A 72,089-nucleotide genomic window follows, 5' to 3' on the forward strand; every position below is an offset into this window, starting at 1 on the left:
CTCCCAGACGAAAATGTCTTGAAAATGTCTTCAGAGAGGGATCCAGATGGATGAGGAATGAGCCAGGCAAAGGGAGGGAAAGGAGAGTGTTCCTAATGGGATACAGCCAACAGGGAAGATGGACAACCGAGTGCAGGTGCAGAGCTTATGGAGGAGGCGGGCCCCAGCTTACCAACTACTTGCAGAATCACGCTCACGAAGGATGTCATTATACAAACCTTCTGTAAAACTGTTGCGAACTGGCTAACCAGACGAATCAACTTTTCCAAAACAGTAATGACTTCGAGCTGTTAACCAAAGCACTAAAATATACTTTTTTTTTAAATAAAGAAAATTGGCCAGGAAATGAGTAATCAAGGAGGGGAAGTAATTGTACGCTTTTAATCATATAGCTGGAGGTGTGTGATTTGTCTTAGGAGTTAGCTTTGTACTCCTCGTGAGAATAAAATATAGAGGGTCCTCCCTCTTCGGAATCCTCACAGCACTGGCCACTACAGACACTAGTCCGGGGTTCCTGTGAGCCTTTAACGTCGCCACCACGGCACACGGAGCTGAGCCAAGGCTGGGTCTGCTCTGGGAATCCCAGCAGTCAGCCGAGGCTCCTGCTCCGAGCAAGACGCGTGCGCTCTGCACTTCAGTCCTCCCCAGCCTCCCCAGATGAAACTGCAGAAGAGTTTAGAAAGGACATGGGGCCCGTTCTCAGGATCCTCACCTGAACCCGAGCATGCCAGTCGACTGCGGAAACGCTCCCAACGGGGAATGCCCGCTTGTGCAACAACGCTGGCGCTTTCCCCGCTCCCCGTTCAACACCCCTTCCCCCACCCCACCCCCAACTCCAGGCGCAGGGTTGCAGAATCAAAGGCGCCCTCCCCTACTCGGGCGTTCCCCAGCTAAGCTTCCTCCTCCAACCCCCACCCCCTGGCTCCGGGGACATTTCTTTAGGTCTTTTCAAATGAGCTACCAACAGGTGTTCAGACACGCTGCTGGAGAAAGAGGAAAGCGTCCCGAGAGTAACTGTGCGTGAGCGCCCGGGGCGGGCCCGGGAGGGGAGCACTCTCCCAGGCCGGCTGGAGCGCGGGGAGGGGCCAGTCGGGGCTCACTACTCACCGGGTGCGTAACTCGCCCTGGTGCCAGTTGTAAGGCTCCTTCACTTCGGAGATTGTTTCACAGCCATGTCCGGGATCTGGGTTCACTTGTCACTGGTGAGTCGTCTCTGCCCCGGCGAGGGCCTCTCCCAGCTCGGCCACTGGGCTGGCGCGGGACGCGCTCTGGGGGCGGCGGGGGAGATGCGCGCGTGGGCGGCGGACTTGGCCGGCCTTTGCCCGGCTAGCTCCGCATGACTGCTAGGACTTCTCTTGAGGGCGAGGTCTCAGGAAACCAGGCTACTCGTTTTTCTTGGGGCTGGACGCGAAGCTGCGAGCCCTCGAGGCAGGCGGAACATCTCTGGGTGCCCCCTGGGAACGCGGTTTGCGGCGCCGAGTGGGTGGGCGCGGGGGGCTGGCCGGCGCCGAGGATGTTTGGGGGTCGCTGCAGGGAGACCCCCGTCTGAGGCAGGAAAGGGTCTTCTGGATAAGTCCTTGCATGTCTCGCTAAGGCTGTGCTATGAACGTGTGCGCCCCGGGGCGGTGAGAACTTGCTCTCTCGAAATTGATAACACAAGTTTTTCCAGCACTTCCCAACTTTGGAAATAAATCAGCCTCGAGGCAGTGGTTACACCAGAGGCTTTGGAGCGCACCGTTTCTTTCTTGAAAACGTTATCTTGGGGCTGAATGCGCCTTAAAGAGACTTGTTTACCTTTTTGCCGCTGCACAGAAAAAGAAACTGTTTTGTTTCCCTTCCGGGAATCCCTCTCCTTGAGAGTGTGAGTCACTGTCTCAGGTTTGCCCCCCGCCCCTTTTTTTCCCTCTCTCTCTTCCGTTTTTTTTTTTTTTTTTTTTTTAAATCTTTCATTGCTTGCCGGACTCGGAGGCGGGAGGTAACCCTGGCCCCATTGCTCAGGCGGTGGTACCTGCTGCCACCGCGCATGCGCTGAGCAGCCTGTACTTGGCCTAGAAGCCTAAGCCGCATCCACCTCTTTTGGAGAGTCCCTACCTCAGACATCCCGGCTTGGTGATGGCTGATCGAAGACTTTGGCCTCAAGGGGTTCATTTGAGTTCCGAACTCTCTGAAAACCAGTGGATTCTTATTTGCTGGGCCTCATCGACGTGCCAGGCAGTGTGATAGGAATGTTTATGAGTATGATCTCAGTCAGTTCTCGCAGCAGCTGCGCAGTATCTCCATCTTACAGATGGCAAAATGAGGTTCAGACAGCTTACAAGTCGAGTCCAAACAGTAAGAGGCAGGACTGAATTTAAATCCAATTTAGATCCCATTCCAAAACCTGGGGGGTGGGGGTGGGGGTGTCGACCGCAACTATGTCCAGATGACACCAAGAGTTTTAAGAGAAAAAAAAAGATAAAAAAAGATGTCTGGAACCGTCTTATGGTTGGAAAAAAAATTCTCCCTGGTCCTTTTGGAAGTAATGTACGATATTTGGGCTCCTTTAGAAATTTTCTTTGAGAAAATTTGAGATTCAAAGTTGGGAAACCATTTATACAACCTCAAATCACATTCTTCCTTATCATGAACCACTGCCTTATTGCAGTCTTGGTTGCTTTGACAATCTCTTCGTTCTAGGAACAACAATTCCAACTAGTATAGCAAAATTATCAAAGCCCAGAGCTACACTTTACTTTTATAATAATGCTATAGTGTCTCTACCAGGGGTGCCTGTTTAAAACAGCAAGGAAACTGCTTTTCTGAAAGAATGCACACGTATTCGTACACACATATGTGCAAATACAGATTTATTTACATTTATTTGTATGTGCAGATTATAATAGCTATGATATATATTGAACATTTATTATTGTTATATGATATAGAACCTCAGAAGTGAATGTTTATTGAATAAAATGTGTTAATACAGATGTGTAGAAAGAAAAAAAATCTGATATAACTATCACCTAGATAGTGCTGTTTACATTTTGTAGTATATCTTCTATTTCCCTTTTCTAATATGGCTCTTCAGTTTAGTTACCCAGAATCCTGCCCTGCCCCCATCACGGGCCCAGCATCACACCTCTGTTCTTAGAGAAGTTTCCACACCATTATGTCACCTTGTGTGTCTCCAGAAAATGCTTGCTTTTATGACCTCGCATTTAGTGGGGCTTAATTACTAGTCGCAAATAAATTAAACCAGTTAAACCGGGGCGTGAGTGCTAGCTACGTGGGACACAGGAGCACATTTGGCTCAGTCATGTCAGTGGCCTGGAAGTGGATGGGAGGGAGCGACCATGCTGTCTTTTTTCCTCTTTCTTTCTCTGGTCCGTTCATCTCGAGTGTGGTCTATCATCAGCAAATATCCCATCCTTTACCTCTTTCCTTCTTTCTCCCCTGTTGAAGTTAGTTTTCTCTCTCTTGGATTCTGGGTGTTGTTTGGATACAGAAGAAAAGGCATAGTTACTTTAGAAATTTGTGTGAGAAATAGCTGTGAGTACTGCTGCTGCTACTTGTAATACCACATAGTTCTGATAGCTTTTGTTTTGTACTCTTTAGGTCTATGGTTAGGCAATTACTAGATAGCCATTTTCCTGTCCTTTATTTCTTGGAGTTTTCAAAATTATGGGCAAGGGAAAGGAGAGGGCAGCTGAAAAAGTGTATTTAAAGTAACCATACAGGAGAGCTTTGAGGAGAAAGTAAAGGACAGTCATTTAATTTGTAATTTAATAATTTTTCCATAAACAAGGCTAAGAAGCAAGAAATAGGTTGTGGTGTGTTTCTATTTATTGTTGTTTTTCGCAGGTTTTCCTTATCTCATGGCAGACTTGAAAATTCTTTTGAATTAAATAATATTATGAAATGTAATTTAAAACATTAACAACCAGCATGTAAAAACACACATTGATAAAAGATGGCAAGATTGGGAGGCAAAAATGAAATTGATATGTGAAGATCCTCAGGGCCTTCACCGCTAGCTTCAATTAGCTGAATGAAAACTCTTCTATTGTCTATCTCCATAATACAATTACCACCCTTAGTGGCAAAACTGGAGTTTAATTTAGCAAAGCAGTTTTTATTCTTGCACTGAGTTTATAGAAGGAGAAAAGTGAGATAGAGGCAAAGAGGACTCAAGATTTTGATGTTGTCTCTAAGTAAGTTTCTTTGGAATACGAAACAAGTAATTTACCTCTAAATAGTTCCTAAGAGTGGAAGTGTCAGCATTTCAAAGGAGCCTCTCTGAAGGCTACCAGCACTGTACCACAGCTGCTAAGGAGTAATCACTTTCTAAGAGATGATCAAAAACCTGAATAAGGAAATCCCCCACTTGAAAACCCCTAATGAGTTAAGTACATTTTGGTAAATTATCTTGGGTTCCAAAAGTCCCTTAAATGAGCACATGTTTTGTAATAGGTACTAAAGATTTATTGACTTACGATGAAAAGTAATAACATAAAGGTAATAACATGTATAGCTTGTTACCAAAAAATTATTTGCAGAATCATTGTAAGTACCTTAATGGACAGTAGTGTATTCTTTTTGCTATGTGTGTGTATCTATTTACAAAAGTGGGAAAACAGCATTTAACTACTTAATAAGTCCTTTCATTTCCCAGAAGACCTTTGCTTTTAAATGAAATAGATAAAATGAGTAAATAAATAAACAAAAATGAAATAAAGTAGTGTATCTTTTGCTTTGTATGTAATTGGATCCCTAACACCAATTGAGTATCTTCCATTCAGTCTTAAATAGGAACAAATAATTCAAATGTACTTGCCTACTTTTATTTTCTTTGATGTGAGAGTATGAGTAGTAAGACTCGAATTAGAAAGTTGATCATTATAAGACTGTTAACTTCACCTTCCTCAGAAGGAAATGGGCTGGTTCTCCTCTTTGATCACAGTTCCCTTCTTGATTTGGAATGAGCTTTTGCGCAACTGAGCCATCCCCATCTGTGGACCAGTTAGAAACAGCAGCTATTGCTCTACTGGACACCTGGCTAGAGACCCACTAAGTGAGGGGTGATAGTAACTTTTGTATGAAATTATGCATTTTGATTAAGGCTAGTCTTATAAATTAGCAGTCTGACTACACACTCATTCAGCAGATGTACTCTGCCCAGCAAAGCAAGCAAACCTACTATATGTAGGTATTGTTAAGCTGTGAACTGGGATAAACTTGGGAAATTAGAATAAACTTTTTTTTGAAGTCATTAATGTCAGGCTGTCTTATAGTCGAGTGATGGCTGCATTGTAGATTTAGTCACTTCTGTGTTCTGGGACACCATAAAAATATAACCTGTGAGAAACGTCAATACTTTTGATTTCTGACATCAAAGATCTTGGAAAAAAGAGAGAGAGAGAGAGAGAGAGAGAAAATGAACTCAGAACATGTGGTATAATGTTCCCACCCCTTGCTGAGGTTTGAGCTTTGGTTTTTAGCCATCTTCACAAAAGGATCCTTGTACCTAATGGACTGTTTTTTCATATGAATGTCTGTCTTAGGCGTGATTTCAAAAATTGGGCTTACATTGCCCCAGACTATGTTCTTGTTTTTTAATATTTATTTATTTGGCTGCACTGGGTCTTAGCTGCAGCATGCAAGATCTTTATTTGGAGCATGTGGGATCTAGTTCCCTGACCAAGGATCGAACTGAGGATCCAACCCAGGCCCCTTGCATTGAGAGCATGGAGTCTTAGCCACTGGACCACAAGGAAAGTCCCCGCCCCAGACTGTGTTATGTCTCTGCTGCACTGCCTTGACACATGCAGAATGTATATAGGCAGGTATGTATTTTTAATATCAGTTGCCCCATTTAAACGTTGGAGGATTTTGGTTTCTCTTGAAAAATGAAAGGTCTGGACCCACATGCCACCTGGTCCCCACCCTCCTGGATTAGAAGGCTGCCCCTTGGGTCCAAGTGCACCTCTCCATTTTCACAGCCCAGCCTGAACTTTGTTGTCTGTTCCACCTGGATGCTTTACTCTTGTGACCCTTCTGGGCATTTGAGAATTCTTGGGCTCTAGTTTAGGACTTGGTAATCTTCCCATTTCCTCCACCAAAGATGACTTCTCTTCCGTTCAGGCTTAGTTTTAGAAGGGTCGTTATTTCTCCATGAAAAGTCAAATTCTAATTGGCAAGTGCAGAGCACAGAGGCTGTTGGTCTGTAATACTCTTCTCACATGTAAATGTACTCATCTGCTAACCTCAGATTTCGCTTCCTCCAGCCCTAAAGACCTTCCCAGGTCTTCAGCTGCGAGCAGCAGCAAAATAACCAGGGTTATTAGATATTAAAAAACAAGGTTGAGCATAATCATGAGGAGGCCCCATTCTCAGAGATCCTGATTCTGTAGGTCTGTGCTGGGACCGAAGCATTTCATATTTTTAATGTATCACTGTGTATGTGTGTGCTCAGTTTTGTCCAACTCTTTGTGACCCCATGTACTGTAACCTACCAGGCTCCTCTGTCCTTGGGATTTCCCAGGCAAGAATACTGGAGTGGGTCTCCATATCCTTCTACAGGGGATCCTCCTGACCCACGGATCGAACCTGCATCTCTGTGTCTCCTGCATTTCAGGCGGATTCTTTACCTGCTGAGCCATTGGGAAAACCATCACTACATGATTCTAATGTTTTTCAGGGTTTTGAGGACAGTTTTTCTAACTCTAGCACAAAACCCCAAATCTAATCCCAAATGGAATTCTCTAGGTTTCATTTTATTTTATTTACGACTTGATTCAGTCAGGAGTCTAACCAATCACTTACTCTACTGACCTTGCTATTTTTCTCCTGGTCTTCCCAGAAACCAGCCTTAAGAAAGAACGAAGACCTTACTGGAATAAGATTACCTTGTGTGTTTTTATTTACACACAAAAAATAAGAGCGAAAGAAATCTTCACTTATCTCTTTAATACTGAAATGTTTCTATGTTTAGAAAATTTAGAATACTTGTTTTTATTTCAGTTTTTCAATAATGTACCTACTACAAAATACCATCACTATTAATATTATCTCACTTTCTATACAAATAGAGATGCATTGAACAGTCAGAAATGGTGGACTATTAATGGTTTGTTAGAAGTTCTTTTTCCTAAAGTGTTGATCAGTAACTAAAAGTCTGAAAAGGGAATGACCAGTACTCATGTGTTGCTACAGTTGTGCCCTGGACAGGAGGGGCCAGTGAGATTTCAACTTCCTAGTGGAGGTCTGTAAGACTGGGAAGTTCAGGTTCCTCCTGGCCCCTGAGGATTCCAGTTCTGAAGACCATTTTCAGTCTCTAGTCCGTTTAGCACAGTGATGGTTGAAGATGGGAAATCCTAATGCTCAGCTGCGAGGGATTCCCAAATGTGTGTGTACCACGGACCTCCCTCAAATCTAGACTCTGAGGGAATCAAAAGATGGTGGTGTGGGCCGATAGGTACTCATTTCCTGTGGCTGCTGTAACCGGGTGGCTTAAACAACAGAATTGTATTTTCTCTCAGTTCTGGAGCCTAGACGTCTGAGATCAAGATGTCGACAAGTTTGGCTCCTGAAAACCCCGAGGTAACGATCTGTTCCATGCTTCTCTCCTTGGCTCATGAATGCCCTTCTTCCTGTGTCCTCATATCCTCTTCCCCTTGTCTCTGTGCCCAAATTTCCTCCTCTGAGAGGGACACCAGTCATATTGGATTAGGGTGCACCCAATGACCTCATTTTGATTTCCTCTTTAAAGACCCTGTCTGTAAATGTGGTGACATTCTGGGTTACTGGGGTTAAGACTTCAACAGAAGACTTTGGAGGTGAGGGAGAGACAACTCAGCCTAAAGAGACTGACTCTCTTGATCCAGACCCGACCGCCAGTTTGGGGCATAGCTGCCTCTAACAGATGAAGGGCTTGGGTTCTAAAACTCTTCCCAGTGATTACTGGAGAGCTTGTAGTCAGTCTGAAGTATGTGGTCAGTATCAAAAATTCTCACTGACCATTCTAAGCATCTGTCTTCTTACTCTTGTCATTTGAAGGACTGCCATTTTTCACCTTCAGACACCTTTTTTTTTTTTTTTCTCCTCTGCTTTTACAAATTCTTTTCCTGTTGCTTTGAACTTCACTGAGAACAGAAAAAAAGGTGATTTTTTTTTTTAAACTTCCTTTTCAAACCCTGGCTCATCTCTAAGGGCTATTGCCACACTGATTCTTTGAAGTAACCCTAATTGGATTCTCAGTTTCTTCCAGTAGTTTGTTTAATTCAGTCACTGTGAGGCTACTCTATTTGTGATTGCCATGTTAGATCTTGAATGTTTACAATTCCTGGGAAAGCATGGTGAGCTGGTCAAAGGGGAGTGATATGCCTCAAGGGTGGTTGTCGATTTCTGGATCTGGCCCTTCCTGCTTTGTTTCTTCTATGTAGTAACCCAGTTGGCTATGAAAAGTGATCCATCATATGATACAATTAATTAATATAAAGTCAACCGTCATCTGATACAAGAGACAGACTCTCATGTCAGCCTGTTTTTGAGACTTTCAAAGGGAGCAAATGCAAAGATCAATGATAGGCTAGGAGGACTCCTGGTTCCCAGCTATTCATTGCAAATCCCCGCACCCACAAGAGACTCACAGTGCCTTTGATGGCTGTGCTCAGAAACTCAGCACCCAGATGGGAGGAAGGGAAACCCAAACTCCCCTTCTTTTCAAGATGCAGATCAGGGCTAAGAAGTTTCCCCTTCCCTGCCAGCCAGAATCCCAGCCTGGATAGCCCTGCCACAGTTTTCCCAGACTAGAGGGCTTGGGACGGACTTCTGGTTTTCAGAAAGTTCCTGCTAACTTCCTCCACCCTCAACATGCATTTGCTTTGAAGGTTCATTGTAAAATTAACACTCAGCCATCTTGCCCACAGTTGTCTGAAAACAGACTGCATTGTTTGCATGCATAAATGGAGAAAGCGATTAAGAAACTGATTTATAAACCAGAACCAGAGTCCAGATTTGCGCCAGAGGTGCCGAGTCTTCCCTTAGCCTGTCCTAACGGGGATTATCCAATGAGTCATTTCACATACTCTGTTCAGCTTCCTCAGCTATAAAATAAGAAAGTAATAATTCCTCATGTCTAGGTTTATTGTGGTGACCATGAGGTGATTTTTGGAAGGAATGATGCTAAAGCTGAAACTCCAGTGCTTTGGCCACCTCATGCAAAGAATTGACTCATTAGAAAAGACTCTGATGCTGGGAGGGATTGGGGGCAGGAGGAGAAGGGCATGACATAGGATGAGATGGCTGGATGGCATCACTGACTCGATGGATGTGAGTCTGAGTGAACTCCGGGAGTTGGTGATGGACAGGGAAGCCTGGTGTGCTGCAATTCATGGGGTCGCAAAGAGTTGGACACAACTGAGCGACTGAACTGAACTGAACTGAGGTGATGTATATGAATGAACTTCATAAAACGCCAGGCAAATGTCAAGGGAGAATAGGTAAATGACTCTAGGGTTTGGTTTCCTGACAACACTTTCATGAATGATTTGGGACTCTATCCATTCGACCGAATGACATTTTGGTCATAATATTCTCCTCACTTAGGATGCTAGATATGAGTTGCCACTTCATTAACAGAACTCTCAAGATTCTGAATTTAAGAGATTGTAATATTTTTACGTGCCATTTCTCAAAATGAATTTCACCAGGTTTTAGGCTTTATGCTGTTAAAGCATCTACTGGGCATGCTAAATAACAAACCTTACCTTTCTTCATCATTTCATAAGAAATTTTCTGATTTGCAGAAAACATTAAAATCTTGTAGATAAGGAAAGACTCAAGAAGATCCACTTTTTAAATCTATGTGGAAGTGGAGCAGATGGTTACATGGTCCCCTTCTGCTCTGATGTTTCAGGATTCTACAAGATTGCAGCGTCTGTGGTTATGATTGGCTGTGTGATCCCATGCACTAAGTCTTCAATAGTCAACATGTTAATTACCTGTGTGGTTCAGGAGACATTGATCTTTATTTCTGTTAATAGCTAACTGTTAATAATATTTTTCTGAGGACCTCAGGTAAGTCCCCATTTGGGCTAAGCCAAGTTGTCTGGGTGTGACTTGCCTGGAAAGCCCTTTTCAGCTAATCATCTACTTGCAACAAGTCAGTTTTCTTATTCAGTGGCCTTCACAGACAACTCTTCCTAAAAGAGCACTGCCTCACACCTCAAATTCTCCATGCCCCCTAAGCTTGCCTTATTCCTTTAAATAGTCCTCATTCCTCCTGGTTATGTTGCCTATTTCTTTGTTTCTTCATCATTTCCCTCCGTGTGATGCCTAATATTATTTGTCTACATGACTGGACCATGGCACCCAGATATTTGTTCAAACAGTACTCTGGATATTTCTGTGAAGGTTTTGTTTGTTTGCTTTGTATGAGTTGAACATTTAAAGTGCTAAACTTTGAGTAAATTAGATACCTTCTGTAATGTGTATGGGTCTCATTCAATCAGTTGAAGGCCTCAGTAGAACGAAGACTGAGACCCCACCCCTAAGGAAGAAAGAATTCTGCCAGACTACCTTTGAAGTTCAGCTGCTACTCTCCTCCGACTCTCCAACATACTGACCTACCCCACCAGCAGAATCTGGACTTGCCAAGCCTTTACAGTTGTGTGAGCCAATTCCTGAAAATCAATCAGTCTCTCTTTCTTCATACACACACACACACACACACACACTCAGTACTGAGCCTGTTTTTCTTGAGAAGCCTAACCAATAACTTCATTTACATATAAATGCTGTAAGAGCTGAGTCTTTATCTGTATACTGCTCTGTTCCCAGAGTCTGTCTGGCGCATAGCAGGCACTCAACTGAAGAAGGAAATGGCAGCCCACTCCAGTATTTTTGCCTGGGAAATCCCATGGACAGAGGATCCATGGGGTCACAAACAACTGGATATGCTGAGTGACTAAACAGCAGCAAAGGTACTCAGCAAAGTATTTGCTCATTTAAATAATTGATTAATGTATCAGCTAAGATTATTCCCAGCAGAATCTAAAACTGAGGTCCTTTTGACTTTTTGATCTTTGTTATGATGGTTAATTTTATTCCTTTTTTCCCCATTTGGTTATCATTTTCCTTAGTTTTTCTGCTTTTCAAATCTTGAACTAATTTTCTGGCCTTTTCAGCTTTTTTGAAAAAACAATTTTTGAGCATTCTGATCATTTAGTTCTTTGTGGGTTTCCTGCCTAGTCGCAATTAAAAACACCCCAGTTTCTGCCAGGAAAGTTTGGGTTAAATCTTTGCATACTGCAAACTTGAGCTAATATAAAAACTTTAAAAAATGCAAGCTGTGTGGAAACTGTTTACATCGAATCATGTAACAGAATATGCTCTTTAGACACATCTTTCTTTTTTTAATACTTGACATAATTCTTTGATGCTGAAGTAAGTAGGAAATGTTTCCAGAAATTGAACTCTCTGAAGCTGGTGTGATCAGATATGAAGTGAGTTTGGTGCCGGTGTCTGCTTCATGGCCAATGATATATATGTCTTTCACTGTTCTACTCCAAGATTCACATTTCTCAAATTCTGAATGTATTTTGGACAGTGACTTTTGATTTCCAGTCAAAAACTTCAACACTAAAACGAAATGTATTAGCAAGTACATTTCTTTCAGACAGTTCCAGAAAGTTGAGTATATGCACAGTGTTTTTAGAAATAACACTAATATAACAATTCATACATATAAAATGTGCTGCTCCTCTGAGCACTCGGTCATTTAAACCAGGAATTGTGGACCTGCTTATAATATTGTCACATGATTACTGAATGAAATTAGTATACCAAGGAAGATGGGCCCTATAGCTGTAGGGCACACACACACACACACACACACACACTCTACTGTGTATCAATTTTGAACACCTTTAAATTGTCAGTTTTAACTAGTCCAATTTTGACTCAAATCTCTTTGAGTTTGAATGTGTGGCATTTTGTTCATTTTCTGGTGAGATGAGAAACCAGAATTGAAAGAAGAGAGCAAGTAGTATCTCACTGTTAACTCCCTCTTTCCAGGCCTTGAGGTGGCTGATAACAGAAAGAATTGCTCCTCCGCAGTTTGGTTGCTCAGATTCAGTTTTCCATTATCTGTTTTAGAAGGGGCTTACTGATTTCTTCTAGCTACAGAAACTTGTTAATTTGTGCAAGAATTTTCATGTGCTGGCAATGTCTGGAATGTTATATGGTTAGTATATTTAATTCCTGACTGTCACATAGAGCAAAGTTTGTGATAGAATAAAGATCCTAAAACATGGGTGATTTTCGTTTGAAAGCCCTTCCCATCTTAACAGTGAAAGCTTTGGTGTGATTTCAATCACATTATTTCCTAAAGTGTTCAATTCAGTTACTGTTCATTAGCTATGATTCTATGGTTTAGAAGAGGGACTGATATTAAGAGGCTGATCTTCTGTAGAGAAGGTAAGAACTGGTTGGGGAACTGTCATCTTGAAAAGAGAAATTGATACTGATAAATATCTTTAGTTCAGAGCTGCTTTAGACAAAGACCATAGATTCAAATGTGTTTTAAAAAGTAAAAGTCAGGCAAATATAATGTTAAGAAATTAAAAAATTCCCAAATGATTAATATATTACAAATAACACGCCCCTGTGCAAGTCTGCTTTTGGAAACTTAAAATTCATTTTTGATTATAAACAGTGTTACACATATAATTATAATTTATATATTATATATAATATAATTATAATTTCTATTATAATCAGTGTTACGCATCTCTGTATTCACAGAGTAGGTGCTAAAGAAATGTCTGTTGGGTTGTAAAGGCAGTGGTTTGATAGTGAAGCCAGCACACTGAGGCATAATTCCTCTGATCTGTTTACCAGTTCCAGTTATTCTTTAAATAGAATTGTTGACATAGAAAAAGTAAGCTACATTTTATGGTGAGTTGGGTGTAGCAGGAAAAACACTGTAATATGAGTAAGGTGACTTAGACAAGTCCTAGCTCTCTGCTTTTTTGCTCATGAGTGACCCTGGATAAGTCAGGTATTTTCTTGATATTTTGGTGTGATTTTTTTTCTCCTGGAGTCTGGATGTTAGTAATGGATTTTTGCTTTTTAATTTATTTTTAAAGTATTTTTCTTCCTGTCTTTCTTTGCCTGGGCTGGGACTTAGTTGCAACATGTGAATCTTTGCTGCTGCACACAGACTCTCTCTAGTTATAGTATGTGGGCTCCAGAGCTTGTGGGCTTCAGTAATTGTGGCACATGGGCTTAGTTTCTCCAACCAGGGATCGAATCCATGTCTTCTGCATTGCAAGGTGGATTCTTAAGCACTGGACTACCAGGAAGTCCCTGGAAATGCATTTTTCAATCAGCCATCCCAGAAGGAAAAGATGGCAACCACAGTTCCTTCATCCTTCCTTCCTTGGAGGTCCCATGGTATATTGTGACTTGGCAATGCAGGCTTTGGTGACAAAGGGGGAAAGGCTAAAAGGGAAGATTTGGGGACTCCTGTGACAGTGATTTATACACAAAGAATATTTAGTTCCCTTAACCCAGAACATGCCATGAAGTAGAAAAAATAGTGTATGCCATGAAAAATGTGAAAAATGACCTTGAGGGAAAAAACCCTCAGAACTAGTAGTTTAAAAAATTGTGATGCTTGGCAATGAATTTACATATTCCACACAGAAGGAAAGATTATTTAAATTTGTGTTTAGAGAGACAAACAATAAATGTTTAGAAAACCTGAGAAAGGGATCAAACAGGCATTAACCCCAAATGTTTCTATACATTTTAGGAGCTCATTTTTCTGAGGAACTCAAGCCTACAACTGACTAAGATAAATTTGACACAGTGTCCCTTATGGATTTTGTCTCCCAAACAAAGGAACCAATATTAAAAGAAGTTCATTTTTCCTGAATAAAAGTGAGAAAAATCCTGTTGGATTTATTGTGAAAGCCACCAGGCTCTTATGTCCGTGATTCTCCAGGCAAGAGTGCTGGAGTGGGTTGCCATTTCCTCCTCCAGCAGATCTTCCCCACCCGGGGATTGACCTTAAGTCTTCTGCACTGTTGGCAGATTATTTACTGAGTCACCTATTAGTGCTGGTTAACCAGGAAGGAGTTCATCAGCACTGACTATTCTGTCACTATATATAAAAAAGGAAGAAATAGAACATGCTGTACGCTAAGTACCAGGTTTGGGAGAAATTACCACTTTTTATCCTCAGCGCTTCGAGACAGAAACTGCTGTTGTCACTCACAGATCAGGACCTTGAGGATCCCTGAGGTTATCTAACTTGCCTAAAGTCAATGTCGACCGCAGAGCTAGGATTCAAGCCACAGTTGTTTTGAAATTTCATGTATTTTCCCAGTCTGCTACGTTGTCCCTTGAGCTACCATCTGTGATGCTGTTTCTCAGGTGGTTTGGAGAACCCGAGGTTTGGACTGTTATGCTGTTGACCTGCTCCTTTTTTGGAGATGGGTCAGTGGAAGGATGGAGCCTATGTCGATCTGTGTGCAGCAAATAAAATACAGCCGTTTGGGGTGAGTTAACACCTTTTTTACCACGTTGCTTAGATGAGAAGTCAGTAAAATTCTCTTCATGCTTTTCTTTTACAGATATTTATCTCTGTTTCTGGACCATTGTCTAAAGGTGAAAATGCCCACATGGCTGGTATCAACTCTGAGGGGCTGAAATTGAATATTACTGAAGCGAACTCCTGCCAAGAAGGCCTGTATCGTGAGCACCAGTTTTGTTGTCAGCCTTGTCCTCCTGGTATGTTATACACACGCAAACAAAAAAAAATCCAGTAATCAGGGTGAAAATCGGGGTGAGGACTAGCATGTGGTAATAATGAAGAGAGTGTTTTTACAGCATTTAGTTCTCCTGCATTATGGCATGACTGAAAAGAAAAAGAACTATGACATTATTTTCCCAAGACTGGCTTAATTTTTTAATTTATTTACTTTTTAATTGAAGGATAATTGCTTTACAGAATTTTGTTGTTTTCTGCCAAACATCAACACTAATCAGCCATGGGTGTACATATGTCCCCTCCCTCTTGAATCTCCTCCCCAACCCACCCCTCTAGGTTGTCACAGAGCCCCTGTTTGAGTTCCCTGAGATACACAGCAAATTCCTGTTGGCTGTCCATTTTATATGGTAATGTAAGTTTCCATGTTACTCTCTCCATACATCTCACCTTCTCCTCTCCTCTCCCCATGTCCGTAAATCTATTCTCTATGTCTGTTTCTCCATTGCTGTCTTGCTAATAAATTCATCAGTACCATCTTTCTAGATTCCATATATATGAATTAGTATATGATATTTATCTTTCCCTTTTTGACTTACTTCACTCTGTATAATAGGTTCTAGGTTCATCCACCTCATTAGAATTGACTCAAATGTGTTCCTTTTTATGACTGAGTAATATTTATTGTGTATATATACCACAACTTCTTAATTCATTCATCTGTCGATGAACATCTACCTTGCTTCCGTGTTCTAGCTATCGTAAATAGTGCTGCAATGAACGTTGCAATTTTGGTTTCCTCAGGGTATATGCCTAGGAGTGGGACTGCTGGGTCATACGGTGGTTTTATTCCTCCAAGACTAGCTTATTTTATCTTTATCACACTGATTTGATGTGAACATGAGTAAATATAATTTGTAAATGACATGTAACTCAGAAGTGAGAGGACTTATTTGTTTAGCTCCATTTTTCAATAGCCAAAAAAGACTAAGTTGTGGATATTAAAACTTACCACATCAGAACTGGTTAGAATGTATCATAATAATTGTGGAGCTCTAAATGCAAGAAACTTCTACCCTTAAGAGATATGTCTCAACACTTCCCTTCAATCAGAAAGTCTCTAAGAATGTTTGTCCTAGCACTGAAGCCTGAAAAATACATTTGCATTTTGCAACCGAATAACTAGATGAGCTACGAAAGCAAAGAATAAAAACCAACCATTTTTTTTAAATCAGTATTTTTGAAATGAAAACCAATTTCAGATCGGAAATCCTCTGAACACTAGCAAATTAAAAGCTAAGCAAAAAGCAATTGTGCAGACTTTTATTTTCAACACGGAGTAGAGTTGACTGTTATGTTATACAGATAAGCATTTCCCAGCTGCATCATGAAGGAAGACAGGAAGATAAAGGAAAACAGCACATGGGCGTATATAATAGATTAATAGAACCATAAAGGATGGTAGTTGGAGAAGGCAATGGCACCCCACTCCAGTACTCTTGCCTGGAAAATTCCATGGGCGGAGGAGCCTGGTAGGCTGCAGTCCATGGGGTCGCTAAGAGTCAGACACGACTGAGCAACTTCCCTTTCACTTTTCACTTTCATGCATTGGAGAAGGAAATGGCAACCCACTCCAGTGTCCTTGCCTGGAGAATCCCAGGGACCGGGAAGCCTGGTGGGCTGCTGTCTATGGGGTCGCACAGAGTCAGACACGACTGAAGCGACTTAGCAGCAGCAGCAGCAGCAGCAAAGGATGGTGGTAGGTTTCATGTTTGGCTTTCTGGGCCTCCAGTACTTAAGCTGCTAAACAGATGTGGGCCCTGTTTATGAAAAGATTCTAACAGTCTTACTTGGCCTTCTCTCCAGGTTTTAACAATCCTTATGGAAAATCTGTCATAATCCAACTATATTTAAGCCTGTTTATATTTAGTCTCCTCCAAATGAGAATAAAGACTGGCTTCCTGGCTTTTTGTAATCTGCTGGTAAAGAATCCGCCTGCAATGTGGGATACCTGGGTTTGACCTCTGTGTTGGAAAGATCCCCTGGAGAGGAGAAGGAAATGGCAATCCACTCCAGAAATCTTGCCTGGAAAATCCCATGGACAGAGGAGCCTGGTAGGCTACAGTCCATGGGGTCGCAAAGAGTTGGACATGACTGAGCGACTTCATGCTCACTCACAAACACCATCTATTTGTCTTATGAATTGAGATCTTTACTCATATTTTTAAATGCTAAAATGCAAATTAAAATGAAGATAATATGCTTTGCATATCAAGCTGTTAAGGACTTTTGTTTGCTTCCTTTTTTTGTTTTGCTTTGTTTTATTTTCATTTTCGAAGTGATCTCAGTGAGTTTGCTTATGAGATAAGCAGACTCTCCTACATCACTCTTGGAATGTCAATTGTTAAAACATTTTAAGAAAGAAATTTGGATATGTGGGTCAAAAATTTGAAAATCTACTTATACTATAATAGATTTGTGGAAAAATGTCTTAAAAATAGTAAAAAATAAATATATGCATAACATTTCACTGTGATATCCAATGATGTGAGATTAAGTAAATTTCAAAGTATTCAAAGATTGGAATACTATGTATCAATCAAAATCATGTTTCTGATATATTTATGATATAAACCTCAATGTATATAAATTTTCTTAAGAGATTTCTAACTGATCTGCTGGCTGGATTAACTGATTCTCTCTGCTCCATCTCTAAAACATCCTGGATGGTGTCCAATATGTACTAAAAATCTTCCCACTTCTATTCCTTTTTGAAAAGAAATTTAAGCTTATCAGTATCCAAATTGCTTCCAAAAATTTTTGTGATAGTAATATGTAATTTAACATTACATAAATCAGTAAATAAATACACAGGAAAAACATTTAATTTCTATGAAAATTATTTTTAATGCTTTGGAGAATTTCAGTAAAGTCGAGTTACTAAAAAAAATTATTAATGAATTAGGTGGAGGCAAAATACATGGGGAAAATAATGAAACTATGAAAGCCTTTCATACAGATTATTGAAGTCTTTAACTTTTCTTTCCATCAAAAACGAAGAAGGAGAAAGAAAAAAGAAATTGTGAGTGATACATTTTGGATGTGACTTAAGTGAGAAAGAAGCTGGAATTCTAATAAGTTGTTTCTATATCACAAGAGTGGCAAATAATTATACAGTTATACTTTATAAACTGAATTATTTATAGTAATTTTTCTGTGATCCCCTATTTGAATTGACATTTTTTTAATCAAAAAATATATATGCAATGTATGCAGTGTACCATAGAATCCTTCTTATTGAATATGGTGATGTGATAAGGACTTTTTTGATTAAAAAAAAGTCAATTCACATAGGGGATCACATACATACCTATGTGTGTATATATATATACACATACATATACACATAGGTGTGTATGCATACATACACTCACATGTATATATGTGTAGGAATGCACCAAAATAATATCTCAGAGTGGTTGATATATAGGTGCTTTTTACACTTTCCTAAAATTTATACAGTGAGCATATATAGTAGTATACTCAGAAACAAATATATTTTAAAATATTATTTTCAAGAAAACAACTCCTTTTTTAATATTTTGATAAATTTAGGTTTTATCCTTTGGAAGAAAGAAAGAACTTGTGATATTATATCTCTGTCATGCCATAGGCATTCTGAAAGGTAATTCATTAAAGAGGTCAGCCCGTTTAGAAAGCAGTATTATTCTACTGGCAAGCAATTAAAGTTGTACTTTGACTTGGTTTTCTTAAACAAACTGCTGCAATGATATAGAACCCCGATGCGCTGTATTTAAATTGGTTCCAAGTTTCCACCATTTGTTTATTTTTTTCTATTGACATACCATTGCCTTTGTTTACTAAAGTATTGTATATGTTTAAATTTCATGACTTGTTTATGTATTGAGTAGTATTTTGTTTTATCAAAAGAAATGCTGTGAAAAGAAATTATTAAGAATTTCTATGTTCCTAGATTTCCGAGGAACAATTTCTATGTTCCTAGGAAAGATAGTATACATAATTTTTGCTCTTCATGCGAATAGGGCAGATTAAACTTTAAAGTGCATTCCAGCTCTCTTCAGGAAACATCCTGTACGATATTACTGGACACTTTGCTAACATCCCATTGGCCAGAATTTAATTATATGGCCATGCAAAGGAGGCTGGGAGATGTAGTCTTGACTCAGGGCAGCCATGTCTCCTAGTAAATATTCTCTTCTTATGAGAGAAGGAAAAATGGATATTAGGTGAATCAGGGATCTCTGCAACATTGATCTTTTACAAAGTTCTACATTAAGAAAAATGTGAAGACATTGTCATGTGTTGATCTGTGTAGTATCACCGTTTGCAGTTAGGTTTTTGGCACCCATAGTGGGCACACCCAGTAAAGAGCTCCCCAGTAAAGCGATCCCAGGAAGGCAAACTGACTTCCGAGAGACAGTTATGGGACAATGTTAGAAAGGAAAAGGAAAGCAAGTAAAGAATCATGCTCTGGTACACACATTCTCCAGTGCAGCGGATAAGCCACTGGGACTGTGAGATGAAGGCAGAGAAATAGGACAGAGCCCCTGAAAAGTTTTGTCATATTAAGAGTTTGCAATATGATAGCTGAAATCTTTACCAAGCAGATATTGAATTGTGTTTCATAGTTTAAGTACTGGCATCAGACACTGCTTTCAGGTCCTCCCTCTGACACTTAACAGGATGACCAGCATATTCTGGTTTGCCCGAGACTTCCCCAATTTTAGCACTAACAGTCTCACATCCTGGGCACACAGGGATGATTGGTTCTCCTAGCTATTTACAAGCTTCATTGGGCAAGATACTTGATTTCTTTGAGTCTGGTTCTTTAATTGTAAAATGGAAGTAGTAATAGTTCTGACCTTTTGGGATTATTGTGAACAACAAATGGAATGTGTTTCTAGTGTGTAGCAGAGCGCTTGGCTCAATGAGTGTTACTATTATCATGTATTGTTACCATTGTAAGAATTATAACAGGTTCATATACATTTGAATGGGTTCATTTGAATGGATCTGATGCGTTCATATACACTTTACCTGCATTCTTCTGGATGGAATGACATGCTATATTGGAATAAGTGAAACTGAGAATTTGTGATGGCCTTATAACATATTTCTCATGAATGACAATGAGCTACTGTAAGTGAGGAATTTTCTTTTAAAATTTAACATAAATCTCAAATGTTCCTTCTCTCATTTTCTCTGTATACTAATCCACTAATCTTTTGTTGTTCCACCATGGAATCTGAAATGAGAATATTTTCTGAACAGTCATGTAAAGTAATTGTCTGAAATGTTACAATAAATTAGAGTAGCACTGGACATGGAACAACAGACTGGTTCCAAATAGGAAAACGAGTTCGTCAAGATTGCATATTGTCACCCTGCTCATTTAACTTATATGCAGAGTACATCATGAGACACGCTGGGCTGGAGGAAGCACAAGCTGGAATCAAGATTGCTGGGAGAAATATCAATAACCTCAGATATGCAAATGACACCACCCTTATGGCAGAAAGTGAAGAGGAACTAAAAAGCCTCTTGATGAAAGTGAAAGAGGAGAGTGAAAAAGTTGGCTTAAAGCTCAACATTCAGAAAATGAAGATCATGTCATCTGGTCCCATCACTTTATGGGAAATAGATGGGGAAACAGTGGAAACAGTGTCAGACTTTATTTTTTTGGGCTCCAAAGTCACTGCAGATGGTGATTGCAGCCATGAAATTAAAAGATGCTTACTCCTTGGAAGAAAAGTTATGACCAACCTAGATAGCCTATTCAAAAGCAGAGACATTAGTTTGCCAGCAAAGGTCTGTCTAGTCAGGGCTATGGTTTTTCCAGTAGTCATGTTTGGATGTGAGAGTTGGACTGTGAAGAAAGCTGAGCGCTGTGGTGTTGGAGAAGACTCTTGAGAGTCCCTTGGACTGCAAGGAGATCAGTCCTGGGTGTTCTTTGGAAGGACTGATGCTAAAGCTGAAACTCCAGTACTTTGGCCACCTCATGCGAAGAGTTGACTCATTGGAAAAGACTCTGATGCTGGGAGGGATTGGGGGCAGGAGGAGAAGGGGTCGACAGTGGATTAGATGGCTGGATGGCATCACCAACTCCATGGACATGAGTTTGAGTGAACTCCAGGAGTTGGTGATGGACAGGGAGGCCTGGTGTGCTGCAATTCATGGGGTCGAAAAGAGTCGGACATGACTGAGTGACTGAACTGAACTGAACTGTCATATGTACACCCTGTTTCTGAGCCCTAGGTTGAAAGAACTGAAATCACCTAGTGGAATTTTAAGTAGACAGACAAGCCAGCAACCGGGACAACCGCACCTTTACTTAAAATGGCTCCCCTGTTCTCATCTAGAGCCTGTCTACTCCAAGTATGGTTTATAAGTCAGCAAAATCCACATTAGCCAGGAGTTTGTTAGAAATGCAGAGTGTCAGGCCCTGCCCCAGACCTACTCAATCAGACCAATGCCAAAACCCTCACTTAGAAATTCTGATTTAATTGCTCTGAGATGGGACCTGAGTGAGAGAGTGAGTGAAAGTCGCCCAGTGGTGTACGACTCTTTGCAACCCCACGGACTATAGCCCACCAGGCTCTTCTGTCCATGGGATTCCCCAGGCAATATTTGGAGTGGCTTGCCGTTTTCTCCTCCAGGGGATCTTCCTGAGCCAGGGATTGAACCTGTGTCTCTCACATCTCCTGCATTGGGAGGCAGATTCTTATGTATACATAAAGCTGATTTGCTTTGTTGTACAGAAGAATCTAACACAACGTTGTAAAGCAATTATATTCCAATAATAAATTTTTTAAAAAACTAAGAAGAAGACAAAAAAGAATGCTATGAAGTTATTAAGAAAGTCATATACCTGAGAAAAACAGAATAAATTATGTTTGCTGTTCATACGAGGGGGGCAGATTAGATTTTGCCTATTCTTTTTGTTTAGTTATAACAAGTTTAGTCACTACTTAGGCTTTTCTCTTAAATGTCCCTTTATATTTTTTCTTTCATCTTTCTCTGTTCCCTTGCTATAACTTACCTTCCCCCACAGCAATTATCACCACTTGCCATCCTGTATTTATTTGTGCATGGCCTGCTTATACCTTGAAAATGTGAAGTCTTTGGAGACCAAGGACTGGCCTTCCAAGGGTATCTCCAGCTCCCAGAACGTGCCTGGCACACAATCGGTATTCATAAACACGTCTTAAGGAAATGAATTTTCCAGAACACAGTGTTGTATGAAAAAAGAAAGTGAAACTCTCTCAGTCATGTCTGACTCTTTGCAACCCCATGGACTATACAGTCCATGGAATTCTCTAGGCCAGAATACTGGAGTGGATAGCCTTTCCCTTCTCCAGGGGATCTTCGCGACCCAGGAATTAAACCAGGGTCTCCTGCATTGCAGGCAGATTCTTTACCAACTAAGCTCTCAGGGAAGGCCATTGTTGTATAATACTTACTAATAGCAGTCCAGTGATTCATTTTATTTTTAAAGGAAAGCAAACATGAATATGATTTAAAGTTTTGTGTATTAAGATAGCAAACCTACACATCATAACATACTCTGCCACTTAGTGGCAAAGGAATAGAAAGAAAGAGGAGTGAAAAGGAAACTGTGAGCACTTACTGGGGCAGGTCCCTTGCAGTTCTTTTAGTTGTGCAAACGAAGTGTGATTATCTCCATCACATGCATGAAGAAATTCGGCTCAGAGAGATTAAGCAGCTTGTTAAAGATGTTATTGCTGTTAAAAATATAGCCAGAGTCTTTAGAACTTCAAATGTTCTTTTCCTCAAACACTACTATTCTTACCAGGATTTGTGGACTTTGGAAAGTCAAATGAGAAGTCAGAGCAAGAATTGGGTCATCTCAGTGGCCAGTGGCAGTCATCTCTTACTGTGAATATATACTTAACAACCTTCTTCCCTCCGCCCCCAAAGCTGGTAAAAGCATCTCTTCCAGTGCTTTTGGTCATTCTGACCTCCTTTTCATATGTTCCTATTGCTAATCATCCTATAGAAGTAGGCATAGGAACTTCCCTGGTGGGCCAGTGGTTAGAAATCTGCCTGCCAATGCAAGGAACGTGAGTTCGATCCCTGGTCCAGGAAGATTCCACATGCTGTTGGGCAACTAAGCCCATGTGCCACAACTACTGAAGCCTGAGTGCCCTAGAGCCTGTGCACTACCCCGAGAGAAGCCACCGCAACGAGAGGCCTGCGCTCCACAGCCTGAGAGTAGCACCTCCTTGCTGCAACTAGAGAAAGCCCCTGTGCAGCAGTGAAGATCCAGCACAGCCAAAAATCAATCAATCAATAAATAAAATTAAAAAAAAATAAAGTAGGCATCAGTTCAGTTCAGTCCCTCAGTCGTGTCCGACTCTTTGCAACCCCATGAATCACAGCACGCCAGGCCTCCCTGTCCATCACCAACTCCCGGAGTTCACCCAGACTCACATCCATCGAGTCAGGGATGCCATCCAGCAATCTCATCCTCTGTCATCCCCTTTTCCTCCTGCCCCCAATCCCCCCCAGCATCAGGGTCTTTTCCATTGAGTCAACTCTTCACATGAGGTGGCCAAAGTGTTGGAGTTTCAGCTTTAGCATCAGTCCTTCCAATGAACATCCAGGACTGATCTCCTTCAGAATGGACTGGTTGGATCTCCTTGCAGTCCAAGGGACTCTCAAGAGTCTTCTCCAACACCACAGTTCAAAGCATCAGTTCTTCGGTGCTCAGCTTTCTTCATAGTCCAACTCTCACATCCATACATGACCACTGGAAAAACCATAGCCTTGACTAGATGGACCTTTGTTGGCAAAGTAATGTCTCTGCTTTTCAATATGCTATCTAGGTTGGTCATAACTTTTCCTTCCAAGGAGTAAGCGTCTTTTAATTTCATGGCTGCAATCACCATCTGCACTGATTTTTGAAGCCCCCAAAATAAAGTCTGACACTGTTTCCACTGTTTCCCCATCTATTTCCCATGAAGTGATGGGACCAGATGCCATGATTTTCGTTTTCTGAATGTTGAGCTTTAAGCCCACTTTTTCACTTTCCTCTTTCACTTTCATCAAGAGGCTTTTTAGTTCCTCTTCACTTTCTGTCATAAGGGTGGTGTCATCTGCATATCTGAGGTTATTGATATTTCTCCCAGCAATCTTGATTCCAGCTTGTGCTTCTTCCAGCCCAGCATTTCTCATGATGTACTCTGCATATAAGTTAAATAAGCAGGGTGACAATATACAGCCTTGACGTACTCCTTTTCCTATTTGGAACCACTCTGTTGTCCCATGTCCAGTTCTAACTGTTGCTTCCTGACCTGCATATAGGTTTCTCAAGAGGCAGGTCAGGTGGTCTGGTATTCCCATCTCTTTCAGAATTTCCCACAGTTTATTGTGATCCACACAGTCAAAGGCTTTGGCATAGTCAATAAAGCAGAAATAGATGTTTTTCTGGAACTCTCTTGCTTTTTCCATGATCCAGCGGATGTTGGCAATTTGATCTCTGGCTCTCAGTAACTCTTTTAGCTTTTGTCTTGGGAGAAATTCTGTCTCTTGATATGATTTTTCAACAGCCTTCTCCACTACTGTATTTATATTTCATTAGCTTAGCCCTTCCACTCCTGTTTCAGGAGTGTTTTATTATCATCCCTGCAGACTTCCCTTGCTGTTGTTTAAACACTTGTGTTTAAACACTTGTTCCATTTTTTCCCCATGGGCAGGCAAACGGAAAAACGGTGATTGCAAACGCGACGGAGATACACCAGAATGTGTGCTCTGCTCAGAGGGGAACGAGTACACAGACAAGAGCCATCATTCTGACAAATGCATAAGATGTAGTATCTGTGATGAAGAACATGGTAAGTGTCTTAAAAAAACATTCAAAAGGGACAAATCATGGTACTGCATGTAGCACCATGTATAATACAGTCAGAAACTGGGACCTATGCTAGGGCTATGTCAACATACAGGAGGGAGAGGGTGGGGCTGATGGGGATGAAGCAGGATCAGGTACCCAGTGAATGAGTGGTCTGGACATTTATGGGTCAACTCTAGGCAATTCTTCCAGATGTAAGAGAATGACTAAATGTAAGCATGGTGAACAGGACCCATCAGCTCTGACCAGAATTGCAGGGACTTTCTTTCCTGCCTTGATTTATGCTTGTAAAATGGCTTTTGTTCTTAGCCAGAAAGAGCTCAGAAGCCTGCAGATACAAGGACACAGAAACCCAAGAGGTGGGTGGACTGCTCCCCGTTTCTCTGAGGATCTGGCTTGTCCTGATAATTACTGTTGAGGACCTGAATTTTCATGGATATTCCAGTCTATCTTGAGGGTTCAGATTAAAATAAAGCAGAAGTACTCCCAGTTTTGTTAAGAAGAACATCAAGAACCCTCTGGACATAAAGCTTTTCTTGTCCCTATGCGGGCTCTAAAGCAGTGTTTCTCAACCCTAACTGTATAGTAGAATCAAACAGTAAGCTATGAAAATTGCCCACATTTAGGTCCAATTTCAAGGGCTTCCTAAGTGGCTCAGATGGTAAAGAATTTGCCTGCAATGCAGGAGACTCAGGTTTGATCCCTGGGCCGGGGAGAACCCTGGAGAAAAGAATGGCTACCCACCACAGTATTGTTGCCTGGAGAATTCCTTGGACAGAGGAGCCTGGTGGGCTACAGTCCATGGGGTCACAAAGAGTTGGACACCACTGAGTGACTTTCACTCACTCTCTCACTCAGGTCCCATCTCAGAGCAATTAAATCAGAATCTCTAAGTGAGGGTTTTGGCATTGGTCTGATTGAGTAGGTCTGGGGCAGGGCCTGACCGAGCTCCTGGGTGATGCTGAGGTTGCTGATCTATAAGCCATACTTTGAGTAGCCAGGCTCTAGATGAGAACAGGGGAGCCATTTTAAGTACAGGTGGGATTGTCTAGGTTGCTGGATTGTCTGTGTGCTTAAAACACTGCTAGATGATTTCAGCTCTTTCAACCTGGGATTGTCTATTTGGCATTTAAACGCTAGATATGTTACTAAAGGTTTGATGGTTTGATTGCTGATGTCAGCACTGGATCTCAAAAACGCATGCTACTCCTGCCCATCCTTTTCATTGTTCATTCATCAAATTGGTATTCTAGGGCTAGAAGTGGAACAAAACTGTACTCGGACCCGGAATACCAAGTGCAGATGCAAATCGAACTTTTTTTGTAACAGTTCTCCGTGTGAACACTGTAACCCTTGCACCACGTAAGTTTTAGTCTTTCTCTGGTTAAAACAGTAGGTGTATCTTGAGAGAAAATGATTTCCTGAAAGGGAAGCAGCACTGGCTGAGAGTGAAGAATCTGGGTTTTAATCTTGCTTTGACTCCAAGAAACTAAACAACCATTTTTTCACCCAAACATCCTGTGTCTAAACATTTATTGAACACTTCCTGAGTGCTTGATTCTGTGCTGGCTGCTCAAGCCATTGATGTATGCAGACGCATGCCTGGTCTTGAAGATCTAAGGCTAGAGGCAGAGAGTGTCAAGGAAGATGATGGTTATTATGTCCAGACCATATGGTTAGACTTGTGTTCCAGATTTTGAGTTATATAGGAAAACCTTTGAACTCTGGGGGATGGGTAAAGATATGACACATGGCTTGAGTCTTGAAAAAAGGAAGGAAAGATACTTACCTGGTGTGAACAGAAAGGACATTTCAGGCAGGGGAACAGCAACTGCAACAAGGCAAAAGGAAGCTCTGGAGAACAAAGGACCTGGCTGGAGTTTAGGAAAGACTGAGAAGGAACCAGGTCAGATCATGAAGGACCTGTCTTTCATGCTAAAGTGCTTGATTTTAACCCAAAGATAGGACACCTGATTGTAGGTTTCACTTTTCTTCCGATTAATTGGGTGATTTTGAACAGATCACTTAACCTCTCTGCACTTTGGTTTCCTCACTCATTTTGTTGTTGTTCGGTTGCTAAGTCGTGTCCGTTTGCGACCCCATGGACTGCAGCATGCCAGGCTTCCCTGTCCTTTACTATCTCCCAGAGTTTGTTCAAACTCATGTCCATTGAATTGATGATGCCATCCAACCATCTCATCCTCTGTCGCCCTTTTCTCCTCCTACCCTCAATCTTTCCCAGCATCAGGGTCCTTTCCAATGAGTTAGCTGTTTGTATCAAGTGGGCAAACTATTGGAGCTTTATTTTCAGTATCAGTCCTTCCAATGAATATTCAGGGTTGATTTCCTTTAGGACTGACTGGTTTGATCTCCTAGCTGTCCAAGGGACTCTCAAAAGTCTTACCCAGCACCAGGGCTAAAAAGCATCAATTCTTCGGCACTCATACTTCTTTATGGTCCAAATCTCACATCCGTACATAACTAACGGAAAAACCATAGCTTTGACTATATGGTCCTTTGTCAGCAAAGTATTGTCTCTGCTTCTTAATACGTTGTCTAGGTTTGTCATAGCTTTTCTTCCAAGGAGCAAGCGTCTTTTAATTTCATGGCTGCAGTCACCATCCGCAGTGATTCTGGGTCCCAAGGAAATAAAGTCTGTCACTTTCCATTTTTACCCCCATCTATTTGCCATGCAGTGATGGGACTGGATGCCATGATCTTAGTTTTTTGAATGTGGATGCAAATAATACTCACTTGTCTTATCAACATCATTTCTGTGGCAATCAGATTGGGTAGTATGTGCTGTAGAAATTTGTCCAAGCTCACCTAGTTAGGGAATGGGCAGAGCCAGGTTATAATTCAGACAATTTGTCAGTATTTGGCTGTCTGAAGAAAATCCTACAGGAACTTCTTGAGTGCCCTAATCACTAATTGATATAAAAGAGGAGGCCTTTAAGGGGCTAGATAAGTAGACTCCATAAGCAGCAGCCTGGGCAGTGGGCTATTGTCTGACCATTTAATTGCTCTATGACTGTTTTGAAATTGCTTTTGGAAATTTATGATTTTACGTTTATTAGCTAATTAAACTTTATTTTTATGTCTATTCCATCTTTTTTCTCACATGTTGATATTTTAATGCCTTTTTTTTAACCTCAAGGTATTTTTAACCCCAAGGTATTTTTAACCCATAGTCATTCTTTAGGATATTTTTCATCCAAACACCCAAATTATGTCATGAATTTGCACCAAGTAGATGCTAAAAAACACTAAAATCGTGTCATCCGATCCCATTAGGCATGCGTGCTTAGTCGCTCAGTCATGTCTGTCTCTTTGCGACCCTATGGACTGTAGCCCACCAGGCTTCTCTGTCCATGGGATTCTCCAGGCAAGAATACTGGACTGGGTTGCCATTTCCTTCTCCAATCTGGTCCTATCACTTCATGGCAAATAGATGGGGAAAAAATGGAAACAACGACAGACTTTATTTTCTCGGACTCCAAAAATCACTGTGGATGGTAACTGCAGCCATGAAATTAAAAGACACTTGCTCCTTGGGAAAAAAGCTATGACAAACCTAGACAGTGTATTAAAAAACAGAGACATTACTTTGCTGATAAAGGACTATATAGTCAAAGCTATGGTTTTTCCATTAGTTATGTATGGATGTGAGAGTTGGACCGTAAAGAAGGCTGAGTGCCGAAGAATAGATGCTTTCGAACTGTGGTATTGGAGAAGACTCTTGAGAGCCCCTTAGACAGCAAGGAGATCAAACCAGTCAATCCTAAAGGAAATCAACCCTGAATATTCATCGGAAGGACTGATGCTGAAGCTGAAGCTCCGATACTTGGGCCACCTGATGTGAAGAGCCAACTCATTGCAAAAGACCCTGATGCTGGGAAAGATTGATTGCAGGAGGAGACAGGGATGACAGAGGATTAGATGGTTGGTTGGCATCACCGACCCAATGAGCATGAGTTTGAGCAAACTCTGGGAGATGGTGAAGGACAGGGAAGCCTAGCATGCTGCAGTCCATGGGGCTGCAAAGAGTCAGACACAACTGAGTGACTGTACAACAACAACAAAATGCTAATCTAGAAATATTTGAGGGAATATGTTTGCCAGAGATGCAAAAATGGATAAAATGTCCCTGGATTTATAGTATGTTATTGAAAATGATCAAGGAATCAGTCCATCAGAATTTTTGAATTCCCTCTGTATTTTTTTCTAGGTGTGAACATGGAATCATTGAGAAATGCACACCAACGAGCAACACCAAATGCAAAGGTTATTATTTCTTTTTATGATTACATTCTCCTTTCTCCCAAACTCACTGCAAAATATGAAGAAAAGGCAATCCATTTTGACTCTTTGAGTACTTTGTTTTCATCTTTTTTTTAATAATCTTAAGAAGTATGTACTTTCATATATCATGTACAATGTTCCTATCTACAGGATCCAGATCTCACGCAAACAGTTTATGGGCCCTCCTGATCCTCCTCATCCCAATAGTTCTAATAATATACAAAGGTAAGCTCTTACTTCATTCAAATGGCGGGTTGAAGTGACTTGGGAAGTCATTGTTCACAAGAATTCCCTTCTGTCTTCTACTTGTAAGAAAGCTCCTACCAGGTAGCAACTCTAGTATAGTTAAATTCCTACTTCTAAATGCACCCCAAGAGCTGATAAGAATAGATGATATTATCCTTCAGCTACTGTTTCTGAGCAACCATTCTGGGGCACTGATTGGGTATTCCCATCCTCCCCATGAACAAGGGTATTTTCATTTACACAGCAGCCAAGTTGGCCAAGAATTAGAAGTAGTCCTTGACTCTACATTGAGATCATCCCCTGCATAAAGAGAACTCCAAGAGCAAAGGGATTGCAGCAGACACTTGATAAATTCATCCCTCTCTGTGCCTCTTCTCCCTTGTCAAGACCCCATGTTTTTTGATTATTTATCCACTTTAAAGACTGTGGCATACCTTTTATGCAAGAGTTACTTAGTAAAATCATCAGGTAAGCCAAAATTTGGAATACTTGTAATTACCCTGGGCTTCCCAGGTGGCTCAGTGGTAAAGAATTTGTTTGCCAATGCAGAAGACACGGGTTTGATCCCTGGGTCAGGAAGATTCCCTGGAGAAGGAAATGGCAATCTGCTCCGGTATTCTTGCCTGGGAAACCCCATAGTCAGAGGAGCCTGGTGGGCTACAGTCCATGGGGTCACAAAAGAGTCAGACACAACTTAGCAACTAAAGCAACAACAATAATTATTCTAGAAAACTCCCATTAGATCATTCATACAACACATGGCAGAGCCAACTTTTGATAACACTGATACATCCAATTTTTCCTTTCTGTTGGAACAAATCACTGTTTCTCTAGGTCAGCTGAAGATAAAAAAATTGTCTTGCCTTGAGAGGTTTAGCTGAAAATATAAACTCAATGTTTAAACAATGCCACTTCCCAGCAAACTGAAGTCAACTTTCTGTAACCTATGGCTTCTGTGCCCTGCTGTAGCCATGTCACCCAGCTTCAAGCCAGCGAGACAGAGTGGCGATGGCCACACAGTAAGTCAAAAGCCAGCTTCAGGCTACTGTGTGGTAACTGGATGGCTCCATTAAGATGTGGCATATCAGGACATTCCTAACGGTCCAGTGGTTAAGATTTCACCTTCCAGTGCTGGGGCTGTAGGTTCGATCCTGGTTGGGGAGCTACGATCCTACATGCCTTATGGCCAGAAAACCAAACATAAAACAGAAGCAATACTAGAACAAATTCAGTGTGTGTGTTAGTTGCTCAGTCGTGTCTAACTCTTTGCGACCCGAATGGACTGTAGCTCACCGGGCTCTTCTGTCCATGGAATTCTCCAGGCAAGAATACTGGAGTGGGTTGCCATTCTCTTCTCCAGGGGATCTTCCTGACCCAGGGATCGAACCCAGTATCCCACAATGCAGGCAGGTTCTTTACCATCTGAGCCACCAGGGAAGACTTAACAAACTCAATAAAAGACTTTTAAAATGGTCCACATAGAAAAAAAAATTTAAAAAAAGATGTGGCATATCTCTGTACCACTTGACTCAGTGGGATGGAATTTTCAAAATCAGGACAAATAGGCTTCTTTTGGTGCTTGGTTGCTGTAAATTTTAGTGAATGAATTTCTCCTTTCTTCTCATGCTTCTCTTAGTATGAGACTTTGTTCTGTCATGCTTCCTACAAGGCTGAGACCTGAGTCTGATAGATATTTCTTGGATCTTTCAGTGGTGAAAAGTCGAGAGAGGAATAAAAAAAATGATTATTGCAACTCTGCAGCCTCAAATGATGTAAGTGTTGAAATGTGCATCAGCTATCCTAAAAAAATAGTCATTCAGCTTTTTACTTGTTACTTTTTAAAAATTAATTTATTTTAATTGGAGGCTAATTACAATATTGTGGTGGTTTTTGCCATACATTGACCTGAATCAGCCATGGGTGTACATGTGTCCCCCTACTTGTTACTTTTTAAAAAGCAAACCTTTATGGTGCTTGTGTGTGCATGGATTAGAGGGGCATCAAAAATGAATTAAGATATGGTGCCCAGTTTATAAGAAACTTCTATACAAATAACATACAAATAAATTCTTATTAATAAGTTCTCACTTACACAAAGGGAGCTGACAGAAGGATGTGGCCAAGCGTCCACGTTCCATGTTGGTATTATTCATGAACAGAAATGCAGAGAGATATCCTTTCCCAGAGCATGGATTCAACATGCCCAAGCAAAGAGATTACTCTGGAAGTCCACACTAAAGGCACAACTCAGCTCTCTCCAGTCACTTGTTACCTTATCTGTCACCATATCTTTTTCCAACATGGAATCAAAGCCTGTCACATCGCTAAAAAAAGGAGTTCCCTGGTGGCCTAGTGGCTTTCAGTGCCGTAGCCAGGGTTCAGTCCCTATCAGGGAACTGAGATCCTGCAAGCCGTGCCCAAAGGAGGAAAAAAAAAAAAAACAGCCAAAGGTACAATGGGGAGAGTGACCCGCTCACCTGGTGAATATTGATTTTCTCATTTGGGGCCAGTGGGATTTAGGGTTCTTTAAATCAATATAGTACAAAATCATTTCAACTTAAACTATGTTCTTGTGTCAAAAATTCAAATCGTTACAGTAAAGAAAATGTTAGAATGATGTTTACTATGTTGTTTTTCATGTGCCTGTACAAAGAATAATCTCAGCACATTTCACAAACCCTTAGGTTTCTTGCCTCTGTAAAAAATAAACCATTATTCCCTTCGTTTCTGGTTAGGCTGGAACATTTCAGAATAAAAATTTGAATGGTGAAAGAATCCTCCTTAGTCATTTAGTCTAATTGTATACATCAAGTAAGTATACTTCCTTGAGTATTAAGGAAGAATTGGAAGATTGCATTTAGAGTATTCTAAATATATTTTTATTTCCCTCTCTTCTTCCCTCTGTTTTTGTTTTTTTTTTTCCCCAGGAAGGGAGGCAACTGAATTTAACAGGTAAGATTTTTATCATTTTGTTTGATAGAGATGGCTTCCTTGGGAGTAACAGGCTAATTTTGCAGTTAAAATAATGTTGTAAATTTCAGTGGCACATCGTGGGGTCTTGCTATTCCTTGAGGCTGCACTTCTTCCTGCTCACTAACAAGGGTTTCTTAGGCAGTGTGTTTAAATTTATAACTAATGCTCATTATTAAAAATAAGTCAGGTAACATAAGATGCTATATTCTTAAAGCTTTGTTTTCCTTCACAAGCAGTTGGGTATAGTATAGAAGAACTCTGCCTAAACTCCTAGGTAATCTGAATTGTAGACTCAGTTGTATACTTACTCGTGGTGTATCCTAGTTCCAGTGAGTCAGTGATAAGATGGTCATAAACCCTTGGCCTACCTTTTATATTTGTGGATCATTGATCATCAGGTCCATGAAGGCATTAGAAATGAGCACTTCCAGCCCTCTTATTATATAGATGAGAAAAGAAGATGCAGAGATGTTATGTATCTTGCCCAGGGTACAGAGCAAATTACTGGGGACATAGAAGGAGCTGGGATAAGAACTCAAGGTTGTTTCTGTTTTTATTTTTCCCCAATTGGCTCTTTAGATCTCTAGGACTTACCCATATTCTTAAGTACAGTAAGAAGAGAAATAACTATGGTTTTTCAAAAGTGGGAATTTTGTTTAGAAAAACAAATTTTCAGAGACTGTTCTCTATTTTTTAGATGTTGACTTGGGTAAATATATCCCTAGTATTGCTGAACAAATGAGAATAACTGAAGTTAAAGAGTTTGTTCGGAAGAACGGTATGGAGGAAGCCAAAATAGATGATATCATGCATGACAATGTCCATGAAACAGCTGAACAGAAGGTCCAACTGCTCCGCAATTGGTATCAAAGTCATGGGAAGAAAAATGCATATTGCACTTTGACTAAAAGTCTCCCAAAAGCTCTTGCAGAGAAAATTTGTGACATAGTCATGAAGGACATTACTAATGAACGTGAAAATGCAAACTTGCAAAATGAAAATGAAAACTTGGTTTAAAGTGAAAAACAACTAACTCAGTTCTGAGAATATACTAAATATTCTAAATATGTTAAAATAAGTTCTGAGTAGCTATAGATATTGCTTGGCTTGGCTTTTTACTGGGTGTGTTTTCTTTTTTCATTTATTAGATTTGTAGAGCTAATATATTTGCTCAAAGCTATTTGTAGGGCTAATAGCTTTTAGCATTTCATGATTCTGCCTTCAAGGATTTTTAAAGTCTAGTTGGGGAGATGAATGCTGGTGAGAGTAAATACCCATGTTCATCTTCTTGCCTGTTAAGTGTCTAAAAAAGCATGAATTCAAAGATTGAGATCATGCTCAAGTGTGTAACATATGATCCTGTTAGTGTGAAGGTAATTAATGTATGTGAACACACATGCCTATCCACAGGTTGACCCCATTCCATGAATTAGTCGATGTGATCAACTGCCTCTAAATTACCTCCCCAGCTCCACTGATAATTCTAGAGATTTTGCCATATTTATAAATTTTGTTTACACCTTTGAGAGGAGTATATTCAGGGAAAACCTGCACATATCCTCTGAACGTAAAATTTAATAAGGATTAAGATCTTTACACAGATTATTGCACAAATAATCTTTACACAGATTATTGGCCTTTCATAGTGAAATATTTCCATTTTGGATTCACATAGAAAATGCAGACTCAGTTATAATGCTTGAATATTTTATATTTGTCACTTGGATCAAATAACCCACTTCTTTCTCAGGTGTCAAACATTTTGATCAGGAAAGAATTATTAGATCACTGTCATCTCTCTGTTTTCACCTTGATGTGCATCCTGGTAGACTGTGTATCCCCAGACTTGAAAGGACTTTCTAAGAAACGCTGAATGATTCGTGAAAAACTGGGGCTGCCCTTAGAAACATCTAGCTTGGTTTGGAGAGACCAGCTGCTCTTATGGAAGGTAGCTTTGTGGCATATCATGAGCCCATGTCTATCATCAAAGCTGATAAGATAGATTCTTATTTTGTTCCATCCCCCACAAAGTACTCAGTAACTTGCCATGTGTTCTCTGTTGGTGTAAAGTCAGCTTATACACAGCAGAAGTGAAATCATACTGCTGCTGCTGCTAAGTCGCTTCAGTCGTGTCCGACTCTGTGGGACCCCATAGGCGGCAGCCCACTAGGCTCCCCCGTCCCTGGGATTCTCCAGGCAAGAACACTGGAGTGGGTTGCCATTTCCTTCTCCAAGGCATGAAAGTGAAAAGTGAAAATGAAGTCGCCCAGTCATGTCCGACTCAGCAATCCCATGGACTGCAGGGGTCCTCCATCCATGGGATTTTCCAGGCAAGAGTACTGGAGTGGGGTGCCATTGCCTTCTCCAGAAATCATACTAGGTGTTAAGAATTGCTTCTGTTGTTTTCTGTAGCTTCTTAGACAAGCCCCTCTCCCCCCATCACTTCCTTGCTTTTACATTTAAACACTTTTGAAAGTTTGTATTAACTGTGAATGTTAATAAATACTATTTATATTTGTATAGTTGTAAGTTATAAGCTGAAGCAGATGCTCCGAACTACCTAAAGAGCTTCCATTGATGGAAGATGTTTTCTCTTTATGTCTGGAAATAGAAAATATAAGTAAAAATATTTTATTAAAATCATGTTTTTGGTATTTCTGGTTATCTCTTTTTTGGTGGGACCTTGCTTTTTATTTTCCTTTTTTCTATTTATTACTAACTGTAACCTGTTCATTAATCTTTCATCCATTCTCTGATCTCTCAGGAGGTATTTTCTTTTTAAAGGCTTTTAGTGGTTAAGTCATTTCCTCCATAGGCTGCTACTCTAAGAATATATCTCCTAAACAACACATAATTACTTATTATGTGAGGACTTACCATGACAAGATTATATATTAGGCACTAGAAGTGTTGTATACTGACACATGTAAGTGAAATCTAGAAAAATGGTACCGATGAACGCATTTGCAGAGCAGGAATAGAGATGCAGATGTAGAGAACAGACGTGTAGACATAGGCAGGGAAAGGAGGGTGAGACAAATTGGGAGAGTAGCATTGATATATGGAGAAGGCACTGGCACCCCACTCCAGTACTCTTGCCTGGAGAATCCCATGGATGGAGGAGCCTGGTGGGCTGCAGTCCATGGGGTCTCGAAGAGTCAGACACGACTGAGTGAATTCACTTTCAATTTTCACTTTCCTGCAGTGGAGAAGGAAATGGCAACCCACTCCAGTGTTCTTGCCTGGAGAATCCCAGGGACGGGGGAGCCTGGTGGGCTGCCGTCTATGGGGTCACACAGAGTCGGACACGACTGAAGTGACTTAGCAGCAGCAGCAGCAGCATTGATATATATATGGTGCGTGCATGCTGTGTCACTTCAGTCACGTCCGACTCTTTGCAACCCTGTGGACTCTAGCCTTCTAGGCTCCTCTGTCCATGGATTCTTCAGGCAAGAAAACTGGAGTGGGTTGCTATTTCCTCCTCCAGGGTATCTTCCCAACCCAGGGAGCGAAGCTGCATCTCTTATGTCTCTTGCATTGACAGGTGGGTTCTTTACCACTAGCACTACCTGGGTAGTATCCTATATTACAGTACCATGTGTAAAATAGATAGCTAGTGGGAACCTGCTGTATAGCACAGGTAGCTCAGCTGAGTGCTCTGAGATGACCTAGATGGGTGGGAGGGAGGCTTACGAGGGAGGGGATATATGTGTATAACTGATTTACTTTGTTATATAGCAGAAACTATGGAGAAGGCAATGGCACCCCACTCCAGTATTCTTGCCTGGAAAATCCCATGGACGGAGGAGCCTGGTTGGCTGCAGTCCATGGGGTCGCTGGGAGTCAGACACGACTGAGCGACTTCACTTTCACTTTTCACTTTCATGCATTGGAGAAGGAAATGGCAACCCACTCCAGTGTTCTTGCCTGGAGAATCCCAGGGACGGGGGAGCCTGGTAGGCTACCGTCTATGGGGTCACACAGAGTCGGACACGACTGAAGTGACTTAGCATAGCATAGCATAGCAGAAACTAACACAACATTGTAAAACAATTATATTTCAATAATAAAATTTCTTAAAAATATGTATAACTGGAAATATATAAGAAAAAGAAAAAAGTAAATAGTTCAAAGGATTTGTTTTATTGGTAAGAAAGCTAAATGGGGATTTTGAAATATTCCTTCCTGCATACTTTTTATTTCTGGCTCCGTAACGACCACTGGACTATCCCTCTTTTTTAAAATTTAATTTTAATAGTACATTTTGTTTAGCCCATTATTTCCCAAATGTTATTGTTGGGAGCTGGGTTACACATTACTGACAAATTGGAGGCACGGCCCCAACCCCCTCTCCTCATCTCGCAGGCACAGTCCCGGGATGAAGGAGTTAGGCCTTGTGATTCTGACTTGTTCTTTCCTTTCTTCGGTTGAGTTGGCTGGAAAGAATGTTAAGGTGTTTGAGAGAAGCATGAGAAAGCACAAAGCCTTCTGCAGTTGTGCCCAGAAAATAATCTATAAAGTAACCATTGACGTTTGTTCAAGGATATTTACAAAGAATGTTCCAGGATGAGCACATAGCCCGCAGCTTGAGGCCATGAGAAGGATTGTTATCTGAGACCTGCTTGTGAGGGAAATATTTATGGCAAAAGAAGTTTGCTGAGTTTAGGGTTTAGGAATAATTAAGAATAGCTAGAAGCCTTTTTAGGAGATAGTGATCTTAAGATGCTAGGGGCAAACAGGATTTAGAAAGATAAGAAATAAACTGAGGAATGTGGCATGAGTTAACAATGTAATCACAAGTTAAGTATAGGACACATAAGAGAAAGTAGGTAATAGATGCTGCTGCTGCTGCTGCTGCTAAGTTGCTTCAGTCGTGTCCAACTCTGTGCGACCCCATAGATGGGAGCCCACCAGGCTTCCTGTCCCTGGGATTCTCCAGGCAAGAACACTGGAGTGGGCTGCCATTTCCTTCTCCAATGCATGAAAGTGAAAAGTGAAAGTGAAGTCGCTCAGTCGTGTCCGACTCCTATCGACCCCATGGACTGCAGCCTACCAGGCTCCTCCATCCATGGGATTTTCCAGACAAGAGTGCTGGAGTGGGTTGCCATTGCCTTCTCCAGATAATAGATAGTAGAGCTGATTCTGAGAGAATCACTGAAGCAGGAACTCAGTTTGTAGGACAACAGTGATTTCTGGAGACAATAAATCTGGGTGGGGAAAACTAAAAATGTCAAACCTCTGACCTAATGCTTTTGTCAAAGTAGAAAAGAAAACCTGAAGCTTGAAATAAACATGTAGTTCCATACTGTGAGTCAGAGGCTACATCATCGTCCGCCAACACCACTCAACCCTTCAGGCTGATTCCCTGGCTGCTGGAGCTGGACTCCAGCATGTCATCATTTCAACATGTATGCAATATAAAAACTATTAATGAGATTATTTGCATTCTTTCTTTTTTTTCCTAGTAAAGCCTTCAAAATCTGGTTTGTATTTTAGTTACAGTTTTAAACACATCTCTAGTTTGGACTGGCTGCATTTCAAAGATTCAACAGCTGGTGGCTAGTGGCTATGGTGTTGATAGTTCAGGTCTCTATCTTTATTAGGGCAGGTCTGCAAATTTAACTCTATGGCTGGTTTAGCCCTACTACTAGAGTCCAGTACTTTCACCATCTTTTCAAGGGCTTCTCTTCACTCTGGTTGGTTGGAGTGTCAACATCTCCCACCCCCATGTCATTGCTGGGAATTGTTCTGCTTACAGCACCCACAGCTGTTCTTTGCTGGCTCTCAGAGTCTTATCTCTGCACATAGTAACAGCCAAAGGTTTCAAAGAATCTCTGCACAGATTTCTGGAACTCTTTTTCTGTGTAACTTCCTTCTTTTCAGTACTCTGTTCTGAAAAGTCTGGCAGCCTCAGCCTCCTAAATACTACCCTGTGCCCCTCAACTTGATAAGAAGACTATTCTCTGCTTAGAGTTCCTCCTGTACCGGGGTCTGAAAAGAGCCTGTGGGCAGAAGGTCTGAGTGATCATAAGGGTCACCTCATTAGTTTCTATCCTCTAAGGGACAATCTGTACTCTATTATCTGGTTTTCTAGTTCTAGACAACAGTGGGGCAACTAGTTCATCTTCATGGCCAAAAGCAGAAGTCCTATGGCCACATCTCAGTATGTTGTGCTTCACTTTATTGCATTTACAGATATTGTGATTTTTCCCAACAGGTTTTGTGGCAACCCTGCATCGAGCAAGACTATTGGTGTCATATTTTTCTAACAGAATTTGCTCACTTCGTGCTCATTTTGGTAATTCTTGCAGTATCAATATCTTGGACTTTCTCATGATGATTTATTTACTATGGTAATGTGTGATTAGAATCAAATCCCATACCAACCAGAGATGCTCAGAGGGCTCAAACAAACCTTGTGCGCACCAGGACCCAGAGACCCCACACAGACTGAGACAGAACTGTTTTTGGGTGTCTCCTGAGGAGGTACAGTCAGCAGTGGACTGCTTCAGGGGCAGGGGCTCTGGGTGCAGTAGACCTGGGTATGGCATAAGCCCTCTTGGAGGAGGTCGCCATTAACCCCACCATAGAGCCAACAGAACTTACACAGGACTGGGGAGACAGAATCTGGGAGGGCACAAAGAGAAGCTTGTGTGCATCAGGACCCAGGAGAAAGGAGCAGTGACCCCACAAGAGACTGACCCAGACTTGCCCATGAGTGTCCATGTGTCCCTGGTGGAGGCGTGGGTCAGCAGTGGCCTACTGCAGAGTCGGGGGCACTGAGTGTAGCGGTGTGTGCATGGGATCTTTTGAAAGAGGTCACCATTATCTTCATTACCTCCACCATAGTTTGGTCTTAGGTCAAATAACAGGGAGGGAACACAGCCCCACCCTTCAACAAAAAATTGGATTAAAGATTTACTGAGCATGGCCCCGCCCATTGGAGCAAGACCCAGTTTCCCCCTCAGTCAGTCTCTCCCATCAGGAAGGTCCCATAAGCCATTTATCCTTCTCCATCAGAGGGCAGACAGACTGAAAACCACAATCCAAGAAAACTAACCAATCTGATCACATGGACCACAGCCTTGTTTAACTCAATGAAACTATGAACGATGCCATGTAGGGCCATCCAAGATGGATTGGTCATGGTGGAGACAAAACGTGGTCCACTGGAGAAGAAAATGGCAAACCACTTCAGCATTCTTGCCTTGAGAACCCCATGAACAGTATGAAAATGCAAAAAGATAGGACACTGAAAGATAATTCCCCAGGTTAATAGGTGCCCAATATGCTACTGGAAATCAGTGGAGAACTAACTACAGAAAGAATGAAGAGATGGAGCCAAAGCAAAAACAGCACGGAGTTGTGGATGTGACTGGTGATGGAAGTAAAGTCTGATGCTGTAAAGAGCAGTACTACATAGGAACCTGGAATGTTAGGTCCATGAATCAAGGCAAATTGGAAGTGGTCAAATGGGAGATGGCAAGAGTGCATGTCGACATTCTAGGAATCAGCTAACTAAAATGGACTGGAACGGGTGAATTTAACTCAGAGGACCATTATATCTACTACTGTGGGCAAGAATCCCTTGGAAGAAATGGAGTAGCCATCGTAGTCAACAAAAAAGTCCAAAATGCAGTACTTGGATGCAGTCATAAAAACAACAGAATGATCTCTGTTCATTTACAAGGCAAACCATTCAGTATCACAGTAATCCAAGACTATGCCCTGACCAGTAATGCTGAAGAAGTCAAAGTTGAATCATTCTATGGAGACTTACAAGACCTTCTAGAACTAACACCCAAAAAAGATGTCCTTTTCATTATAGGGGAAAAAGTAGGAAGTAGGAAAAGTAGGAAGTCAAGAAACACCTGGAGTAACAGGCAAATTTGGCCTTGGAGTACGGAATGAAGCAGGGCAAAGGCTAATAGAGTTTTGCCAAGAGAACACACTGGTCATAGCAAGCACCCTCTTCCAACAACACAAGAGAAGACTCTACACATGGACATCACCAGATAGTCAACACTGAAATCAGATTGATTATATTCTTTGCAGCCAAAGATGGAGAAGCTCTATACAGTCAGCAAAAACAAGACCAGGAGCTGATTGTGGCTAAGATGATGAACTCCTTATTGCCAAATTCAGACTTAAATTGAAGAAAGTAGGGAAAACCACTAGATCATTCAGGTATGATCTAAATCAAATCCATTACAACTATACAGTGGAAGTGAGAAATAGATTCAAGGGATTAGATCTGATAGAGTGCTTGAAGAGCTATGGATGGAGGTTCGTGACATTGTATAGGAGGCAGTGATCAAGACTATCCCCAAGAAAAAGAAATGCAAAAAGGCAAATGGTTGTCAGAGGAGGCCTTACAAACAGCTACGAAAAGAAGAGAAGAGAAAGACAAAGACAAAGGAGAAAAGGAAAGATATACCCATTTGAATGCAGAGTTCCAAAGAAAAGCAAGGAGAGATAAGAAAGCCTTCCTTGGTGATAAATGCAAAGAAATAGAGGAAAACAATAGAATGGGAAAGACTAGAGATCTCTTCAAGAAAATTAGAGATACCAAGGAAATATTTCATGCAAAGATGAGCACAATAAAGGACAAAATGGTATGGACCTAACAGAGGCAGAAGATATTAAGAAGAGGTGGCAGGAATACATAGAAGAACTGTACAAAAAAGATATTCACAACCCAGATAATCACGATGGTGTGATCACTGACCTAGAGCCAAACATCCTGGAATTCAAAGTCAAGTGGGCCTTAGGAAGCATCACTATGAACAAAGCTAGTGGAGGTGATGGAATTCCAGTGGAGCTCCTTCAAATGCTAAAAGATGGTGCTGTGAAAGTGCTGCACTCAATATGCCAGCAAATTTGGAAAACTCATCAGAGGCCACAGGACTGGAAAAGGACAGTTTTCATTCCAATCCCAAAGAAAGGCAATGCTAAAGAATGCTTAAACTACCACACAGTTGCACTTATCTCACATGCTAGCAAAATAATGCTCAAAATTCTCCAAACCATGCTTCAACAGTGCATGAACTGTGAACCTCCTGATGTTCAAGCTGGTTTTAGAAAAGGCAGAGGAACCAGAGATCAAATTGCCAACATCCGCTGGATCATTGAAAAAGCAAGAGAGTTCCAGAAAAACATCTATTTCTACTTTATTGACTATGCCACAGCCTTTGACTGTGTGGATCACAATAAACACAATGGAACACAATGGAAAATTCTGAAAGAGATGGGAATACTAGACCACCTGACCTTCCTCTTGAGAAATCTGTGTGCCGGTCAGGAAGCAACAGTTAGAACTGAGCATGTAACAACGACTGGTTCCAAATAGGGAAAGGGATACGTCAAGGCTGTATATTGTCACCCTGTTTATTTAACACATATGCAGAGTACATCATGAGAAAGGGTGGACAACCTGGAATCAAGATTGCCAGGAGAATATCAATAACCTCACTTATGCAGATGACACCTTATGGCAGAAAGTGAAGAAGAACCAAAGAGCCTCTTGATGAAAGTGAAAGAGGAGAGTGAAAAATTTGGCTTAAAACTCAACATTCAGAAAACTAAGATCATGACATCTGGTCCCATCACTTCATGGCAAATAGATGGGAAAACAGTGATCGACTTTATTCTTCTGGGCTCCAAAATCACTACAGATGGTGACAGCCATGAAATTAAAACATGCTTGCACCTTGGAATAAAAGTTATGACCAACCTAGACAGCTTATTAAAAAGCAGAGACATTACTTTGCCAACAAAGGTCTGTCTAGTCATGTATGGTTGTGAGAGTTGGACTGTGAAGAAAGCTGAGCACCGAAGAATTGATGCTTTTGAACTGTGGTGTTAGAGAAGACTCTTGAGAGTCCCTTGGACAGCAAGGAGATCCAACCAGTCCATCCTAAAGGAAATCAGTTCTGAAAATTCATTGGAAGGACTGATGCTGAAGCTGAAATTCGAATTCTTTGGCCACCTCATGTGAAAAACTGACTCATTTGAAAAGAACCTGATGCTGGGAAAGATTGAAGGTGGGAGAAGAAGGGGACGACGGAGGATGAGATGGTTGGATGGCATCACTGACTCTATAGACATGAGTTTGAGTAAACTCCAGGAGTTGGTGATGGACAGGGAGGCCTGGTGTGCTGCAGTCCATGGGTCACAAAGAGTCGGACACGATTGAGCATGTGAACTGAGCTGAACTGTGATCAGTGATCTCTGATGTTGTGAAAAGTGAAAGTGAAAGTGTTAGTTGCTCAGTCATGTCCAACTCTTTGCGACCCCATGGACTATAAAGTCTGCCAGGCTTCTCTGTCCATGGAATTTTCCAGGCAAGAATACTACAGAATATGTTGCCATTCCCTTTTCCATGGGATCTTCCTGACTCAGGGATTGAACTTGGGTCTCCTGCATTGCTGGTCTTCCCTGATAGCTCAGTCAGTAAAGAATCTGCCTGAAACGCAGGAGACCTGGGTTCGATTCCTGGGTCGGGAAGATCCTCTGGAGAAGGAAATTGCAACCCACTCAAGCATTCTTGCCTGGAGGATCCCATGGACAAAGGAGCCTAGCAGGCTACAGTTCATGGGTTCACAAAAGTTGGACATGACTTAGCAACTAAACCACTACCACTCCTGCATTGCAAGCAGATTCTTTACCATCTGAGCCATCTGCTGCCAATATATATACATATATATATATATGTATATATATATAAAACTTGCTGGAGGTTCAGATGATGGTTAGCATTTTTTAGAAATAAAACGTTTAAAAATTAGTGTTTATAAATTTTTTTAGACATAATGCACACTAAATAGACTAAAGTATAGTATAAACATAACTTTTACATGCACTGGGTGACCCCATAATTTGTGCGACTTGCCTTTTTTTGCAATATTTGCTTTATTGCAGTAATCTAAAGCAGAGTCCACGATATCTCTGAGGTATGCCTTGTACTTTGCAAGGTGAACTTGAGTCATAGAACACCCTGTACCCTCTCTGGTGAGCTCCAATCCAAGAATTTCAGGTTCCTTTGGGAGGACGAGGGAAGTTGAGAAGGTCTTTGGACTTGGTGGCATGGCTCTTGCCCTCATAATTTCACTTGAGTGTGACTGTTCCGAATAGTTACAACCATGTTCCAGAGTCTGAGATGGCCCTTGGTTCAAGATCACCCTTACTGTGGTGAACATGATCTGGTCTTCTTGGTGGCAGACATCATGGGGAAGAGTATCACCTGTGAGCCGGAAGGAAAAGTTCATTTGCAGAAGGAGGTCATAGATCACACAGTGAGACTTGCTTACACAAACAGCTTGGTCTTCCCCATTGGCTTGCACATGGAGCTCTCCTGACTCTGATTTGATCAGAAATTTTTAGCTATCGAATCAGTTTCTGCACAGCTGTCTAGATAAGTTATAGAATCAATAAAATTTAAAAAATTTTCCACACGCACTCCTGAAAGGTATTTTATCTGAGTACAGAATTTTATGTTAGGATACTTGCAAGTTTCCCTCATCTCTTTGAAAATGTTAATCTATTGTCTTCTTACATTTATTGCTGCCAAAGGAATGTCTACTGTTGGTCTAAATATCATTCCCTCAAAGATAATATTTATTTTTTAACTCTGATAAGTTTTAAAGTTTCCCCTACCTTGTCCTTGGTATTCTGCTGTTTCACTATAATGAGCTTCAGTGAAGATTTATTTTTATAATGAGCTTCAGTGAAGATTTATTTTTACTTAGCCTATGTAATAAGTGTAGAATTTTTATCAGAAAGATAGGGCTGTGGTTTTTGTTCTGTCTGGAAAATTCTCAGCTATTTTCTCTTTCATAAGAGTTTCTTTTGAAACTCTTAGTATTATCTGGTGAAGTTTCTTGAGTATCTAATTTTTACCTTTTTATTTTTAATATATTTGTCTCTAAATGTTGCATTTGGGGGAAATTCCTCATTATTCTTTTTAAATTAACTATTTTTTCTTACTAATCAGGTTGGAGTATTCTATCCACTTAGGTATATATTTTATTCTCTACCTTTTTCGTTCGTAACATTTCTAAGTGCTTCTTTCACATTTTCTCTTGTACTTATCTCATTTATGCTTGTTTTTCATTGGCAATGTATTAGAGCTTAATAGATTTTATTCCACCATCTATCTCCTTATAGAGAAGAGGATCTTATAGTTATTTTAAAGTCTTTTTTAGAATTGCTTTGTTAACTTTAACTGAAGCAATTTCATACTGATTTTGAAGTGTGGCTCTTCTGGAAGGATTTTCTTCTTGTATTTTTGAGCTCTGTAATAACAGATCCTCACCTTCCCCCCCAACCCCTTTTCTCTGCAGTCTCATCTGTCTAGTAGTTTCATGGCCTCTTTTACCAGGGCTTCCAGAATCCTCAGTTCTGAGACTGGATTTATAGATGTGTTATGCAACTCACAGTTCTTGGTGACATTAGAGCTGTCGCATATTCAGACGGAGGAGCCTGGTGTGCAGCAGTCCATGGGGTCACAAAGAGTAAGACACAGCTTAGCGACTGAACAACAACAATATTCAGTCAGGCATCTAGGGTCAGCTTGGCTCAGCTCCATGTCATGTGGCTGTTGTACCTAGGACTTACTAGCTCTCAAACTCCACAACTCCATATAAGCCATAGTCCCGGGCCATGTCTGGCAGTTCTGTTTAGCTTTCTTCCACCAGTCAGAAAGCTCTGCCTCATTCCCCGATTGTAAGAAGGGAGGCTGGCTCTTGTCCTCAGCTTCAAATGGGACATATTTATTGTTGACTAAACCCATGAACAAGCCCTGCTTTCCTTCCAGGCATTGATCTCACAGGGCTTTGGCTTGTGTCAGGTCATTAATTATCTTGCAGTTGTTTTCCATTCTTCTAGCAAGGAAGAGTTTCTTATTCTTTAGCCTGGCTGTGCCTTTTCATTTTCCTTTTAAAGTGTGTTGTGGATCATTGCTATTTGTTCAGATTGGGAGGGGCTGGCCCTCCAGAAGTGCACTTACAATTCTAGTCTAACCCTAAGGCCCCAATTTTGTCATTAGGTGATCAGAAACAATGCTTTGTTTTACATTTTTAAGCTACAACTAACACTCAAGTTGTTTTCAGTTACACAGAGTCCTTTGATAAGAATAGAAGAATAGGGACTGTAGGATTTCCCAAGTGGACCTGAGTTTTATTATTGTGATACATCTAGAGACCTACAGATCTGGGATTAAATGTTTATTTTCTCCATTGCCAGGATCCAACCCCGGCTGATCCAGGGAGTTCAAAGCTGGGACGGTGTCGGCGAGGATCAGGATACAATAGCTTCAATTAGATATTAATTAAAGATGTAAAGAGTAATAGAATGAGGATAGCTCAGTAGGAAAATTCAGTGGAGAAAAGAGGCTGAGTAGCTTGGTTTACGCGGGAGACCAATAAAATTTCAAGACAAGAAGCTTGCGCCACTTACATAGGCCGCAGGCGTCCTTCCGTTCTCCCAAAGGAGAGGAGACACTGAGGCCTCCCCGGTCGGATCTTAGAAGCCCACGCAAAATTAGTAAGCTTGGTGGGTTCCGCGCTCCAGATGGAGACTCAGCCAGAGTGAGAGAGAGCGCGACATGGGGAGACCAGTATTTCGAGAAACTGATCCCAATTCTTTATTTTCCATGGTCTACTTTTATACACTGAGATGTTATGCAAAAGTCACGTGGGGTCAGCAGTCCTGACTTTTATCAAAGTCAGGTGCTTCATACAAATGTATACAGAGGTCTTAGGGGTGTTACATCATCTTCTAGCCAGGGGGCCTGCTGACAATTTATGACTCTCTCCTTGTGACAGCGGTCAGTCAACCAGGACACTTATTTCTCCAGGGGTGATTATTCTTAAAACAGATGCCACCCAAATAAAGTTACATTCCTATAGGGTGAGGGTATAGTGGGTTTTAGTTAAGGTCTAACATGATTTATATCAAAGGTTAATACTTATTTCTTCTATATATTCATTAATGTGTGTAAGAGCAGGGGATGTGGAGACTTAGCAGTAAACATTGGCTCAACAAATGAAAAACCCTTCACCAATACAATTTCCAATCAGCCTATTATACTTATACTAATGGTTTTCTAACTTTTCTAAGGAACCTGTTTTTAGAAGGTTTAAAGCATCTCGTGCCTCTCACGGTTGGGAGGCTGTGAGCAATCACATGTGGCTGGACAAGCCTGTCAGGCAGGCTAGAGAACCTTCAGAGGAGTTTGTAGGTTAAAACACTCTTGTCATGCCCAGTAGTTTTTATTAACTGGAGCTCTAAGTTAACTCCTTCTCCGAAAGAGGTGGTGGGGGACAGCCACCCGTAAAGTCAGAGGTGTAGGTGAGAGCACAAAGTAGTAAAGTAGGCAGGCTCTGGTTATGGGGGTAGATGCTCGAGGATTTCCAGGGGGACTCCTGAGGCTCGATCCCGCCTTTGAGTATGTCGAGCCTCCTTCCTCATGACCTTTGCCACGGGCCGAGTGCCTCACTCTGGCCCACAACACTCCATAAGGGTAGAAATGCATATTTTAATGTCTTTGAGACTTAGTTTCCCCATCTATAGAATGGGGAAATTGTTTCAGCATTTTGGAGTTTTATGATGAATAAATTGAACATGTATGAAGTATATGCCAATGGTGCCTGACTCCATACCTTGGCTGATAGTAATAAAAAAAATCCAACTGAGATGCATAAGCAAAATGTAAATTGACTGGCATATTTTACTAGCAGTTCAGAGATAGGGTGGGTTTAAGCACTAACCTATTCTAGTGCCTCCAGTCATGATTTCCTATGATTCTCTTAGATTTACCATCTTCATATGGATCTACTTGTCAGGCTGATGGCGACAAGCTACTTGGACCTATCTGTGTATCACAACATCCAGGAAGGACAACAGTTATGTAAGGGGGCAAGACGTTCTGGTTGGCTTAATCCATGTGGCTCAATCTTGAGCCTCGGGTAGGATCAGGTTTCCCTGAGTTGCCAAAGATGTAGTTGGGAGGAGGACCCTTGCTAAGAGGGTAAAAGGGGGAGGGGGGATCTCAGTAGGAGTGCTAGGATGTTTTGGGTACCCAACTCAAACTGACAATAGAAAAATACAGTATCAGGTTGGCCAAAAAGTTCATTTGGGTTTTCCATAAAATGCTATGAACTTTTTGGCCAACCCAATACATTACAGGACGGGCAGCCCAAAGGCATGGCTCAGCAATACCATGAAGACTGCTTGGACCAGCTCACAAGCATTAATTGTTCAATACTCAGGAATTTTGTAAGCCAACTGTTAAATTGTTGGCAGCTTACTGACCTGGGTTCGATCCCTGGGTCAGGAAGATTCCCTGGAGAAGGAAATGGCAACCCACTCTGGTACTCTTGCCTAGAAAATCCCATGGATGGAGGAGCTTGGTGCAGGCTACTGTCCATGGGGTCGCAAAGAGTCGGGCATGAATGAGCGACTTCGCTTCACTTTATATTACTGTGGTGGGAATAATTACTTTGCTTTTTAGGTAGAAGAGATCAGTCTACTATGAAACCCAGTGAATGTCAGGAGACTTCCAAGTTTTGCTTAAAAGTCCTACATTTAATTTCTAGCCACCATTCCAGGCATCTGTCTGGTAACGCTTACACTGATAAAGATAGGATCAAGCTAAAGAGTGGGACACGTCGGAGAGACTAAGCAGAGCAGAGAGAAGCTCTGTCTTCTTCTCTTCCATGAGCATGTTTGAAGGGGACTTTCCTGGTGGTCCGGTGGTTGAGAGTCTGTGCTCCCAATGCAGGGAGCCCAGGTTCAACCCCTGGTCAGGGAATTAGATCCCACATGCCACAATTAAGAGTTTGCATGCTGCAATGCAGATTGAAGATCCCACATGCCACAACTCAAGACCTGGCACAATCAAATAAATAAATAGTGTTAAAAAAATGTTTGAAGAGAGGGGTTAGCTTTCTGACACCAACAGTAATATTTTTTTTTAGTTTTTTAATGAGAGGGGACTAATCTAGTGGCAACATTAATCACCTTGTGAGACATCTGCAGTCATCAACCATCAGCTCCTATTGGAGAGACAAACCCAGAACACGGAGACTGGGTGCCACCAGTGGCCACCGAACCAGGAAGGGAGAGCCTTTCCTTTCCTTCCTGCTCGCCTCATTTTCTCAGCTTTCTCCTCTTCCCCTTCTTCTCTAGCAACCACTTGAAATCACCTCTCTCTTGCCCCTCGCTCTTCCCCATCCTTCTTCTTTCCCTCCATCTCACTCATTTGCTATATTCTTTCCCTTTACTTCTCTAACTTGCACATTGGATTCATCAGGAAAGTTGTATAACCATAGCAAAAAATATTTTTAAATTAAAAACAAAGACTAAGAGTCTAGAGATTCAGGATATGTTGGCCCCAGAAAACATTTTCATCAATGTACCTTGGATCTACTGTGTGTATGGCACTAATAATCTTGTGGTATCTGCCCTCCTAGACGAGTAAGCTAACTTCAGCTACGAGGGAAAAAAATCGCAACTACAAAATTAAAGACCAAAGGACTGGTCCACTGGTCCTTCAAATGCATCTGTGGTGAGTGAGGATGGCTCAGAACATATCCATCATTGAAAGGCACATCAAGGTCAGCAAGAGAAAATGATCAGTAAAATAACAAGGTTACACTTTGCTTTCAGATGGCCAGAAGATGGCAGTGTTTCTCCTAGTACTAACTGCCCTGCTTGTATAAAAGACATGCCTACAGAAACAAAGTGGTCATTTTGTGCTTTTAATTCTTTTTTTTTTTTTTTTTTAATTTTTCCTAGTACAGGCACAGCACAGATTGGAGTAGTAGGTCAAGGACTCAATCTGAAATCAGATAAATCCAAGTTCAGATTCTAGTTCTGCCACTAACTTACAATCTTGAATTTAACATCTCCAAGTTTCCGTTTCCTCACCTATAAAAGACACATCTGGCTTGCCCTTCTTATGATGGAGAAGAACAAGAAGAAAATACATTGGCAAGTGTAATAAATTATAATGCACTATGGAACAGGTTCTTAACCATTAATGTGCATAGAATCACCTGAGAAAATCCTTTAAATGCATATTCCCCAGGTCTTTCTCCCAGAGATGTTCAGTAAGTACAGGGCTGTGCCTGGAAAGGTGTATATTACCAAGCATCTTTGATAAATAATCATGATGCTGAAGGCTCTTGGACCACAATTTAAGAAACTGCATTATGCAAATATATACCAATTGAAAGAGAGATTAAGGCACAGAAGTTATTAACTTCCTTTGTAATAACACTAATTATTTTCTATTTTGAATAAAAGTTTTATGAAGTCCCCTTTACTCATAGATTAATTAAATCAGAGAATTGTATTTTGTTCATCCTTTGGTGTTCACAGCAAATATTTATAAATATTTACTGTGTGGTAATCAGATCTGGGGGAGGGGGGAAGATCGCCTGGAGGAGGGCATGACAACCCACTCCAGTATTCTTGCCTGGAGAATTCCATGGACAAAGGAGCCTGGCAGGCTATGGTTCATAGGGTCACAAAGAGTTAGACATGACTGAAGTGACTTAGCACACATGCAATCAGATCTAGGACAGTCTATAAAGCATCCTTGAAGGTTTTACCTCATTTACAGATATATTTGGGTAACAGGACTTGGCAGACTCAACAGAATCATCTTGAGCTCTGCCTCTGGACTCCCATGGGCTGCTCTTTGCTTACAAATAAGTGACCCAGTGCCTTCTGATAATGGCTTCACCCTGCAGAAAGAGGTAGATGTGCAGGAAGTTTAGCAACGAAGTTTCAGGAATCTCATTAAGTTCTCCGTCACTGTGTCTATCACAGACCTCCAGGTCTTTCCGACCAGTACTGGCAAGATTTTCACAATATCAAAGCAAAGATTCGGCCCCCCTACTCTTCAGAGTGTGCTCATCCACTGCGTTGTTGCCCCAGCAGAGACGGTCCAGTTCAAAGCGTGCACAAGCGTTATGCAGTCTGGCCCCTGGCGAGTGGGGCTGGAGTAGAATAGCTTGATGTGACAACCCCAGCACCTGGACATTAGTATTTCTACTCTCATCTTAGGCAACAGGAGACAGCAAAGCTTCCCAAAGGGGCTGCAGAAACTTGCTTTGCTGGGGCTATGTTCAGACTTCACACTAATATGGCAAGGAAGGTGCTTAAATGGAATCACAGAATTTTTAGTCTTTGAGAAAATCCCTGTTGAACTATTCTTTTTGAGCCAGGCACCATTTTAAACCTTTCACTAAAATGTTAATAAAATATCCAAAGACTCCAGTACTCTTGCCTAGAAAATTCCATGGACTGAGGAGCCTGGTAGGCTACAGTCCATGGGGTCGCAAAGAGTCGGACACTGACTTTACATACTTACTTACTCTTTGTGGAGCTAAGATTCTAGCAGCAGGAGACACACTACATAATAAACGGACTTGATTGCAGTTGATCTTTGTAAAGACCATTTGTTGAATTGGTGGAAACCTGAATCAGTAAATGAGAGGTGATCTCAATGCAGCACTTCCTTTTTTTATTTCGGTGGTTTTATTCGTCCAGCTCTTGCTCTCAGCAGTTGCTTAGGAAAAAAGATTGAATACAGAAATGTGAGGAGCATGGGAGAACTAAATCTGATTTAAATGTAGTATAGCAAATAAAGGAATGTGATACTGTTTTTGCTTGACCTAAAATGTGACTCATTAATGCAACACTTTTTGCACCCCATCCTGCCAAGTCCTTGTGCAAAGCACACTCTGCCCTTGGGCATTTTCCTGACTCCACTACTTTTTTCTAGGGATGACCTATGCCTCACACCTTAGTCATCTCTTCACTGAGAAAGGACTTTCTTAAGAACATCGAATTTGGAAAGTCCCTTTCTGCACCTCTCTTTTTTTGTTTTCAACTGAGATGAAATTCACATAAGATTATCCACTTGAAAGTGTACAGTTCAGCGGCATTTAGTATACTCACAAAATTGTGCAATCACCATCTCTCTCTAGTTCCAAAACATTTCCATCATTCCTAAAGAAAACCCTGTATCCATGTAGGGGTCATTTCTCCCCATCCCCAACTCCAGCCCCTGGAAACCACCAATTTGCTTTCTGTCTCTAAGGGTTTAACTCTTCTGGACATTTCATATAAATGAAATCACATAATATGTGGTCTTTTGTGTTTGCTTTCTCTCAATGAACTGTATGTCTAAGAATATTCAAGTGAAGCAGCAGATTTTAATTCTGCAGTGAAAAAAAGGAAATGCAATAAGAACCTGCTAGTTCTTATCTGATAGTTATAATCAAAGATTTTTCTGATTTCTTCAGCTTCAGGTGACACATACAATGCTTGTCAGATTTATATTTCCTAGGGCAAGTTTTCTTTGGATAAAGATATATAATAACACCTGAAACTAACACAACATTGTAAATCAACTATATGCCAATAAAAATTTAAAAAAATATTCAGAATACATGTGGCAACAATAATAGCTTTTATAGGTCCTTGCATAGTCTTTCCTCAGTTTCTGCCCTTATTGTCAATAAAAGCAAGCATTTCAATAGAGGTTTCAGTTCACTTCAGTCGCTCAGTCATGTCCGACTCTTTGCGACCCCATGAATCGCAGCACACCAGGCCTCCCCGTCCATCACCAACTCCCGGAGTTCACTCAAACTTGCGTCCATTGAGTCAGTGATGCCATCCAGCCATCTCATCCTCTGTCGTCCCCTTCTCCTCCTGCCCCCAATCCCTCCCAGCATCAGAATCTTTTCCAATGAGTCAACTCTTCGCATGAGGTGGCCAAAGTACTGGAGTTTCAGCTTTAGCATCATTCCTTCCAAAGAAATCCCAGGGCTGATCTCCTTCAGAATGGACTGGTTGGATCTCCTTGCAGTCCAAGGGACTCTCAAGAGTCTTCTCCAACACCACAGTTCAAAAGCATCAATTCTTTGGTGGTGAGATTGTTTCCTGTAAGATGTGAAGCTAGACGGTCTCACATGTGGAGAGATTTGAGGTAGTCTTACTTTTTTCATTTATGGAGAAATATTTCTGGTCCTGAGTGTTCATTGGAAGGACTAATGCCGAAGCTCAAGCTCCAGTACTTTGACCACCTGACGCAAAGAACTGACTCATTGGAAAAGACCCTGATGCTAGGAAAGATTGAAGTCAGGAGGAGAAGGGGACGACAGAAGACAGATGGTTGGATGGCATCACTGACTTGATGGCCATGAGTATGAGCAAGCTCCAGGGGTTAGCAATGGACAGGAAGGCCTGGCGTGCTGCAGTCCATGGGGTTGCAAAGAGTCAGACATGACTGAGTGACTGAACTGACTGAGTGACTTACTGATTACTGGTTCACTCAAGAATCCTTTTAAATTTTAATTCCATCAATGCATTTTATTCCCAGACTTTGAGGCAGGTATTATTATCCCCATTTTAAGGATGAAGAAACCAAGGCTTTAAGAAGATAAAGCTTCATGCATATTTATACATCTTTCAGCTGACAACGCAGACTGAGTTTTTACATTCTAGAGAAAGTTCTAAAATAAGGAGCAGTGTCATTTGCAGGAACTCTTAGTCATTCCTACATCTCACTGGAAGCCTAATGAGCTTTCATTGAAAACCAACATAGGTCTGACATGAGATTTAGAATTAGATGAAGAGGTGCCTGCTCTCACCTAGAGAAGACTCTCTCAGTTGACACTCAATAAAGATGACCAGACCAGGCTCAAACTTTGCCAGTGTCCTCTATGCCTCATACTGCTCCTCACAAACTCTGTGTACGTGTACGTGAGTTCCCTGTTCTGTTTTTTTTTTTTTTTTAATTTGAGGATAGTTGCTTTACAGTGTTATGTTGGCATCTGCCACAAACAAGGTGAATCAGCCATAAATAAACAAATATATGTATATCCATCCCTCCTTCTTGAGCATCCCTGCCCCCTCTCATACCTTACTTCTCTTGGTCATCAACTCTATTCTGTTTCAACTCCACAAAATGTATCAGTTCCTAATGAGAGCTTTAGTAGCATTCTTGTTTCTATAGGATGTTTTCAAGACTGCACCAGACAAAAATGTTTGAAATGGTAGCTAACTGACTTTACAACACACACATAGACTTTTAACGTTAACCTTTGTTAATTCAAGAAACATATGCTATATACTTAGCACTCAGTTTAATGCTGGGGATATAGCAATGAATGAGATAGACATTGTTCTTACCTCACTATGCTATGTTAAGTCACTTCAGTCGTGTCCGACTCTGTGCGACCCCATAGATGGCAGCCCACCAGGCTCCCCCGTCCCTGGGATTCTCCAGGCAAGAACACTGGAGTGGGTTGCCATTTCCTTCTCCAATGCATGAAAGTGAAAGTGAAAAAAGTGAAGTCACTCAGTCATGTCCAACTCTTAGCGACCCCATGGATTGCAGCCTAATAGGCTCCCCCGTCCATGGGATTTTCCAAGCAAGAGTACTGGAGTAGGGTGCCATTGCCTTCTCCGTCTTACCTCACTAGTAAGAACTTATTTCATAGTGGAAATATACAGCAGGAAACATCTCCAGTAATTAACTAAATAATTTCTTCTCTAATAAGGAATATCAAGAAAAAGTACAGGTGATAAGAACTGGTTTAACAGGGGAAACTATTCTAGACTGGGATGAGGGTAAAAGACTAAGGAAGAGCTTCTCAAGGACATGATATCAAACTGTATTCTTCTATATCTAAATGTATCTCTAATGGATATGAACAGATATTCATGAAAAATTAAAATGTAATTATCTCCAAACAGTGAGCATTGGAATTATGTAGAATTATTCTTTCAACACACACACACAAACACACACACATATGAAACGAATTATTTTTAAGGCATTTCCTATGTAAACTACATACACATTTATTGAAAGTTAGATTTAAATACAATCAAATGAAAAACAGATGATCTCTGCTGATTTTTGATCCTTGACTCTGCGATTTTTACTAAATAAGGAGCTATTTGATATCCATAGAGGCACTTAGGAACTGTCAGATGTTTTGTTTTTCCAAGAATTGGATTGCAAAATACCTATTACAAACTCAAATAATGACAGTGTCTGCTGGAGAAGGAAATGGCAACCCATTCCAGTGTTCTTGCCTGGAGAATCCCAGGGATGGGGTAACCTGGTGGGCTGCCGTCTATGGGGTCGCACAGAGTCGGACACGACTGAAGCGACTTAGCAGCAGCAGCAGCTGGACCCTAATGGAAGCCATCGCACGAGGCTAGTCTTTCTGCAACACCAGGCAGAGAACTTCCTTTGTGATGCACTCGCTCAGGTCAGAGCGCCTTTGCTGGATGAGTATGTCAAGGAGGCTCCTGGACAGAGTTTCCTTGCTGTCCTGAGGGAAAGGCAAGCCGAGCATGTAAAAGCACATTCTGAGTGTGCTTAGGCTGCATCGTCTTACTCCTGCGAATAACCCAGAATGGCAGGCAGGACATGACTGGAGTCATTTAACCTCTGTGGTAGTGAGTGCACATGAATCACCTTGTGGGGTAGGTTTAAAACGTAGAGGATGTTCTCATGCAGATTCCAGTGCACAGTGGTAATAGCTGAATTCCTAACATGGTTCTCCATGAGTGAATTCCAGTGATGATCCCCTGAGAAATACAGACCTAGGAACCTGCAGATGTGCTTCCAGGAGCCTTGAGTCCTCTAGAATTATGTATTACATTGAGCTTGCGTGTAAATTTTTCTAGGAAACAGCCCATCCTTTTCATCAGCTTTTCTAAAATCCAGGTTGGAAATGAATTACAAATCACCTCCTTGAAGAGTATTGATTGACGTGTGCTTCTTAAGGGCTAGGTGCTCATTGAACACTTCATTTCAACAAAAGCCGGTGAACTAAGTAATTTACAAATGATAAAACTGAAGCTCAGAGAAGTTAAATAGTCCCTCCACCTGCCGCTTCAACAGCCCTGAATGAATTCATCTGTTTAAAGTGTACAGTTCAGGAGACTTCCCTGGTGGCTCAGTGGTAAAGAATCTGCCTGCCAATGCAGGGCACACAGGTTCCATCCCTGAGCCAGGAAGATCCCACATGCCCCAGAGCAACCAAGCTCATGCACCACAGCTACTAAGCCTGTGCTCTAGAGCCGGGGAACAATTACTGAAGCCATGCACCCTAGAGCCCATGCTCTGCAATAAGAGAAGCCACAGAAATGAGAAGCCTGCACGCCTAAACTAGAGAGTAGTCCCCCACTCCACAACTAGAGAAAAGCCCATGCAGCAATGAAGAACCAGCATAGCCAAAAAGTAATTAATTAAAAAAATTAAGTGTACAGTTCAATGGGTTTTGGTATATTCAAGGAATTGTGCAGCCATCATTATAATCTAAATTTATAACATTTTTATCACCTCACCAAAAAACTCATACTCATTAGCAATGAGTCCCCATGTCCGACCCTAGGTAGGCACTAATTTACTTTCTATCCCTATATCCTGGACATTGGATATCAATACAGTCATGCAATATGTTGCCTTTTGTGATTGGCTTTTTTCCACTTAGCATAATATTTTCAAGTTTCATCCATGTTATACCATGTACAGTACTTCATTCCTTTCTGTGGATAAATACTGTATACAATTACATTGTATAGATATATCACATTTTATGTATCAGTTGGTGGATATGTGGGTGGCTTACACTTCTTGGCTATTACGGATAATGCTGTTTGGCACATTCTTGTACCAGTTCTTGTGTGGACATGTTTTCATTGCTCTTGGGTATATACCTAGAAATAGGTAGACTTTCTGGATCCTATGTCAACTCTAGGGTTTACATTTTGATGAACTGTCCAACTTTTCTGGGAAGTGACTACACCACTTTACATTTCCGGTAGCAAGCAATGTGGGTTCCAGTTTCTCCACGTTCTCCTAATACTTGCTACTGTCTGTCTTTTTGATGATATTCATCTTATGGGATGTGAAATGATATTGCACTGTAGCTCTGATTTTCAACTCCATAATGACTACGACATCTATCAAAATTTAGTCTATTGGTTATTTGCACAACTATGGAGATATGACTATTCATGTCGATTACCCACTTTTGACTTGTCTTTTTATTATTGAATTATTAATGTTCTTTATAAATTCTAGACTTCAGTCACTTATCAGATACATGATTTGCAATATTTCTCCTATTCTTTGGGTTTTCCTTTCACTTGCTTAATATCATTTGCAGTCCAAAAATTTTAAATTTTAATACAGTCTACTTTATCTCTTTTCTTATCTTGTCACTTGCGCTTTTGGTATTGTATCTAAGAATCCACGGTTTAACCCAAGGTTACCAAGATTTATTCTTATGTTTTCCACTAATGACTTCATAGTTTTGTACCTTTAGGTTTGTGTCTATTTTGAGATAATTTTGTTATATGGTGTGTGATAGGAGCCCAGCTTGATTTACCGGTATGTGGATATGCCCAGGCGTCCCAGAACCATTTGCTGTTCTTTCCCCATTGAGGCATCTTGGCACCCTTGTCAAAAGCCAATTTACAATAAATGTAAGGGTTTGTTTACTAACTCTTAATTCTATTCTATCATTCTATATATCTATCCTTATGGAAGTACCACACTGTCTTGATTACAGTCTGTTTTGAAACAGGAAAATATGAGTGCTCTTGCTTTATTCTTTTTGCCAAAGCAAAGATTGCTTTGGCTTTCGAGGTCTCTTACATTTCCATATAAATTATAGGATCAGTTTTGTACATTTGTGAAAAAAAAAAATCCATGTAACTGCAAGCCACATTTTATACTTTATCTTCCTCTTCTTTCTTGATATATATTAAACTCAGAATGTATATGTTATTGGCAGGCATGTATGCTATTCAGTGTGCTGTGTTATTGGATAATGTTTCCATATTCATTTTTAACCACACTGTCATCAAACATAAATCTAATTATGGCTGTCAAAGAAAGAAAAACAAAATATCTGTATTATGGTCTTTCAAAGCTATGGGAGCTTAATAATTTACCAAGTGTTGTGCTTCAAAGGCTTTCATATTGTTGATGACTCGTTATTGTATACAAGCAGTTAATCTTATGTGCTTAAAGTCTAACATTTGAGATAAAAACTCAGTGGATTTATTGTTAAATTTTAATGATTTATTGCTGAATGATGAGATGGGGATTGCATTCTGCTCTCAGGGAGCACTTTTTCATAAATAATATATCATAGTGAGAAAAGTATGTCTACCAATGAGAATTCATATTGTACATAATTGAGACTCTTTTTTTTATTCTAAACTATATTTTTCAGCATTCCAAAGGGACCCAGAGTCCTATGGTTTTGAAAAATTACACAATAGGTAAGTTAAGGAGAAAGAATGCAAATAAAATATTTTTTTCGAGTAATGGAGTGTTTTGTTTGTTAAATTTATTCAAGCAGTGCTAATGGAATGCATATCTTCTGTGGCAATAAGACAGCCAGGGTCTCAACTTCATGATGTCGATGATCAAGTGCAGGAGACTTTCCTCCAAGTCTGCCAATTTAGTACTGTGGCCAAGAAATTCCTTCCAAATTGTTCTGCATTTCTAGCAGTGTGGACTTAGCTAACACATTAACCTCTGTCACACATTTTCCTCACATGTAAAATGTCTACAAGGTTATAATGATTAGATGATCTGAACAGAGTATCTGGTGTGCAGCAGTGACATAGTAAAGAAAATAGGTTATGTATGGGGCACACATCTTATACACCCTTTCAGCTTCCTTCAACTCCACAGGTCTCCCAGGACTCCAGCTACTACTCCACTTGTCAAGTACAGTCCCCTAAACTCTGCTTGTCCCTGTCGCTCTGCTATCTAAGGCCACCCAGTAATTGGCGCTGAGTGTGTTGACTCAACCTTGACTACCAGCCCTGTTGGTGTTTCCAGTTCTGGTCATCATTTCTAGATTTAGACAGAACACCATGTATCAGGGTTTGGGGATGAAAAGACTGGATGACACAACCCAGGCGCATTTTCTCCTTGTGGGAAAAAAATGTTGAATATGGCAAAACATCCATTGGGAGGAATCTGGGCAGATGAATCTTCTCCCCCTCCTCTTTCCTCAAAAGATAGTCTCTCTTTACCATTCAGTTGGAGAACTTCCAAGTAGATAGGTACTGCTCTGCTGAGCAACCCTCTGTGTCTTTTGATGACTTGTCAGGGAGCATCGTGCAGCGTCATTTCTGATGGTTTCACATCCTTCCTTGCCCAGAATTCCCAGACACACATTTCAGCAGAGTTCAAGTTTAAGTTTTATTGCCATTATTTCTTTCTTGGTCTAAGAATAATTTTCATGTAGATTTTGGGTAAGAAGTATCTAAGACCTATGACACAAACATTGATAAACTAGTAGAACACTCCTGTCTTAAACAAAAGTCCTGTGTTCCTGGAAGTCTTTTTTTTTTTTTTTTTTTTTTGCAAATTAGGCTCTCTTCTCTGGAAAGTTAGAAATGATAACATAAGAAAGGAAACATGCCAGTTGTTCTATCTTAATGAGAAATTATTTAAACTGGAAAACTCAAGCATCCCCATCTCTTTCTCTCTCACTTCCCATATCCTATTTATCACTCATGCTAGTCAATGAAATTTATTAACAATTTTAACCCATGTCCTTGGCCTTTGTCCCATTATGAACTTATTCAGACCCTAGTCACTACACTTCTAGACAAAATGCTGAGTTGCTGGTTAACTGGTCTCCAGTTTCATCCTATCTGAACCCATCTTCCAAACTCCTACCAGATCAGTCTTTCTAAAATATAAAGTAGATTGCTTTGCCCTTCTACTCACAAATCCTCAATAACTCATTGTCTTTTAGAGATAGTATTCAGGTTAAATTCATTTGCCTACTAGTATGATGTATTACAAGAGTATGATAAATATTGAGGAGGGAAATGCTAAGTACTATGAGAACAGGGAACAGGGAGAGTGGGCAATGTTTTATGAGAGGTATTGATGTTTGAGCAATTTTTTTTTCAGGAACTAGATTTAGAAAGGGTCCAAACCATTGACTGTTTCCTGTGCTTTCTCCTACATAAGGATGTCCCCTCCGGCAGATCACAACACTGTCCAGCAAGTTCCCTACTCCTCCCCGTGAGAGGGTGTTGCATGCATGTCCCAGTATGGCTGCTCATGTGGCTTCTGCTCCTTCATTTTATTTACAGCTGTGCTGGGTCTCTGCTGCTTTGTGTGGGCTTTCTCTAGTTCGGTGAGTGAGGATGTGCAGGCTTCCCATTGTGGTGGCTTCTCTTGTTGCAGAACAGTCTCTAGGCTCATGAGCTTTAGCAGTTGCAGCTCGTGGGCTTTAGAGCACGAGCTCAGTACTTGTGGCACACAGGCTTTCGTTGTTCCATGGCATGTGGAATCTTCCTGGACCAGGGATTGAACTCCTGTCCTCTGCATTGGCAGGCAGATTCTTATCCACTGAACTACCAAGGAAGTCCAGCTTCTGCTGTTTCTTGCAGGAGGCCATCCTTTCCTGCCCCATTTGAAATGTAATCATCTTGGCCATATGATTTGTCTAATGAAGCCTGAGTGGAAATGTATGAATCTTCCAAGTAGAAGCTTTAAAGGCCAAAGTGTAGTTACCTCATTTCCTTTTGACCCTTTGCTATGACATCACTAAGCTGCAGACTGAAGCTGCCCTCTCATTTTGGGTCCAGAGCAAAGATTATTTGGAGTAGAACTGCAGCTGACTCACAGTCGGCAAGTGATAGGAGCAAGAAATAAACTTTTGATGTTATTAAGTCTCTGAGATTTGGCGAGTTGATAGCTATTGTAATTAAACCTAGTCTAAGCTGATCCATATGTTTACTTACAAGGTATTTCAGTTATCAATTGTTGTTTACAATCCACCCAAAAACTAGTGGCTTAAAACGGCAATTATCATTTTGTTTGCTTACAAACCTGCAACTTAGGCAGAGCTGGCGTTGGGGAGAGTTGAAGCTAGCATCTTTCTGTTCCCTGAAGAATAAATTAGTGCAGCTCAGTGGCTGAGGGCTGGACCACAAGATCCCTCCCTCCCTCCCTCCTTTCCTCCTTCATGTGTCTGGTGGTTAAGGTTGGCTGCCATGTGGGATCTGAGCTGGACTGTAGTCAGAACACCAACATGCAGTTTTTTCATTCATCTTCCAGAGTGATCGCTGGCTCTCACCAGCAAGCAACCCAAAAGAAGTAAGCAGAAGCCCCATCATTTTTGAAACCTGGCCTTAGCAATCACAGAATCACTTCTACATCTATACTACACACCCCACATCTTAAACAAAACAAAACAAAACAAAAAAGCAAAAAATTGTATTAGAGTTCTCCAGAGAAACAGAGCCTATACGGTGATCTATATGGTGAGAGAGAGAGAGAGTTTTAAGGGATTGGCTCATGCAGACGTGGGGCTGACAAGTTTGCAATCTGCGGTGCAGGGAGGCAGGAATCTACATTGCGGTTTTGAGTCTAAAGGTGGTCCAGAGAAGAATTCTTTCAGATTTAAATCACAAGTTGCAAATCCCCCAGGAGAAACATAGCTCTAACCATATGAGAGAGATTATGAGTTCTTTTTGTGATACAATGGTAACACTATCCATTCATGGACACTAGTGAAAAGTGGCTATTTCACCAAAAAACCTTCATAAGGCAAATGGGACAGAGGAGGTATAGAAACTACATTAAATTTAAGATACTCCGATTACCCAATAAAAAAAAAAATCAAATCAATTTAATAGGAAAGGAAAAATTTTCTCAGAATGTAGAGGCAAAAATGTGATTTGAGAGTTAAAAGGAGAAGATGGCAAACATTTATCATTAAAATGACTTTAGAGTTGTGGTTAATACACTCAAACATTAAATAGATTTATAGATTTAATCTAATTAATTAATAAAACAACCTAGGAAAGGATTACAGAATGCCATCTAAGCATGTCATGAGACAAAGGTGAAAGAACTCAGAGGTCAAGATTTTAAATCTAATCTCATAAAATGAGTATTAATTTGGAATCTCCCACTGCCATCATAAAAACTCAAAAAGAACGTGTGTGTAGGGGATATGGGGGAGGGTATTAGTGCTTCTATCTAGGGCTCAAGAAGATTCAGCTTAGAATTATGTAGCTTCCGGTTCTTTATACTGGTACACAATTGCATTAAAGTTATCAGTTGTCAACCCAGAAACTGAAACTTGTTGCAAATTTTGATGTATTTAACAAGAAAATTGAATATAAAAATTATAAATGCAGTTAAATATTTACATAACTACATAATTTAAGCTTGTAAATAATTTGATATGTTTGAAATGAGGTCATCAAACATTAATCAAAGCCTCTCCTGGAAATAATAGTTCTTGTTTTATATAACATGTACTCAATTGGTAAATATACAAGATTGACAAAAGATATATAGACAAAGAAAATTAGATTTCTAAATTTTTGCTTTATAAATTAACTATTACAAATGGATTCAAGGTAACATCACACATTACTCAATTAAACTTTCTCAAGTGGATAAATAGCTAAAGTGTAAGACTAGTAGTGTTAAGAAGATTCTCTTCTATTTCTACTTTATTCTCAATACTGAAAATGTGTTGCTGGCACCAAATTCTTCATTCCATTAATTGACTGGAACTCCTTACCATTTTTTGAGTAAAATTTACAACAGTCCTGGAGGGTGGAAAGTGCTGATTCTCAAATAACAATATACCTTGTTTATTGTGCTTTGCTTATTTGTGTGTGGGTGTTTTTTTGTTTTGTTTTTTGTTTTTGTAAATTGAAGGTTTGTGGTAACCCTGCATTGTCAAATGATGGTTAGCATTTTTTAGAAATAATTTTTTTTTAAAAATAAGGTATGTGAAAATGGTTTTTAGACGTAATGCTATTACAAGCTTAACATAACTGAAGTTATGTTTATACTATATAAAGTATAGTATAAACGTAAGTTCTGTATGTACTGGGAAGCCAAAAAGTTCATGTGACTTGCTTTATTGCAACATCTGTTTTATCGTGGTGGTCTAGCACTGTATCTGCTATATCTCAGATGAGCTCGATAAAGGACAGAAATGGTATGGACCTAACAGAAGCAGAAGATATTAAGAAGAGATGGCAAGAATACACAGAAGAACTGTACAAAAAAAGATCTTGACGACCCAGATAATCATGATGGTGTGATCAGTGACCTAGAGCCAGACATCCCGGAATGTGAAGTCAAGTGGGCCTTAGAAAGCATCACTACGAACAAAGCTAGTGGAGGTGATGGAATTCCAGTGGAGCTCTTTCAAATCCTGAAAGATGATGCTGTGAAAGTGCTGCACTCAATATGCCAGCAAATTTAGAAAACTCAGCAGTGGCCACAGGACTGGAAAAGGTCAGTTTTCATTCCAATCCCAAAGAAAGGCAATGCCAAAGAATGCTCAAACTACCGCACAATTGCACTCATCTCACATGCTAGTAAAGTAATGCTCAAAATTCTCCAAGCCAGGCTTCAGCAATATGTGAACCGTGAACTTCCTGATGTTCAAGCTGGTTTTAGAAAAGGCAGAGGAACCAGAGATCAAATTGCCAACATCCGCTGGATCATGGAAAAAGCAAGAGAGTTCCAGAAAAACATCTATTTCTGCTTTATTGACTATGCCGAAGCCTTTGACTGTGTGGATCACAATAAACTGTGGAAAATTCTGAAAGAGATGGGAATACCAGACCACCTGATCTGCCTCTTAAAAAATCTGTATGCAGGTCAGGAAGCAACAGTTAGAACTGGACATGGAACAACAGACTGGTTCCAAATAGGAAAAGGAGTACGTCAAGGCTGTATATTGTCACCCTGCTGTCACATGTCACCCTGTCACGTGAGTCTGAGTGAACTCCGGGAGTTGGTGATGGACAGGGAGGCCTGGTGTGCTGCGATTCACGGGGTCGCAAAGAGTCGGACATGACTGAGAGACTGATCTGATCTGATCTCAACTGATGCCTGTATCTCAGAGGTAGCTCAGGTAAGAGAAACAGAAACATGTGCTCTAGTGCCAGCTACTGAAAAACAAAAGAAAGGTCTCTAATTACTAAACTTGAATCTTTAGAATCAAGTTAAATAAGAGCTCTACCTAAAGATGAAAGGTGTTTGCTACTTCATATTCACCAGCAGAGGAACAATTCATCAAGTACCATGTAAAATCATGGAATACAGTATCACAAAAAGAAAATAATAATTCTCCAGAAGCCATACTTAAAGTTATGGAATATTGTGATATAACTGATAGAGAATTCAAAATGGCCACTATGAAGAATCTAATGAGCTACAGGAAAATTTACAGGCAGTTCAATGAACTCAGAAATAAAATTAATAAACAGATGGAATACTTTACCAAAGAGATTGAAACTCTAAAATAGAACCAAATAGAAATTATGGAGCTAAAGTATTTAATAAATGAGACAAAGAAACATTGGAAAGTATTGGAAATAGAGCAGACCATACGGAAGAAAGAATTAGTGAGCTGGAAGATAAAAATTTAGAAATGATACAAGTAGAAACAGCTAAAATCCAAACCAATGGGACTTTCCTGACAGTCCAATGGTTAAGACTTTGCCTTCTAATGCAGGGAGTGTAGGTTTGATTCCTGGTCAGGGAGTTAAGATCCCACATGCCTCATGGCCAAAAAATCAGAACATAAACAACAGAATCAATATTGTAACAAAGTCAATCAGATCAGATCAGATCAGTCGCTCAGTCATGTCCGACTCTTTGCGACCCCATGAATCGCATCACGCCAGGCCTCCCTGTCCATCACCATCTCCCGGAGTTCACTGAGACTCACGTCCATCGAGTCAGTGATGCCATCCAGCCATCTCATCCTCTGTCATCCCCTTCTCCTCCTGCCCCCAATCCCTCCCAGCATCAGAGTCTTTTCCAATGAGTCAACTCTTCACATGAGGTGGCCAAAGTACTGGAGTTTCAGCTTTAGCATCATTCCTTCCAAAGAAATCCCAGTAAAGACTTTTAAAAAATGATCCACATTCAAAAAATCTAAAAAAATTAGAAGCTAAAATATGAAGAAATTCTATGAGGACTATCTGACTCTATAAGGAAGGGAAACATAAGGATAATGGGTATCCCAGAATGAAAAGAGGGGAAGAAGGAAGCAGAGAGTTTATTTAAAGAAACAGTAACTGAGAACTTTCCAAATTTGGGGAAGAAACATATACAAGTCTATGAAGCTAAGAGAACGTCCAATTACCTCAACCCAAAAAAAACTGTCTCCAAAACACATTATAGTAAAATTATCAAAAGTTGATGACAAATAAAGAATTTTGAAGGCAGACAGGGAATAAAAACAGTAACCTACAAAGGAAACCACAATAGACAATCAGCAGATTTTCAGCAGAAACTCTACAAGGCCAGGAAACAATGGAACCACATACTTAAAATACTGAAAGACAATACTGAAAATTATCTTACATACTTAAAATACTTGACATACTTAGAATACTGAAACTGTCTGCCAAGAATACTCTATCCAGCAAAGTTATCATTCATATATAAAGGAGAAATATCCTTTTTTTTTTTTTTTTGGCATCTGTCTTCTCATGCAAGGGAAACAAAAGCAAAAATAAGCAAATGGAATTACATCAAACTAAAAAGTTTCTGCATAGCTAAGGAAACTATCAATAAAGTTGAAGAGACAATCTACTGAATGGGAGAAGATATTTGCAAATTGTATATCCATTAGGGGATTAATATTCAAATATGGAAAGAATTCAAACAACTTAACAACAACAAAACCCCCCCAAACAACCCGACTAAAAAGGGGCAGAAGATCAGAATAGACATTTCTGTAAAGAAGAAACACTGATGGGAAACAGGTACATGAAAAGATGGCTAAACATTGCTGTACTAGGGAACTGCAAATCAGAACTATAATTGGAATTATAAAGGCTATTATTAAAAAGGATAGAAATAACAAATGTTGGAGAGAATGTAGAGAAAAAGAACACTTATATACTGTTGCTGGGGTTGTAAGTTGGTGAAGTCACTGTGGAAAACAGTATGAAGATTCCTCAAAAAATTAAGAATAGAACTATTAATATCCACCTCTGGGCATTTATCTGAAATGAACAAAAACACTAGTTCAAAACAATATCGGCACCTCTATGTTCATTGCAGCACTATTAACAATAACCAAGAGATGGAGACAGCCTAAGAGTCCAAGGAAAAAGAAGACAGAAGATGTGGTTGGTATACACATACACACACACACAATGGAATACTACTCATTCAAAGATATCATGAAAAAGATAAAATCTTGCCATTGGCAAAAACACGAATGGACCTTGAGAATATTATGCAAACTGAAATAAATCAGAGGGAGAAAGACAAAAAGCATGTGACTTCATTCACATGTGAACTATAAAACAAATAAATAATTTAACAAACAAAAACAAACACATAGACACAGAGAAGAGAGCAGTGGTTGCCAGGGTGGGAGGGGAAAGGCACAATTAGTAAAGGGAGTTGACTGTAAGGGGAGGAGTGGAAAATGTGTACAGAAGTTGAAATATCATGTTGTATACATGAAATTTACATTATGTTATAAACCAGTGTAACCTCAATAAAAAGTAGGGGAAACCAAGTGTATTATTATCTTAATTTTTTGTAAATCTCTAAATCTGTTCTGGAAAACAAGGTTCAGTTAAAAAAATTCATTGTCTTTCAAATACAAAAGTTGCAAAAATGGAAACACTTCCATCAACTATTCTGATGGAAGTCCAGGTCCAACTAGAGAGCGTGTGTGCTGCGGTTTGAGAGTGACTGGCAGGCTACAGTCCGTGGGGTCTCAAGAGCCAGACACGACTTAGCGACTAAACAACACCCCAGGAAGGCTATGCCCCTAAACTATTAGGAAATGAGCCAGTCATTTCATTTCTTGAATTCATAAAGACTTTTCTGAGCTAGAGATGTTAAATGCATTATGTGTTTGGAAGCCTTGGAAGGATGTGTAGAGAAGAGGAATAGTAAAAAATATGGAATTATACCATTTCTTCTTTTTGTTTTCTGGGTGGTACATTTGACTTCTATCGCAATTTGATTCTGTTAAACTTAAGTTAGAGATTTGCCTTCCTTTTTATATTAAAACAGTTTTGTAACTGTCATCCCAAGCTAATCTTTCTCACTTTCCTCCTACTTGCTGTGTTGGATATAAGTTATCCTGGGGTTTGCCTCATTTGTTGATGATGGATGTTAGATTGTAGCTGTGAGCTATATTCCTAATGCCAAGAATTTGGGAATATTATAATTGGGTAAAAAGTTTGTTTCTATTTTGAAAAATGTAAATATAATCTAATAGGATATATATGGTACATGATACAATAGAGACATTCATGTACTCACAACCAAAGTGTAACAAATATCAGCAGTTGTCATAAATGTTTCAAATATTTTAATAAAAGAAAAAAAGCTTTAAAATATATGCCCTGGAAAAAACTAAATATACGCCCTGGAAAAAAACTAAATATACACACAATTTCCATTCTAAGAATTCATTATTGTACTTTGAATCCAGTAGAAAGTTAAGAAGGACGGCCTTGGCAAAAGAACAATAAAAAGTATAGCACAAAGCTTTGAGAAATAGGAAATTAATAGAAATCTGTACTCTTAGGAGGAAGCAGAAAACATCACATGTGTTTCCTCCTATAGTGTCAGTAAGTAATTTACTTCAAAAAGGATACAGAAGAGGGAAAAAAAGGATACAGAAAGACTAAAACACAACCTTGAGTCTATCTTTCCTGGAAAAATGCGATCTTATACACATACACACACACAAACATGCTAATTTGCCTCCAGGTTTTTCTTTCTGGAATTTCCAAAGTCATTTAGAGGTCAAATTTACTTAGGTTCTAATTTTTTTGCCTCTTACTGTCTAAATAGCCGTCACCATATCATTTATTGTTATAGCCCTTGACTTAGAGAGTTGAGTGATCCATTACATAACCTAGTACATTATTTTACATTACATAACCTAATACATTACATTACATAGTGCTGTTAGTTCTTATCACTAATTGTTTTATAACTTTATATCTTGTCTCCCCAGCTGGGCTGTAAATTCTTTCATAAAAGATTGGTGCTGATTTTGAAGTCCCAGAGCTTAGTGACTGAAAGAGTTGTGCATCTTGTAAGTCTTCAATAAACACAGGTTGAACTAGTATTTTTATTGCATTTAATTAGTGTTTTTTTGCATTTTTGTAAGTGTCCTCTATTCTTGATACCATCACTAAATCCCGTTAACATTTAAAAGCCCAGCTCAAGTCCATATTTCTCCAAGAAGCCTTTTCAGGTGTTCCAAATGACATTTTTAATCCACATAGTTCTTATAGGCTTATAACTCTTATGTTTTAGTTTGTATGGTACATTGTACTTACATTTAAGTTATGCTGTAACTTACATTTACATATTTGGTAACCATGCTATGGGCAATTTGACCAGAGATCACAGCAAGTGTGCATCCTGAAGTCAGAGGCCATCCACTGACTGGTTATAGGACTTAATCAAAGAGGTTATATGATGCCATGCATGGAGGATGCTCCATAAACATTTGTGGAATAACTTTAATAATTCAAACCCTCCAACTCTCAGTTTTTTCATCTATTAAACACGTGCAACTGGATCTAACCTGGAGAAATTATTGTAAGAATTAAATGAGATAATGTGCTAAATGTAACCATATATTAAATAGAAAATGTTTATTTCAGGACATATCGTTGGCATTTGCCTGTCTTTTAGTTTTCCATAGACTTAGTGAGTTTTCTTTACATTTTTTCTTTTCCTTCGAAGGATAATGAACCCACTTCACCTTTCATGCTTTCACTCACTGTACACCACTTATTTCATTCACAGCACTTATTGCGATGTATATTTTTTGGCGTGCCCATCACCTTATGGTCAGTATATTTCTCTAGACATCCACACATCTGATAAACCCTGTGTACTGTTCACCTCCATGATCTATCGCTTTACACTGAGCCTGACAACCCATGTGAATCTTTTTCTGTGGGTTATGGAGTCTGAGCTACATAGCACAGGCGACACCTTGTCACTTGCGTGGGTCACCTTCAGGACAAAAAGAAACAATCTCCCTCCCACTCAGCCCCTAGTAATGAGATAAGAAGGATAAATTATCCTTTCCTCTGAGGGGTGTTGGAGACACACTGGCAGAAATAGGTGGGAAATTCCTCCCCCGTGCTGGGAAGCTCATTGGCCCCTGAGCAATGTCTATTAACTCCTTCAGGACAAAAGGACTCATTTCCTAAGGACCTTCTTAAGCAGGGATTTCTAATATTTGAGTGCATAAAAATATTTGAGTGCATAAAAAATCACCAAAGGAGTTTGTTAAAAATGCTGCTGGTAAACTAATTTGTTAGGGGGTAGTGCTCAGGAATCTGCATGTATTCGTCACAACTCTCCTCCCCATTATACTGATGCAGGTGGTTCTCTGCCCCTAATTCAGGAAAGATTGTTAGGCTACCAAAAATTCTCTTCTCCAGATTGGTCAGAATCTTCCTTGGCAGGGCCAGGTTAGTCCAAAAGCCTTATATAATACTTATTGGGTTGGTAGGATGATACCTTTATGGCTCAGTTGGTTGCTGTGCAACAAAGCAATCATTGGAGTTAGTCACTTAGATCCTCAGTAGTTTAAAAGATGAACTCAAGACCCAGAAATTCTGCCCAGTTCCAGATGATGCACTTTTATTAGGGTTATGTCTGGAAAAGGATAAAGTTGGGGAAGCATTTAAAAACCATGACATATGCTAAGTGGCTAAAAGACCCAAGGACTCTGAAGGCATTGGGATAGGAGCTACCTTCAGATAGCTGTAGCATGGCCATCATAATCGGGGGTGAGAAGCAATTACTGTGTGTGGCCCCAGAAGGCAAAACACATTTCTCCCTGCAGATTGTATCCTGATCTACATCCCATCCTTCAGTGCATTCAATGCCATGGTTTGTCTCACATGTATCCCTGGGATCATGATGACATCAATGTACAGCAACAATTAAATTTCAGTAATGATCAAAATTTGATTAAATCGTTGAAGCTGAGAACAATACTTTAGTCTGTAGTCACTGGAAATAGTCCTAGTACTTTCCTCATCCTATATCCATGTCTTTGCTCGCTCAATTTCCACTCTCTAGGGTGTTTTACTTCTCTGCCTGGTGACCTCATATTTATTATTAAAGTTAGACAATGCCTCTAAGAATTCCTCCTTGATTTCCAGGCAGAGCAAATTCTCCATGGGGCTCCTGTGATTTCGCATGTCTTATGAGTGAGGTATGAAGTGTCCATTTGTTTCTGGCTGTCTTTTTAAGGGTGTTTATACAGCCAGCAGTCTTAGAAGATAGATAGTGTCTCTCTCTCTGAAGAGGAAAGAGTAGTACTTTCATACTGTATAGAATCAAAGATTCAGGTTCCCTAAACTCAAGGCAACCTCAGCTATGACACAAACATCCAGACGGATCTCTCCTTTGTGGGAATTGCTGGGCAAGAGAAGTGACGCAAACATGAAGTCCATGTTTGTGTCATGAGTAACAGAATTCTTTGTCTTCGATCCAGAAGTATGATTGGTGTCTTCTCTCAGATTCCATGAAATTGCGTTAGGCTAATGTGTTAGCTTGCGAGGAGGGTAAAAGCTCTGCTCCATCACAGTTCTCCGTAAGTGGCCTTCCTGTTAACTGCGTTTATCATAGTATTATTCATATCCAGTGTTAAAATAATCAGTTTATACGAGGAAGGTTTCACTGGAAGAAAGTGACTGTTTTTGTGTTTCTGCTTGAATGTGTACCTCATATGATTCAGTGAAGGTTTACAAATAAGACAATTACCATTAGAAGAATTTTGTTGCCTCAACTGAACTGAAGATTCAGTACATTGAATTGAATTCAGTTATTATTATTTGCCATCCATCCCACTAAACACACTTGTTGAAAGTAAGAAAGATTTCTGAGAATAGAGAAGAACAGTAGAGGTGAAAGTAACGGAAAAACTATGAAAAAACTAGGAGCAATTTAAGGACACGTATTTACAGATGGGAGAAAGATCCTGCAGGGGATGAGAAATCGGTGGGCTCAAGGGAACATTATTTAAGCCCACCCATCCAAGGTGCCAACCAGGAACTCTCTGGTAATTTTTTCAACTGATTTTACCTCCACCTGTTTCCTAATGGTCATTCCTAATGCCTTCCCTAATCTAGCATCCTAAGCACTGAGAATATAGACTCAGAATCAGAAATATACTTTTCCCAACACACACATTCCTAATTAGTATTGGTAAACTATTCTAGCATCTTTTCTTCTAAACCATGAATCTGTTTCTCCACCTAGTTCTCCAGTTATCCATTACCAGTCAAGAGGAGTTGATACATGTGATACAGTTCATATATGCCATTGCAGACAAATCCCCCAGGAATTATTTTTTAAAATAGGATACAGATAAAAGATAAATCCCTCCCAAAAGAGTAGCCCTGAATAAATGACAAGGCTCGTCATTCTAGCCCTGAAGAAGGACAATCAGAAAAGTAGCTTTTAGGATCAAGAAGCAAACTCCTGCAGAGATGAGCACCAGACTCTACACAGAACCAGACCCAGTTGACCACAGCAGGCCTACAGCCCTGTGGCTCTCCCACCTCCTTTACCCTTCCTACTGCAAAGTAAGTAGGGAGAAAAGTGCCTATAATATGAGAAACACACCAGAGGAATGTCTTCTAAATTCCATCTGGGGCACTGTCTTCTCCACATCTGGAGCTTCTGAGGCATTGCGAAAATGTGTTGGATATCTCTGAGGAAATTTACCAAATGTGGTTTACCATGTGATTTAGTGAAGACAGGAGATGGGGGGGAGTTGAGCTGTCTGCCAGATGTCCTCCGTGGCCTCGCATGTCACGTGTTCTTGCCCATCAGCACCACGGCCTTCCCATGGAGGAGTATGTGGTTTGGCTCCATCTGCTTAGAGCCCACATTTTCTGCTCCCACAATGAAGTATTTTGGATAATCATCCAATAATGAGATGATCAAAAGGAAGCAGTTGAATTCCTAGGTCATGCGGTCTTCCCTGGATGACTTGGTGGTGCAGCCAAAGATTGTCATGTAGTGTTTAAAGATGACTTCATTCTCATGAGGACACCTGGCAAGAAGGGCCCCCAAAATTTCACAGAATCCTGATAGTCAAGCATAAAACCAAATATTTATTTACAAGAATTTTTGTTCCAGTATGATTCAGAATAGAAAAAGAATCTAAAGAAACTTGAAATTAACAATGATAAGCGTTCTGTTAAATAGTTTATTTGATGCCAATATGTTGGAACAGTAATATTTAAGTATTTTTAAAATCATGTTTAAATAGAAACTTATACAAGTGAGAAAATATCTTTGAAATACTTTAGGAGATAAGTGAAAAAGTGAAAGTGAAAGTCACTCAGTTGTGTCTGACTCTTTGCGACCCCATGGACTATACAGTCCATGGACTTCTCCAGGCCAGAATACAGGAGTGGATAGCCCTTCCCTTCTCCAGGGCATCTTCCCAACCCAGGGACTGAACCCAAGTCTTTCACATTGCAGGCAGATTCTTTACCAGCTGAGTCACAAAGGAAGCCGCAAGGAGATAAAGGAAGACAAAAAAGACTGTATATAGTACAATCCTCATTTTATGGCATATATGGAAGATACTTACGCAAAGATATTCATGGTGATTTTCCCAGAAGGTAGAAATAGCGATGGCACCCCACTCCAGGAGTCTTGCCTGGAAAATCCCATGGACGGAGGAGCCTGGTGGGCTGCAGTCCATGGGGTCGATGGGAGTCAGATGCGACTGGGTGACTTCTTTCACTTTTCACTTTCATGCATTGGAGAAGGAAATGGCAACCCACTCCAGTGGTCTT

At 40.5% G+C, this 72,089-nt stretch overlaps 1 protein-coding gene across 1 annotated transcript; it reads left to right on the forward strand.

The window, feature by feature from the left end:
* Positions 1 to 1,069: 1,069 nt before the first annotated feature.
* FAS (Fas cell surface death receptor) lies at positions 1,070 to 34,843 on the forward strand. Its single transcript, XM_019988724.2, has 9 exons — positions 1,070 to 1,202; positions 14,622 to 14,778; positions 24,514 to 24,651; positions 25,922 to 26,030; positions 28,897 to 28,952; positions 29,121 to 29,195; positions 30,927 to 30,988; positions 32,144 to 32,168; positions 32,887 to 34,843. Exons 1-9 carry the CDS (start codon positions 1,173 to 1,175, stop codon positions 33,204 to 33,206), a joined length of 972 nt encoding a protein of 323 aa, XP_019844283.2. The 5' UTR covers positions 1,070 to 1,172; the 3' UTR covers positions 33,207 to 34,843.
* The last annotated feature ends 37,246 nt before the right edge of the window (positions 34,844 to 72,089 follow it).

This window comes from Bos indicus, chromosome 26 (genome assembly GCF_029378745.1).
Source record: "Bos indicus isolate NIAB-ARS_2022 breed Sahiwal x Tharparkar chromosome 26, NIAB-ARS_B.indTharparkar_mat_pri_1.0, whole genome shotgun sequence".
NCBI lineage: Eukaryota > Metazoa > Chordata > Mammalia > Artiodactyla > Bovidae > Bos > Bos indicus.

Bases quoted from the DNA above. Each gene is read 5' to 3' on its own strand.
- FAS (XM_019988724.2), top strand. From the start codon at position 1,173: ATGTCCGGGATCTGGGTTCACTTGTCACTG. The intron at 26,031-28,896 runs GTAAGTTTTAGT...ATTTTTTTCTAG, and splicing joins CACTGTAACCCTTGCACCAC to GTGTGAACATGGAATCATTG. The intron at 30,989-32,143 runs GTAAGTGTTGAA...TTTTTTCCCCAG, and splicing joins ACTCTGCAGCCTCAAATGAT to GAAGGGAGGCAACTGAATTT.